Here is a 71034-nt window from a genome sequence, read left to right on the forward strand (position 1 = left end):
TGTGAATTTGAGGATTGGCTTTTCCATTCTACAAAAAAAGTCACTGGAATTTTGATAGAGATTGCATTCAATCTGTAGATTGCTTTAGAAACTACTGGCTTCTTAACCCTATTAAGTCTTTCAATCCATGAACATGGGATGTATTTCCATTTATTTGGGTCATAGTTCATTTATTTCAGGAATGTATTGTAGTTTTCAGTGTATAAGTATTTAACCTCCTTGGTTAATTTGTTCCTAGGTGTTTTATTCGATTAGATGCTGTTTCAAATGGAATTGTTTTGCTTATTTTCCCCTTTGGTTTTTTAAATTCTATGTGTTTCCATAGAAACACAACTGGTTTTTGATGGTTCATTTTGTGTCTTGCATCTTTCCTGAATTTATTAGATCTAGCAGGTTTTTTTAAAGATTCTTTGGGAATTTCCTTATATAGGGTCATGTCATTTGGGATGAGAGATAGTTTCTTATTTTCTAATTTGTGTATTTTAAAATTTATTCTTCTACCTAATTGCTCTGGCTAGATTTTACACTATAATGTTAAATAGCAGTGGTGAAAATGGGCATTCGTATCTTGTCCTTGATCTTAGGGGGAAAGCTTCCAGTGTTTCACCATGAATATGATCCTAGTGTGTGTTAGAAGGTTCTGTAACCCACATTTTTTAAACACTGTATCATAAACATGTTTCCAAAGTGCAAAAATATTTTTGTGTTTATATATCCAGAAATAAATGGTAAGTTTGAGAATCACATACAGCAGAAGAGAGAATCAGTAAACTCAAAGATAGGATAGAAAAATATCCAGAAAAGGGGCACCTGGGTGGCTCAGTTGAGTAAGCATCTGCCTTTGACTCAGGCCATTATCTCAAGGTCCTGGGATAGAGCCCTGTTTCAGGCTCCCTGCTTGGATAGGAGTCTGTTTCTCTCTCTCCCTCTGCCCCCCCCCCACTCGTTCTCTCCCTCTCTGTCTCTCTCTCTCTGTCTCAAATAAATAAATAAAACCTTAAAAAATAAGAATAAAAATATCCAGAATGAAACTCAGAGGGACACAAATATGGGAAAGAAAAACAGAAGAAAGTGTAAAAGACAAAGGGATATACCTTGAAAGTCTAGCTAAGACTAGACACACTTGCATGTGTAAGTGGATTCCCAGAAGGAGAAATGATGAGGCAGAAGAAGTGTTTGTAGAATTAAATTTCTAAAGTTGAGAAAAGATATCCAGACATAGGCTCAAGAATCCCTAGAGCTTCAAGCAATATAAATCAAACGAAAAACAAATTTTGGCACTTTATAGTAAAACTGCTAGAAATAGGGGAGAGAGAGAGAGAGAGAGAGAGAGTTCTAAAAAGCATACAGAGAAACAGTATGGTAGTTTATCAAAATATTAAAAGTAGAACTACCATATGATCCAGCAATTCCACTATTGGGTATACACCCAAAAGAATTGAAAGCAGGATCTCAAAGAGATATCTATTAAATTATGTTTATGGCAGCACTATTCACAATAGCCAAAAGTTAGAAGTAACCCATGTGTCCATTGATGGATGAATGGATCAAATGCTGTATAGCCATACAATGGGATATTATTGAGCCTTAAAAAGGAAGGAAACTCTGACGCATGCTACAACAGGGATAAACCTCGAGGACATTATGTTGAGTGAAATAAGCCAGTCACAAAAAGACAACTACTGCATGACCCCACTATGAGGTACGGAGGATAGCCAAACTTACAGAGACAGAAAATAGGTTGGTTGCCAGGCTCTGGGGGGCAATGTTTAATAGATACAGACATCCAGTTTTGCAAAATGAAAAGAGTTCTGGAGATAGGCTGCACAATGGGAATGTGCTTAACACTACCAAACTGTATACCTAAAAATGGTTCAGATAGTAAATTTTATACGATGTAGATTTTAACACATTTAAAATATTTTTAATTCAAGTAAATCTGGAGGAAGAAGAGTTTAACTTCAAAGGAGAAATAATTAAACTAACAGCTGACTTCTCAGAAAAAAATAAAAGCCAGAAGAGAATGGAATAATAGTGCCAGAGTACTGAAAGACAATAAATGCCAACCACAATTCTATGCCCAGCGAGAATATTTTTAAACAATTAAGTTGAAATGGAAACATTTTCAGACAAACAAACTCTAAGTGAATTCACCATCAGTAGACCGGCACTAAAGGAAATACTAAAGATTTTTCTTCAGGCATAAGGAAAATGATTCTGGATGAGAAATCAGACTTGGGAATGAAGAAAATGAAAAGTGTAGATAAGGAGGGGAGGAGAGAAATAAAAGAGACTACTACTACTACTACTACTACTACTACTACTACTACTATTACTACTACTTTCTTACGGGGTTTAAATTGATGAAGTTGAAATGCATAACAATGGCATGCAAATCAGGAGTGGCGGTACACGGAACATGGAATTAAAGTGTGCTAGGTCTTAGCACTGAGACAAGTAGTATATGAAAAATCTCTCAATCTCATTCGGAAACAGAAAATGAAAATGTAAACCCCAACGTGATACAGCTACGTGTCCATCAGAATAGCTGAAATAAAAGACTGACACTGTCTAGCTGGTGAGGATGTGGAAGCAGTGGATTCTCACATGCTGTTTGTGTTACATTCAGAAAGTCATATGCACAAAAAGTCACTCATATGGGGAAACCCAAAGACATGTGCAAGAGGAGTTATGAGGCTCATTAATAATACTTACAAACTAGAGACAACTCCATTGCCCATCAACAGTAAAATGGGTAAATGAATAATGGCCTGTCCATACAGTGAAACACTTTAGAGCTGCAGTATCCGACACAGTAGCCACTAGCCACACGTAGCTCCTTAAATTTAAGTTAATTAAAATAGAATTTAAAAATCCAGTTCCTCAATAACATGAGCTACATTTCAAATGTTCAGTAGCCTCACGTGATTAGTGGCCATCAAGTTGTATAATATAGACACAGAACATTTCCATCAACATAAAAAGTATTATCAGATAGTGTGGTCACAGAGCAAGGGCTAGATACCTTTTAATGTAAAGGGCCTGGTAGTAAATAATTAGACTTTCCAGACCATATGTTGTTTCAACTACTCAGTTCTGCCACTGTAGCATGAGTGCATCCATAGACAATATATTAATGAAGGAGGGTAGCTTTAACAAAACTTTATTTATGGACACTAAAATGTATATTTCACAAAATATTCTTCTTCTCATATTTTTTTCCAACCTTTTAAAGACGTGAAAACCATCCTTAGTTCAAAGACCAAAAAAAAAAAAAAAAAAAGAAAAAAGTGCAGCCCGGGTGGCTCAGCGGTTTAGCACTGCTTCAGCTCAGCCCAGGGCGTGATCCTGGAGACCCCGGATCGAGTCCCACGTCAGGCTCCCTGCATGGAGCCTGCTTCTCCCTCTGCCTGTGTCTCTGCCTCTCTCTCTCTCTCTCTCTCCTCTCTGTGTATTCTCATGAATAAATAAATAAAATCTTAAAAAAAAAACAAAGACCATACAAAAACTGGCAACAGGCCAGATTCCGTCTATGGGCCATAACTTGCCTACCCCTGCTACAGCGCAATGAAAATGAATAAACTGTAGCTACCCATCATAACATGGACAAGTCTCACAAATATAATGCTGAGAAAAAGCAACCTGCATTAGTTTCCTATTGCTGCCATAACAAATTATCACAAAGTAAGTAGTTGAGACAAATTTCTTGTCTTATGGTTCTGGGGATCAGAAGACCAACACAGGTCTCACTATGCTGAAATAAAGGTGGTGGCAAGCCTCTGTTTCTTCTGGAGACTCTAGGGAAAAATACATTTCCTTGATTTTTCCAGCTTCTAGAGGCTGCCTGCACCCCTTGACTTGTAGCTCCCTTCCTCCATCTTCAAAGTCAACAATGTACTGAGTCCTTCTGCTACCATCTCTCTGGTTCCCCCTCTTCTGTCTCCCTCTTCCACTTTTAAGGACCTCTGTGAATATACTGAGCCTACCCAGATAATCCAGAGTAATCTCCCTGTCTTAAGGTCAGCTGATTAACAACTTTTCATTCCTTCTGCTACCTCAATTCACTTTAGCCAGGTGACCAGACACTGTCACAAGTTTCACAGAACATGGACGTATTTAAGGGGCCATCAGTCTGTCTACTGTCTACCCACAGTCCTGTGTACAGTAAGATTCCAGGTACACAAAATTTTTTAAAATTTAAATTCAATTAATTAACATATAGTGTATTATTAGTTTCAGTGATAGAGGTCAGTGATTCATCAGTCTTATATAACACCCAGTGCTCGTTGTACCCCTGCCCTTCTGAATGTCCCATCACCCAGTTACCCCGTCTCCCCACCCCCATAAAGTTTTTTAAATGGAAAAAAAGAATAAGTAATGTTTAACAGTATCCCCTGCAACTGCTGGTAAGACTCTAAAGAAAACAAAGAAGTGATTACTATAAAAGTTAGGAGAGTTGTTACTCTGCAGGGAAGGGAAAGCAAGCTGAATGAGAAGGGACACAGGGAAAGCCTCTGAGTACTGTAATGTTCTATTTCTTGACTTGCGGGGTAGTTACAAAGGTGTTTGCTTTATGATCATCCAGTGAGTTTGATGACCATCTTATATACATTATTTTCACAATTAAAAAGCTTAGAAAACAAAAGAAAGAAGAGTACTCTAAATTTGAAATCGCTAAACAGTATGTGGTAGAAGAGTGTGTGATCAAATACTGTTAACATAAATGCAATGCCCAGCCAGCATTTTAGTGCTTCAGAATGTAGTGTTAATGGACTTCCAGGGATCCTGAGTAAGATCCCCAATACGAGAGGGACCAAAACAAACAGAAAAGTAGAATTCAGAGGAAGCAGATATAAGGAACAGAAAAAATACTTTTTATAAAACCATAAACCCCAAGACCCCTAAATAATATCCTAGAGAAATGAGAGAAGATACCACATCCATGCCCTAAAAGAGGAACAGAAAATAAAAAGAACTTGAGAAAACTAAAATAGAAGAATGGAGATTTAAAACAAACAACAAACCTCCATGAAAGGTTGAAAACGAAAGCTTCAGAGGTATCTGAGAAACCATGGAGAGAGGACCATGAGACGGATAATGGAAGAGAAAAGATAAGATTTCATGATCAATCTCAAAAATCCAGTCTGCTGGTCTAGGAATGGTGCTCTTAGCTCTATGAAATGTGGAGAGCTTGCCAGCATGGAAATGCTAGCAGTTCTAAAAGAAGAGAAAAAAAGAAAATGCTGGAGAGAAAAAAATTAAGACAATGCTATAGACTGAATATTTGTGTCCCCCCAAATTCAAAGGTTAAAACTTAATCCCCACGGTGATAGTATTTGGAGGCAGGGCTTTTAGGCGGTGATGAGTTCTAATGAGGGTAGAGCCCTCACAGATGGGATTAGTGCCTTTATAAAAGAGACCTCAGTGAGCTGCTCCCTTGCCCATTTAGTCATGTGAGAACACAATAAGAAGACATTGTCTGTGAACCAGGAAGTGGGCCCTCACTAGTTACCAAATCTGCTGGTGCCTTGATCTTGGACAGTCCAGATTCCAGAACTGTGAGAAATAAATTTATGTTATTTATAAGCCACCCAGTCTATGATATTCTATTACAACAGCTCAAATTGACTAAGTAGAAAAGTTCCTGGAATAGAAGGACACACATCTTCAGGCTGAAAGGATATACATATTAAGTACACAACAAAACGCACATTGGGGCGCATGGGTGGCTCAGTGGTTGAGCATCTGCCTTTGGCTCAGGTCGTGATCCCCGGGTTCTGGGATCGAGTCCCGCATCAGGCTCCCCACAGGGAGCCTGCTTCTCCCTCTGCCTATGTCTCTGCCTCTCTGTGTCTCTCATGAATAAATAAAATCTTTTAAAAAATGCACATCATAAAAAAAACACCAAATCAAATACTTCCAAATTTCAGGAATACATAAAGTATATTGATATTGGTCAAATAGGAAAAAAACGGTACTATGTGTTGGGCTCTCTACTCAGCGGGGAGCTTGCTTCTCTCCCTCTCCCTCTGCCTGCTGCTCTGCCTGCTTGTGCTCTCCTCCAACACCCGTCAAAGAATAAATAAATAAATAAAATAGTTTAAAGGGGGGGGGCACCTGGGTGGCTCAGTCGGTTAAGCATCTGCCTTTGGCTCAGGTGATGATCTCGGGGTCCTGGGATCGAGCCCCATGTCTGGCTCTCTGCTCAGTAGGGAGCCTGCTTTCCCTCTCTGCCTTCTGCTACGCCTGCTTGTGCTCTCCTTCTCTCTCTGTCAAATAATAAATAAAATAGTTTTTTAAATGGTACTATGGATAAGTCAATCCACATAAATCGAACAACTTGTAAGAAATAGATCGATATCTTGAAAACCCCAAATTACCAAAATTATTGAATATTAAATAGATAACTTGGATACTCCTATAAAGAAATTGAATTCATAGCTAAATGCCTTCCAAAAAAGAAAACTACAGGCCCAGAAGGTTTCACTGGTGAATTCTACCATAGATATAAGGAATTAATATTAATTTTACAAAACCTCTTCCCAAAAATAGAACAGGAGAGAACAGCTTCCAACTCCTTTCATGAGACCAGCATTACCCTGACACCGAAACCAAAGACAAAAAAGCAAGCAACCAAGAACCTGCACACCAACAATCTCAATAATATAGACACAAAAATCCTTGACAAAATATTAGCAAATTGAATCCAGCTATGTATATAAAGAAAAATATATCTCAAACAAGTGATGTTTATTCCAGGAATACAAGGCTTGCTCAATGTTTGTAAAACAACCAATTAAAGTAATTATTTTTTTAAAAAAAGATTTATTTATTTGAGAGAGAGAGAGAGGGAGGGAGGGAGGGAGGGAGAGAGGGAGAAAGCATGTGCATGCGTGTGCACATGAGTAGGGGAAGGGGTAGAGGGAAAGAATCTCAAGCAGACTCCTCACTGAGTGCAGAGACCATGGAAGGGCTCAATCTCACAACCCACGAGATCATGACCTAAGCTGAAGCCAAGAGTCAGATGCTTAAACAACTGTATCACCCAAGTGCCCCTCAATTAAAGCCATTATATTGTTTATAAAAGATAATTCACATTATCATGACAAATGGTTAAGAAAAAGCCTTTGACATCTATTCAAGATGAAAACTCAGCAAACTATGAATGGAAAGGAACTTCCTCAACCTAATACAGAGTATCTACAAAAAAACCTACAACTAACATACCTGATAGTGAAAAACGGACTGGTTTCCCCCATAAGATTGAGAACAAGGCAAGGATGTCCATATTTACCAGTCCTATTTGACATCATACTGAAAATCCTAGCTGATGTTATAATTCAAGAAAAATAAATAAAAGACATTCCAATAGGAAAGGAAGACATAAAACCACTTATATTCATAGACCATAGGATTATCTAAATAGAAAATCCCATGAAATCTGTTTTAAAAATCCCATAACTAATAAACGAGTTTAGTAGGATCATAGGATACGTCATACACAAAAGTCAACTGTACTTCTAGAGACAATAAACGTATACATGGAAACCAAAAACTTAAACACCAATACAATTCACAATATTTAGGGATGAATCTAACGAAATATATACAAGATCATTTTTCTGAAAACCATAAAGTGCCAGTGACAGAAATCCAAGACCTAATAAAAGGAAGAGATGTACCATACTAATGGAATAAATACACGACATAATAAAGATATCAATTCTACTAAAACTAATCTATAAATTGTATGGACTATAATAAAAATGCCAGCAAGATTTTTTTTTATATACAAGGACAAAGTGACTCTAAAGTTTACATATAAGGGCAAAGTATAATCACTAAAAGAATTTAAAAAAATTTTTAGTATATGTGCTGCCAAAGTGATCACGAATTTTTTTTTTAAGAGAGGGAACACGGGAGCAGGGGAGGGGCAGAGGAAGAGGGAGAGAATCCTAAGAAGGCTCCACGCCCAGTACGGAGCCCATAAAACAGTTTTTAAAAGAATAGAGTTGGAGGAATGACACTACCTGACTGTAAAACTTACTATAATGCTGGAATAATTAAGACATTGTGATAACGGTGAAGAGATAGACATATAAATCAATAGAACAGAATAGAGGCTGCAGAATGAGACCCACACAATTGGAGTATGTGTGCTGCCGAAGCAAGCACAAGACCCACACAAATACCACCAACTGATTTGGACAAATGTACAAAACAAATTCATTGGATAAGGCACGGTCTTTTCAAAAGTGGCACTGCAACATTTGGGTATCCATATACAAAAACAAAACAAAACAAAACAAAACCCAAAACCATGAGCCTATAATTCACATCTTAATACAAAAACTAACTCAAATAGATCATATATATAAATATAAAACATATAGCTATACTATTTATAAAAGAAAACAGGAAAATTTCTTCATGACCTGGGGATACATGAATAATTCTTAGACATAACACCAAAAACATGTAAGAAATAATAGGAATGAGTGTTAAACTTGAATTCATCAAAATTAAAAACACTTCTTCTGAGAAAGACTCTGTTAAGATAATTTTAAAAAATAAATAATGCATAGAAATAGTTGTAAGTTACATATCCAACTATGATCCAGAGTATACAAAGAACGCTTAAAACTCAACAATAAGAAAATGAACAGCTTAATTAAGAAATGGGCAAAGGACTTGAAAGGACACTTCACCAAAGAAGATATAAGAATAGCAGTTGAGCACATGAAGAAATGTTCGTACCCATTAGGAAAATGCAAATTAAAGCCACAATGAGATACCACTACGTACCTATTAGAATAGCTGATTTAAAAAATACTGACAAAACCAAGTGCTGGTGAGGATTTGAAATAAATGGAATGTTCAGATATTGATGAAGGGAATGCAAAATGGTACAGCCACTCTCTGTAAAGCGGATCGCCAATTTCTTGTAAAGGCAAACATGGAATAGCCATAGCACCCGGCAATCTCACTTCCGAGTGCTTTCCCTAGAGAAATGAAAACTTATGTTTACAAAACTATGTTTCCATGAATATTCATAGCAATCCTATTCCTAATTGTTCAAAATTTAAAGAAATCAAGATGTCTTTCAACAGATGAATGAACCTTGGCTGCAGCCGTGGATGCGAAAACTACTTAGCTAACATAAAGGAAAGTACAATTGATATGTGCAAATTTGGATGAATCACAAATGCATTATGTGAGATGAAAGAAGCCAGACTCAAAAGATTTCATATGGTATCATTATGTTTGTATACAATTCTGGAAAAGTTAAAAATATAGTAATGGGAAACATATCACGAGTTAGCATAGGTCTAGGATGGGGAAGAGAGTTTGAATACCTAAGAGCAGAATGAGGGAGAATTCAAGTGTAACGAAAATATTTTATATCCTGATTCAGGTGAAGATTACACAAATTTACTCATGAACAGGACTTGGACACATAACAGCATTCAAAATCATGGGAGGCACCTCAAAAGTAATATTAGAGACAAAAACAGTAGATCAGTGCCTGAAAAATTCTTGTGGGAAAATTTCAGCCTGAAATTTGAATATTGAAGTCAACGAAGTATGACAGAAGGACAAACGATGCCCATACAAAGTCTCAAAAGAAGTGCCCTCCCATGAGCCATGAGCGTTTTCTCAGGAAGTTCCTGGAGGATGTGTCCTGTCAAAAACATTGTGGTAAACTAAAAAAAAAAAAAAAAAGTGGGTTCCAATAGGCCCCAGATTGAACTTGGGGCCTAGCAAAAGAATGTTCTAGATCGATGCAGCACCCTTAGCAACCAATAAAGATTGCAGCGCGGTCTGGGAAGGTGCACTCCAAGAACAAAGGAATGAAGATACTTAGAAGATTTGGGAAAGACAGGTGATAGGTCTATGACAGAAATGGAAGTTCCTTTAGTTGTGTTCACCAATGATGTAGTTCCAGGTCTTAGAACATTGCCAAGCACATGGTATGCATTCAGTAACACTTTGTTAGGTTTGAGAAACAGAGAAAGAGTGAGTGGGAGGAGAGGATGTTGGTACAGTGACTAACTTTAATTGAAAGAGACAGTGAGTGGGGGGTTGGGAGGGAGGGAGGGGGAGAGAGAATCTCAAGCAGACTCTATAGTGGGCACAGGGCCCCACACAAGCACTATCTCACGACCCTGAGACCAGGACCTGAGCCAAAACCGAAAGTCAGATGCTCAATGGACTGGGCCACCGAGGCTCCTTGACACAATTCTGTAAAAGGAGTTTTTCTGGGGTGCCTGAGTGGCTCAGTCTGCCTTTGGCTCGGGTCATGATCCCAGGGTCCTGGAACCGAGCCCCGTTATCGGGCTCCCAGCTCAGTGGGGTGTCTGCTTCTCCCTCTGTTCCTTTCCCAGCTGTGCTCACTCTCTCTTTCTCTCTCTCTCAGATAAGTAAAATAAAATCTTTCAAAAAAAAAAAAAGAAGTTTTTCTGTAAGGCTGAGAAGAGACATGTGGGGTAGCTCAAATGGAAAGTCAGATCAGAGGAGGGTTTTTAAGTTAGGAGAAATGACAGGACTGTAGGTTGATACGAGTGATCCCAAATGGAGGAAAACATTTAGAAGGAAGGAAGGAAGGAAGGAAGGAAGGAAGGAAGTTAGTTTTCTGCTGGGTGCCCTGTATTTCGGGGAAATGGAAAGATGAGAGTGAAGATGATGAGTGATCAGAAAGGACCCCAGATATGCTCAACATCCCTAGATGTTCCCCTAATCGCCTTGCTTGACCTGAAAGCTGGCTGTTTCCTAAGATCATTACTTTACTTGAAGCGTTTCTTAGGTGCTATCGAGTCTCTCACACACCTCTACCACCATGGCACTAAATCCTTGCATAATTTAGCTCCCTTCAAAGTTGTTGAGATTAGCTTCATGGCCCTCAGTACGTCCTACCCTAGATAATGATTATGTGGACGTAGAAAGAATGTGGAATAGAAGACACAAGACAGATGAACAGAGAGGAAGGGCAGAAAAAAATATAGTAAGATAAAAACAGAAAGGGAGGCAAACCGTAAGAGGCTCTTAACGGTAGGGAATAGACTGAGGGCTGCTGGAGGGGAGGCGGGTGGGGGATGGGGTAACTGGGGGATGGGCATTAAGGAGGACACTTGATGGAATGAGCACTGGGTGTTACCTGCAACTGATGAATCACTAAATTCTACCTCTGAAACCAGTAATACAGCATATGTTAACTAATTTGAATTAAAAAAAATTTAAAGAGAAAAGAATGTGTATGCAACTGCTGTTGGAGTGTTCTGTAGGTGTCAATGAGTTCGGGTTAATAGACGCTGCTGTTCAGGTCGTCTACTTCCTTGCGAGTTTTCTGTCTCGTCCTTCTATCAATTATCGAGACAGAGTATTAAAGCCTCCAGATATTGTTGTTGAACGTCCTATTTCTCCCATCAATTTTGTCAAGTTCTGTTGTATGTACTTTGAGGCTCTGAACTTCTGTGCATCTAAGTTCACACTTGTTATATCTCCCACATCAGTGGATGCTTTCGTCATTATAAAATGTCCAATTCTGTCTCTAGGAACACTTTCTGTCTTAAAAGTCTACTTTGTCTGTTGTTATCACGGCCACGACAGCACACTTTGGCTGCCGAACTCTCAGTAGATCATCCTCTGTCCTTTCCCTCTCCGTGGGTTTATGTCATCGTCGGAAGTATATCCCCCGCTAAAAGCATATAGTTGAATGCGCAGGTTCTTACACCGGGTTGACCCTCTATAGCTTGTGATTAATGCATGAAAGATATGGATCAATTTACATATGTTATCTCACTATGAGTTTTATACATTTCTCATGTCTTTTTGGGCCTCCGTATCTCCACAACTACTATCTTTTGTTTTAGATAGGTGTGTTCTAATATACCACCTGATTCCTCTGTTCCAGGTCCCCACCCCCAGAGGCCTCAGAGCTTTCGGGGTGGCCCTTTGTTCCCTAGCAAGACCCAGCATATGCCCCGTGCTGATAGATGCTACAGAGTCTGCTCCCTGCAAAGCCACGGGTACCCCTCCCAGTGGAAGCCCCGATCCTTTCTCCAGAACCCTGCTGGAGATATGCCAAGCCTGATAAGAGAGAAAAGAAATTATACACCACGGGAGTGGCAAGAAATAGCCAGTCTGTACTGGCAGGAGCAGGGGAAATATCCCTGGGATTGGAATTTGAGGGTGCTGGATCAAGAGGGACAGGAATAGAAGACTGGATAAGCAGGTTTTACTGAGTGGGGGCACTTTCTCCATAGCACAGGATTTAACATACTGGCAGGGACTCCAGGAGATGGGGGAAATTTGCCACCCAGAGTGGCCCTTCAAAGCTTTAAGAAAGTGATGCCCCCCCACACACATGGAGGGAAGTGCAAGTGCCCACCGTGGACCAGCCGGTGGTAGAGGAAGGAAGAAAAAGGTTGATCGAGGCAGGCATGCTGGAGCAGACAGAAAACGTGAGGCCGGTCACATCGCCAGGTGGTTATGCCCTGGGGGAGGGCCGAGAGGACACACTATTCACCAAAACCACCAGCATCACCAAGAAGTCCAGCGGTTGCTCTCCTCTGCAAGCCAATGCAGATGACAGGTGGAAAGGGACCCTGGCCTACGCTCATTACTACCCACGGGAATGATGGAATTCTGACGTAACGGAGGGCAGGGGATGGCTCTTGATCAAGAGACCCGGGGAGACCCCGTTTCCAGTCACGACAGGCAAGGTCAGAGGGGCAGTCAAGAGTGACTGACTGAAAAAAAAAAAAAAAAAAGAGTGATTGACTGGCACGGAGCTGAGAGGATGGTCCAGACAGCCTGGCTCCCTTGGGGCAGCTACAGCCAGAAAAAGGCAAGAGAAAGAGGGTGGTCGTCCCAGTAAAAAAAAAAGTCACGGTTTCTGGCTCAGTTCCTGGTCCTGAGCCAATTTTGAGACCGGCCCCACTGACTGAAGGGTTGGAGGCATCCTGAGGAGGAAGGATGTGGAAACAAGCCGGTGAGTATATATACTGTTTATGATGCCACTGTCCTTCTCTGTGGAGGACTGCCATTGCTCAGGAGACGGTGCCCTGGGGAAAGAGGAATACCCAGACATGTCTAGGACTATTTGACACAGGGTCTGAGATGACACTGATTCTGGAGACCCAAAGTGTCACCACGGGGGCCTGGTCGGACTGGGGATCAGGAGACTCTGCTAATAAAAGGAGTTGGGGCTAGAGATCCAGTCATGGAAAGCCGACTGGATCCCTGGACCGACGCGGTGGTCATTTCTCCAGTCCACAAGTTGACAACTGATTTGCTTGGCAGTTGGAGCACCCCCCACCCACCCACATACACTCACTGGGCCATTTGTCTGTGGGGTAAGAAGTTATGGTGCTGGGGGAGGCTGAGCGGATCCACTGACACTGGTCCCCACCACAGGCCAAACTGGTAAGTGGAAACCAATATCAGATCTTGGCGAGGCTGAAGGAAGGGAGTCAGCAGAGAGGATGGACACCACTGGAGACCTATAGGATGCAGCAAAAGAGGAGGTAGGAGAACCCCAGTGATGAAGAGAGTGGCAAAGGTGTGAAGGGCTCTAGGATTCTGTCTAGGGGGAGAGGGATGGAGGATGCTTCCACTGGATCCATCGGTAACGTTTCCTAGGAGGCTGGTGGGTAGAGGAGATTCTGCTATATCCTTCGTGATCCATTTTGCCATGTCTGAAATAGCACACCATGACTTTAGGAGTCACTGGGAGAAGTGGCAAGAGGGCGTTTTCCACAGCCAAGCAGGGACAGTGGGGATAGTGGCACACTTGAGGAGGAGGCTCATTGCAGATTTAGAATGTGCCCAATCTCCCCCCACCCTGTAACCTTCTCCAGCATGGTAGGCTTCTCAGGTGCAGACCCAGTGCAAGCAAGAGGTGTTCAGGCACCCCAGGCCTCTCTTGGGGATCAGCCAGAGTAGGATGCAGGAAGAAGAGGCAAGGGGCAGACAGAGGAGTATGAGAGGAAGGGAAAGTACGCAACGAACGGAGGGCCCTTGGAGTAGGGGTTGGGTGGCAAACAAGGGAAGTTATATATAACAGGCCAGAACCTCACACAAGCCAAGGGAGGGCCCAATCCCAGATATCAGGACTGCTCAGCTCAGAGAAGCTGGGAACCGGCAGCCTCAGGAAAATTTGAGAGACAAGCGGGGCCCGACCCCCACCCCCACCGTTAGGCCTAGTTAGTTGGGCGTTGCTCCAGACCTTGCCTTCCGGTGCCCACTTTCCCATCAGGATCTAAGTGCCGCTGTGGAACAAAGGGCGGCGAATCCTCTGTGCACTAGGTGCTTCACCTCCCTCCTGACGTTTCGTTTCCACAACCCTGGAGACAGGTACTGGCACACCCTGTTCTGTGGAAGGGGAGGCAGAGGCTCAGAGCCATGACTCCACCAGGAAAGCAGGCTCCAGGCCAGGCCAGGGGAGGCGGGACCAGAGCAGCCGGGACCAACACCTGGACTCGCTCACACCGAAACCCGAAACCCGAAACCCGAAACCCGTAGCCCCTCCAGGGAGAACCAACGGCCTTCGACCCTATTGGTCAGGGCCTCGATGGGCGGGCCAACAAGGGGCGCGCTGGTTGGCTGGGGACGGACCAATGAGGAGGCGGCGGCGCGGGCCTCAGAAGGGTGCGCCAACCGCGCGTTGTTTGAGGCGATCTCGTGCTGCGCCGCGACGACGCCACGTCGCCCTCCCCGGGCTGGGCACCGCGCCTGTGGCAACCGCCGGAGTCGGCAGGACGCCTCGCGCCTCCCTCCACGCGTCGCACACCGCTCGCCTCCCGCCTCTCCCCTCTCGCCTGTCGCCGTTGGCGCCTGGACCAGGGTGATCGTCTCCGCGGAACCCCCGGCTGCCAGGCCTCGCCAACATGAGCGCCCCCGACGAGGTGTCTGTCTGGGGAGCGGGTTTCGGCCCGGAGGGCGGGGAGCAGGCCAGCGGAGCCCCGCGGGGACCAGGACTAGGTCTGGATCCCGGGCCGCCTCGGAGCGGCGAGGGTGAGGGCGGGTTCCCAGACCCCGAGGGCTTCGAGTCCGAGCGGGAAGTGATGGAAGCGGGAGGGCCGGTGCTTTGGGGCCGCGAAGGCCGCCCCGGCACCCCGGCCGACGACAAGGGGGACGCCCTGGACTACGCGTCCCACCTTGCTGACGAGTCCGGGGCCGCCAGCGTGCAGCAGCTGACCGACCCGGATGCCCTGGGCGTGCGGAGAAACCCATCCCCAGAGAGCTGCGCCGCTGAAGGGTCTGGCGTTTGGGCGGGCCTAGAGGCAGGGCCCGGTGGTCGAGGCGCGCTTGCCCTGAGCCGCGGAGAATCGCAGCCGCCTTCCGCCGTCCCGCTCCACCTCGGTGGGCCCGAGGGAGCCCGGCCCCGGGGGAACCCGAGAAGAGGTCCCAAGAGCAGGTCCACCGTCAGGGTGGATCGCCAGCGGCCCTCCGCCAAAGGCCCGGGCCGGCGGCCTTCCGACCCCGAGTCATCAGATGAGTTCGGTGAGATACAGCTGATGAGGGTGAGCATTTGCTCCAAAGAAAGAGGCCAAGCCAAGCCCAGCAGCCCCGAGGATCCCGGGGACACACCCAGACAACCGAGTTTCCATGTCAGGGAGAATTTCCTTCACGTGCCAGGTTCTTTCCTGTCCTCGGCTCCCCGAGGATTCACTTCGGTTGTGGAGAGGCAGGCCGTGGGAGAGTTGGACATCTCCTCCTCTAAGAAAATGCAAAGTGTGGTCTGGGGGAAGGGAGGGAACAGGCCCAGCTACCCGGTAGCCGCAGCCGCCGCTGCCGCCGCCGCTGCTGCTGGCAGCCTGCCCCCGGCCACCCCTAGGAAGAAGGTGGCCCAGGAGAAGAAATCCCTAGGGGGGGCCTCAAAAGTTACCCAAGGGAGAAGCTTTCCTCCCTGGGGGCAGAGAGTCTCGGCAGCTCCCCTGGAACCAGCCACCTTCCCCCCAATCTCTGGGGTTCCGCTGCTTGGGAGGAACAAGAGGTATTCCTTGGTTCCATCGGGAAGCAAACAGTCCAAGCACACCGGCCGCTCCCGGAAGAAATCTGGGCCCAGGAGGACACGGGAGTCGGAGCCAGTGGTGGTGACAGGAGAAGGCAGTGACTCAAACAGAGACACAGTGCCCAAGGGCCAAGTGAGTAGGCCATGCTCCTCCTCTTCTGTGCACCCTTCCCCTCCCCCTCCTCCTCCCCTGCCTCGTACTTCTTTACCCACAAACCCTGTCCATCCCTCAGGGGTTGCCATGGGTGCCCCTGGGTCATTGGGATCGTTCGGATGCCAGATCGGGTCGTGGGTTGTTTTCACGGGGGCAGACAGTAAACTAAGGTAGCACTCCGTGTGTACCCGCCACCGTTCTGGACCCTTGGCACGTTTCCTGCCTCCTCCCGTCAGAGAGGGGCTGGGATGGATGGGAGGGCTGGTAGCTGATTTGAAGCCAGGAACCCCTTCAAAGTCTGGAGCACAAACCTTCAGCCTTTAGACTCATCAGCTTCCTGCTTCCTGTTTCCTAGCTGGTCCCCAAACCTTGCTTGTGGGGAGCCTGGCCTTTGTCAGCCCACTACTCCTTCTGCCTGGCTCAGCTCTGCCTCCTGGCCCGGGGCTGACTGAGGGGGAAATCACCAGCCACATCGGCCTCTCAATTCCCTTCCCTATTCCCTGTCTCACGCCACCCGTACACACACGTGTGCAGATGTGCACCTATGCCCACCTACCCACGCTCACAGACACACGCACACGCACACCCCACGTCCCAAGTCAGATCAGTGAGAAATGTTTCCTTTAGCTTCCAACACACAGGCCAGGGCCATGTTGTTCGGGCATGCATCGTGGAGAATGCAGCAGTGGCGACCTCGACACCAGAGCCCCCGAAGTTCCAGGAAGCTCCGCGCCCTCAGCCCTGAGCCAGGGAGACGTCATGCCCAGAGGGCGTGCACCCTCCAGTGAGTCCTGTGGGTTTCACAGGAGTGCAGGGGAGAGGAGATGAGGAGGGAAACTTCTGGCTCTGGCTCTGCTGGGGGCCTGTCAGCTTTGTTGCCTGCCCCCCCACCTAGCCAGGCAGCTTCTCCCAAAGGACCGGCCTTCAGCCACATCGTCCCCTGCGTGCGGTTTGTGCAGCAGGGGCGATTCGTGGCACTGCCCCCAAACAGCAGCTCGGGACATAGGCTTTGAGCAGAACAGAGCCGTTTTTCTGTTCAGTCCTGTTTGGCCACATTGCGCATCCTGGGGGCTGCCTGTGGCTGCAGCTCTGGCAGAGTGCAACCCAGAGCCCCGGTCCCTGGGGACCACCTTCAAGGATGGGCCGCCCCTAGGGGACAGGAGGGGCAGTCCCAGAGAGAAGGTTGGAGCTGCTGGCAGAGCAGGGGCCACTTGTTGCCAGCAGAGGGTGGTGCTGCCTCACGTTAGACCCCGTCTAGGCCCTCTCCACCTCACTGGGGGCCTTGGAAGCTGGATTTCATGTTCTCTCCCTCTCAGGTGACCAGGAGCCGCTTGACCACCTCCCAAGACCGGAAAGGCTGCAGCAACCACCTGGAACACAGGGCTGTCCTCGGGTACTGCTGCTTCTGGCTCCTAGAAACGCAAGCTCAAGCTAGATGGTGGGATCCGTGTCCAGGCTAAACTGCCATGTGTGCCTCTTCCCCCTGTCCCCCCACCTCGCCTCCATTCTGCTCCCCACAGAGGGAAGGCGCCTCCTTTCCACTGAGGAGCCTGTGCCAGTCTGGTCACTGGGCCTGGGGATGTAGTGCCCGTGGGAGAAGGGGAGGGGCCGGAGAGAGAGGAAGCCAGAGGATGCTAACCATTCCTGTCTCTCTGCTGTCTGCTGGCCTAGTGTGTCGTGCTACAGAGAGAAATAGACGACCTGAAAGAGCAGCTTGGTATGAGGAGCCTCTGGCTGGGGCCCGGGTTGGGGCAGAGGCAGGCTGCAGGGAGGGCGGGGAGGGGGGGGCATGCGTCTCAGTGCAGCACCCCACCCGGGATGGGCTGTAGGTGCAGGCAGCCGCACGGGGCCCAACATCCCTGTGGGGAGGAAAACCGAGCAGGCCTGGCCCTGGAGCCCGCTGTGCATGTATAGTTAGCTAGGTGTGCGCACAGACAGGAAAATACGGCCTCGACTGCACACATGCTTTGCCAGGGAAAACGTGTCCCAGAGGTCTCCCCCTTTTAGGACGTTTAGGGATGCCCCGTTGATTTTCCCTGCTCCTCTGTATGGCTGGCCCGGTGTGTGTTCGTGTGTGTCTGTGTGTGTGTGTGTGTGTGTGTGTGTGTGTGTGTTCGTTCGCCAGTTCTGAATGGTTCCGATGTGCCCCCAACAAAGCTTGAGAAATGCTGGCACATGTTGTTCCCTTAGAAAACACATCCATATTTAATTCAAGTGGGGGGTGAGTGACTCAGGCCCAGGGCTCTCTGGATAGTGGCTGGAGGGGGTTTCCGGTTGCGGGGCTGGGTGGTTCCCCACGGGGACGGAGGGACGGGCTTCTACATCCCCGTGTCTGGAGTGCCTGCTCACGCCTGTCTCTGTTTCAGCGGCCATGCAGTCCCTGACTGACAAGTTCCAGACCCTTTGAAGTGAGTGTTACACACACCATACCCCCTCCCCACAGTCGTGGCCGCTTAGGAGGGCCGTGGGCTGGCCCCGGCGGGCTGGCCCCGGCTCGGTGCTCTTCCCTGACTCTGCTCTCTTTGACAGGTCGGGCCCAGCATCTCCGTACAAGAGGATCAGCTGGTACTTCTGGAGCCAGGAAGTTGTGGCCAAGCTGGTTCCCTCCTGTTCCACCTCAGCCAGGGCTTCCTCTCCCTGTTCTTGTGCCCCCTCCCCACCCCAGTTCACAGCAGTTTCAAATTAAAGTACCTCTCAGGTCTGTGGTCTGCCTTCTCTGTTGGTGGTGGTGGAGGGGGAGGGGGCAGGGCAGGGAGCTGCTCCATTTCCCAGCCTTTTTCAGAACAGGACCTCTGGTATCCTGTGGTAGGCCTTCTTGTGGGGAGCTTGGGCCTGCCTCTGCTAGGAGCCCTGCGGTCACGTCCCCCTCGTGCCCCGGGTCTGGGTTCTGCGTGGGCTCTGCCTGGCCACGTGAGCATATGCGGTGCCCCTTCCCCACCCCCCCGTGGGCCCCCTTCAGGTTCTCCCCTAATCTCCCCCTCTTTTGGGGTCTCTAGGTGCCCATTCACCACCCCCTCCGCCTTCAGCAGGAACCGGGGACCCCTTCCAGAGCTCCTGTCCCTCTTCCCTTCCCTCCTTGGGATCACTGTCCTGCTTCTCCCGGCCAGCCTGCTCTGCTGTCTGAGCGTCCTTCATCACTCCCGTGGCTTTCTGTCGTCGCTGGCCCTCCCTGGCCCTGTGCTTCCACGGGTGTTAAAGAGCACAGCTGAGCTCATCCTCCCACCCCCTCCCCGGGCCCAGTCCCCTCTGCGCAGTCCTTCCCTCTCTCAGTGCCACCACGCACAAGGACAACTGGCCCAGGAACTGGCACATCCTCCTCCTTAGCCTTGGGTTTCCAGTCCCATCAGTTCTCCCTCCTTGGGTTCAGTAGGGGGGAGGAGGCAGGAGTCACAGCCCAGTGGGGTGCAGAGCTACAGGGCAGGTGCAGGGGACTGAGGAGAGGAGCACAGCTTAGTCTCTGGGCTGGAGGTGGGGGCAGTGAGGCTGGTGGTGGCTCTGGGCCAACCTGGGGCAACCTGGCCGCCAGCAGCTGGAAATGGATGGTCTAGCTGTCGCAGTTCTCACGTCCCTCCTGTCCCAAGCTGGCTCTCCGCCCCCCTCCGACCTGGTCGTCTCCCTGTACTCTTGATTGGAAAGTGGCCGTCCGTTTCTATGGCAAGTGTGCGTGATGGGTCTCCAGGTGCCTGTGTGGTCCCCTCGCAGTGCTGTTCGACCACCACCATGACACAGGGCTTCCTGGAAGCGCTGTTTCCGTGCTCAGGCTCCCTGACCGCCACTTCAGGTCACACAAGATTTAGTCTGGACTCCCTGTTCCACTTCCCCCTCGCTGAAGGGTGGCGATGGCCTCCTTCCTTCAGCCAGGACCCAGGGCTCTGCTGGCCTGAGACTCAGAGGGACAGATCTGGGTCTGAGTGGCGAGAGGGCAGCTTCCCGAGAGACCGGGTATGTCATGCACAGCAGGGAGTGGGGGGGTTCGATGGTCCACAGAACAGTCAAGGCTGGTGTGTGCGTCTGGACGTGTGTGGGAATGCAGTTGATCGGGGATGGTCTCCCTTGAGGGAGAGAGAGGCGATTCAGGGAGTAAAGGGAGTGGAGCCTGTGGTCAGGAACCCGTGAGGGATTGAATGAGCAGAAGCAAGGGGGCGGATTCACTTTTCAGGGGCTGCTGTTACTTTCCTAACCCTGGAGGGGAATGACGTGGAAGTCCCCAGACGTGGAATGACGCCAGGACAGGGTGCCGGGACCCTCCAAAGGCCGGGAGCCCCCAGAGGAGTCTGTGGATCCTACTCTGTGATCCTATGCCGTCTAAGTCCTCCCGTGCGTGTTGAAGGGAGGAGAATGGGAGGGAAGGCTAGCTCGGAGTGGCTGGGACAGGCGGCATCTTAGCAGCAGGGAGCTCGCCTGGGACATTGCTCTGCCAGGAGCTGAGGGGGACAGGGGCAGGATGGGCGCAGTGAGGCTGGGAATTCGAGAGTGGCTTCCCCACGGAAAATGGGGCCGACTTGGCTCCCCACTGTTCTCAGCCTGCCTGCCTTCGGGGCCCTGGGCCATGAACTCGGGGCCAGACGCTCTCCCACGGGGGTGGGACAAGCGCAGACCTTGGCCTGGAGAAGAACATTCGTGGGACTTAATCCTTCCACTCCAAGCCCCTCACTTGAGAAGGTGGACGTTGCTTAGGGCACGTCCAGCCTGGACCCAGAGGCTGTGGTTATCTCCTGGCGGGGTAACACGGTGCGCTGTCAACTGAGTGAATGCTTTTGGCGCACACCTTCCCGCTGGGGTGTCCGTGGGTGGACTCGAGGCCAAGCGGCGACCGGGGAGAAGCCCAGCACCCGCACCGCCCAGGAGGCCCAGAGCCGTGGTGGCCACCGTGAGGAAGGGGAGAAGGGGACGTGGCAGGGCATGGGCACAATCCTCGCTGACTGGTTTGGCCAGCCTCCCTTCCCTCCTCTGAGCTCACGATCTCTGTTCCATATTCAGACTCAGTACCACACAGTCATGTTGTTGTAAACCCATACATCACAGGCTGTGGCTCGGCACCTTCCTGCCCCAGGAGAAGTAAGTGGCAGATTGTGAGGCAGAGGTGAAGGGAGTACTTGTCCCCAGGGGAGACGAGGAGGTGGGACCCCTGCCCTACGGCACTGTGCCCCTTTTGCCTTCCCCCTCACGCCCCCTCTCCAGCCAGGGAGGCAGTGGTGGCTGGCCTGGAGAGCTCTAGGCTCCGGCCTGCCTCGTTCTGCTGCCTTCCCAGCTCCTGGGCCGATGCCTCCCTCTCCATCACCCCCCAGCACCAGCACCAGTGCCAGCGCGGCCACCAGCAAGCCTTTCTCTGCAGATGCTTGGAGGGGCGGGGCTGGGCACACCCCAGGAGTGCAGGAGGTGGTGAGCACTGGAGACGGAGCTGGGCGTGGTGGGCAGAGGAATGGTCCCTGAAGATGCCCACGTCCCAATTCCTGGAATCGGCTCATAGGTTGTGAGCTTGCGGGGCGGCGGCAATGGTGGTGAAGGCTGCAGATGTCATTATGGTTGCTACCCGGCTGACCTTAGTTGGGGAGATTCTGGCCTGTGTTTGCTCCGTGTGAGCTGTTACCTGCATGATTCTCGGGTGCACCATTTGCATGACTACAGGGTGTTCACTGCTCCTGTGTTCCTGCCGGGGTGTATTCCTGGGAACTACCACTCCGATTTAGAGAAAGTTGATAGTAATATAATCTCTTCTTTTGCCCCATGCCAGTCTCTTCTCCTCCCTAGTTCTCTCGAGGTTCTCTCATTGTGATCCTCAAATTCGAAAAGTAATTGGTAAGACACAGTATCCATTCATAATGTACTTTTCACAAATTTTTAAAAGTTCAAAATTACTGAGGGGCAGCCTGGGTGGCTCAGCGGTTTAGCGCCGCCTTGAGCCCAGGGCCTGATCCTGGAGACCCGGGATCAAGTCCCACATCGGGCTCCCTGTGTGGAGCCTGCTTCCTCCTCTGCCTCTCTCTCTCTCTCTCTCTCTCTGTGTGTGTGTGTGTGTGTGTGTGTCTCATGAATAAATAAATAATTTTTTTTAAGTTCAAAATTATTGAGACAGAATTTACAGCAAGGTCTGAAGTCCTTAAGTACTCATAATGTTAGGGAACTATCACCACAATCAAACTACAAAAAACCTTCATCACCCACCAAAACCCATCATGCTCTGGTAGTTCAAACCCTTGTCTCAACCCCAAGACATGGGAAACTGCCAATCAGTACTCTGTCCTTAAGGTTTGGACTTTGTGAGAATATCAAAGAAAGGGAATCCTGTGGCTCTAAGGGTTAAGCGCCCAACTATTGTTTTCGGGTCAGGTCATGACCTCATGGGTGGTGGGATCTACACCTGGGATGGGATACACACTCACTGGGGAGTGGGCTTGTAGATTCTTTCCCTCTAGCCTGCTCATGTGCCCCTGCTCACTCTATCATCTCCTATATGTGCGATTTTCCTTTCCCAACTTGTCATTGACAGGATTTAGTATCCAGTTATTGTATCCTCACACAATGTGTTGGGGAATGTCCTTTCTCCGGTATTTCTATGAACTTTTATAATGTGGAAAATGTTTTTTGGTAAGGTGTTTGTCTGAAGTCAGTGGGGAAGTCTGGATTTTTTTTTCTGAAAACTTTTTTGACTAGTGATATATTTCTTTATGGTTATAAAACAATTCAGATTGGCTATTACTTCATTTTATAAAAAAAGATTTTGTTTATTTATTCATGAGAGACATACAGAGAGAGGCAGAGACATAGGCGGAAGGAGAATCTGGCTCCCCGCAGGGGTCCCAATGCAGGACTTGCTTCCAGGACCCCAAGGTTGAGCCAAAGGCAGGTGCCTAACCACTGAGAACCCCAGGTACCCCTTGTCTATTCCTTCTTTTGTGATTTTTGACAAGTTATTTTTTTCTAAAACTTGGTCACCTTTTTCTGAGTTTTCAAACTGATAGGCATAAAATGGCATATATAATATCTTCTTTTTCCTCAAATTTAATTTTGAAAATGTCTCTCCTACAGATAATTGCAAGAAAATTACAAGAAATACTCATATATCCTTCACCTGGATTCACCCGTTATTTTTTGTCACATATGTCATTTTCTGTCCCTCCCCTGTGTGTATGAGTTTTATTTTTTTTAATTTTATTTATTTATTCATGAGAGACACAGAGAGAGATAGAGGCAGAGACACAGGCAGAGGGAGAAACAGGCTCCATGCAGAGAGCCTGACGTGGGACTCGATCCCATGTCTCCAGGACCCTAGGCTAAACCGCTGAGCCTCCGGGGCTGCCCTGTGTATGAGTTTTAAATGTTTCATTGAATCCTTGGAGTTACTTGAAGAAAATACTTCAGCATATATTTTTTAAGAAAAATAATAGTCTGCTACAAAGTCTTTTTATTTTTTAAAAAAATTTTATTTATTTATTCATGAGAGACACAGAGAGAGAGGCAGACAGAGAAGCAGGCTCCCCGTGGGGAGCCTGATACAGGACTCAATCCCAGGACCCTGGAATCATACATACCCTAAGCCAAAGGCAGACGCTCAACCACTGAGCCACCCAGCTGCCTCCTGCTGCAAAATCTTAATGCAGTGATCACACTCTGAAAATTTAACTTTGAGACAAGACAGTACGTAGTAAAGACCCTCACTCAAATTTTCCCATGGTCCCAAAATTATTCTTTGTACCTGATTCCTAAAACAAAAGCAAAAGCAAATACCCTCATCTTTCCAATTTAAAATCATACATTGCATTGCAGTTGACAAGTCTTTTTAGTGTCATTTAAACTAACATATGTTCTCAGACTTTTTTTGTTGGTCTTGCATGACATTGCCTTTTGAAGATTGAGTCCAGATGTTCAGAAAACTTCTCAGGTTGGATTTGTCTGATTGCTTTCTCCTGTTTAGTTTCAGGCTAAACATGTTGGGCAGGAATACCACAGAGGTAATGTTCTGTCCTTCTCTGTGCATGACATCAGGATACGCTTGAGGTCAGTTGTCCCACAAGCTGATGTTAACTTTGATCATTTGGTTTTGTGATCATTTCTACCCTCTCTTTTCCGATGTTGGTGTTTTGCTCCCTTATTTCCTTGACCAATCTCTCTAGAGTTTCACCAATTTTATTATTTTTCCAAAGAGCCAGCTCCTGCCTTTGTGATCCTGTCTGCTGTATACCTTTTTCCTCTTTCACTAATTCTGTTTACCTTTATTTCTTCCTTCATCTTTTCTTGAGCTTATATTACCGGGGTTTTTTTCTGACTATCCTCATTAACTTTTAACTGTCCTCTTTTAAATATATGCATTAAATGTACTCCTTTAATGGCATCAGAGAAAGGTTTATGAGTAGTGTTTTTATTATCATTTTGTTACAAATAGGGGAGCAACACAAATTTCTACTTTTGTGGGCAAAATCAGTGATTTGTGGCACATTTATATGAGGGAATACTTTTTCTTTCTTTTTAAAAGATTTTATTTATTTGACAGAGAGTGAGCACAAGCAGAGGGAACGACAGGCAGAGGGAGAGGGAGAAGCAGACTCCTCACTGAGCAGGGAACCCAACGCAGAGCTCAATCCCAGGACCCCAGGATCATGACCAGAGCTGAAGGCAGACACTTGACCTACTGAGCCACCCAGGTGCCACCAGGAAATACTTTTTCATCAGCAAACATGCACAAAGTACCACTACACAAAATAATAAGAATGAATCTTACAAATATAAGAATGAATAAAAGAAGCAAGAAGCAATACTGATATATTTATTTTTTAAGATTTTATTTATTTATTCATGAGAGACACACAGAGAGAGGCAGAGACATAGGCAGAGGGAGAAGCAGGCTCCTCTCAGGGAGCCTGATGTAGGACTCGATCCCCGGACCCAGGATCATGCCCTGAGCCCAAGGCAGATGCTCAACCACTAAGCCACACAGGCGTCCCCAATACTGATATACTTAATGATCCCACTTATACAACTGTAAATAACAGGCAGCACTAATGTATCATTTAAAGATGCCTATAAGGGGGCACTGGGTGGCTCAGTTGGTTAAGCGTCCAACTCTTAATTTCTGCTCAGGACATGATCTCAGGGTTATAAGATTGAGCCCCGCTTTGGGCTCCACACTGGGCGTGGAGCCTTCTCAAGATTCTCTCTCTCCCTCTGTCCCTCTCCACCCCCCCAATAATAAAACAAAAAAAAAAAAGAGATGAATGTATAGTGTATAAAACCATGAGGAAAAGTGAGGCAAGGGTGGTCACAGATGTAAGGTTGTGGATTTCCTCTTTGGAGGAGGAATAGGGCTGAGACTAGACAGGGAAGCCTCAGGAGCTTTGGAGGATATTGACAGTGTTCTCCTCTGGGGCCCCCGGCGAGTTTACCATTAACTTGATAATCATTCATTAAAATATGCATGCAATTGTGACATCTTCTCTATCTACGTTACCTGTTACCATAAATGGGGAAAAAATAACGCTAAGGGAAATAACATAGCAATATAAACATATTGTAATCACATTATAACCAGAAGTAAAATTAAAATGATTTCCTTTATTTACAACAGACCTCATTAAGATTAGTAATCTCATGTCATTTATATTAATAGTCTCATACTCAACATGTCATAGATTTTACTAAAAATGATGGAGACAATGTTTTCATATTTATAATAGCCATCTCGTTTTTTTACAAATCTTCCATATTTGAGTGGTGTATTTTCATTCAGAATGTAATTATGAATTTGTGCTGAATCCCCACAAGGGTGTTGCACTATGGTTACAGTTCTTCAGAGATTTCTACCTTCCCCATCTACTTCCTCTCAGAGGTGGAGGGCAGAGAACCTGAGAAAAAGGAAGGCCAAAAATCCAAGACAAAGGGCCTGTGTTGTAATACATGTATTGGTCCAGCCGAGGGCAGTGCCGTTCAAAGCTGTTTGTTGGATAGCAAGGGGTGGATGCCTCACATTTGGAGTTCCTCTTGTTCTTTGTAAATAGCCGATTAGCCACTGGACCACCGGGACTGAAGGGATTATTTGTGCCAAGAAAGGTGGTGGTGGTGGTGGTGGTGGTGGTGGTGGTGGTGGTGGTGGTGGCAGCGGTGGCGGTTTGATGCACAGCGTCTCCTTTGCCTGTTTGGCACTTACCTCTTTACACCAACCTTCACCCCTACTCCCCCATCAGTAACTCTTCCTCTTTCTTCTCCCTAGACAGAAACTGAGACCACTGTTGTGTTAAAGTAGGCGTGGGGCACTGACCAGGCAGAGGAACAGCAGGTGGCTCTGTGTGGCCCTTCGAGGCCTTATTGTTTTGTAGGGAGCAAAGCTAGAAGAATTTTCCTGAAAAGTTAGACCTCACTCCACAAGTTTCCCCTGCTTTTGTTTCTAGTCTTGTGTTCCCCCAAAGTGGCCCAAGTTTAGTCTCCACATGGCTTTGTGGCATTGATAGGGTCAGTAGGAAGAATTGTCATGGTTATTTATTTCACTAACCGATGAAACAAAATGATTCTCTGCACCCACCGCCTCTGCCTAAAGATAAATAGCACTTCCTATTATAAATACTCCATTCTCTGACACTGCTCCATTATTTAAAAATCCAGCTATCGGGGACACCTGGGTGGCTCAGTGGTTGAGCGTCTGCCTTCAGCTCAGGCGGTTATCCCGGGGTCCTGGGATCGAGTTCCTCATCGGGCTCCCCACAGGGAGCCTGCTTCTCCCTCTGCCTATGTCTCTGCCTCTCTCTGTGTGTCTCTCACGAATAAATAATTTTTTAATTTAAACATTTTTCAAAAATTAAAATAAAAGTCCAGCTACCATAACTCATCTCTCTTAAGGATGGGCTTGAGGCAGAAATAAAGGAAAGATTTTTGTCAAAACTTTACCTTAAATGACTAAGTATTTATAGTCTTTTCAGATTCTTCTTAGGGATTTTTCATCTCCTTTTTTTTTAAAGATTCTATTAATTTTTTTATTTGAGAGAGAGAATGGGCATGGGTGAGAGTGGGGGAGGAGCAGAGAGAGAGAGAGAGAGAGAGAACCAGACTCCCCACTGAGCAAGGAGCCTGATGCAGGCTCCATCTCACAACTGAGCCACCCAGGTGACCTGATTTTTCATCTCTTTAAACAGCATTTTCTTTTTTGCTTTTTAAAAAATTATTTATTTATTGGGGGGGGGATAGGAGCAGAGGGAGAGTCTTAATCAGACTCTCCACTGAGCGTGGAGCCCAACATGGGGCTTCGTCTCCCAACCCTGAGATTACAACGTGAGTCAAAATCAAGAGTTGGATGCCTAACTGACTGTGCCACACAGGCGCTCCCTCAAACGATATTTTCTTTATTGCTAATTCTACCATACCATTAGAAGACATTTTAGGGAAAAAATTATTTTGCCCATAATTTCAGGACCCAGGTGCCTCAACTTGTTTTTCCCCATGCTTCCTGCCCCAGGATCATAGAATTACAGAATATGAGAGCTAGAAGAACTTTTGGAGAAATCAAATAGCCCAACTCCTGGGCAGTATACAAGTGAGGAATCAGAGCTAGAGGGAAAATGCCATGTCAAGGCCACCAAATAGTTCAAGGTTTTGCCTCTTCAGTCTCCACTTTGTCCTGTCAGAACAAGACAGAAGCCCCTCTGTCTCCTCATCCTCAGGTCTCTTATGGACAGATATTGAAGTTGGTGCAGCTTCTTCACAACCTCCCGACGAGTTTGAGGTACTGAAATCCGTCCCACCTGCTGTCCGTTCCTGCTAGAGCCTTGTTAACTCACGTGAGTATCCCAGGTGAAGAATCAGCTGCACCCTCCACCCTGTCCAGAGGACCTGTGGTGTGCTGGGGTGTCCCTGGGTGATTGATCTAACAGGCTTAAAAGAAGGCAGATTAAACTTGGGCAAGCACTAGAGGAGGAATTGTGAGACCTGACTCTCTCCTAATCTATGGAGAATCACCTCCTTTTTCCGACCCACTGTTTCTCCATCGGTGAAAAGAGGAAGTTGGCCTGGAACAGCAGTTCTCAGCCTGGGATCTGTGAACTCCCTGCAATTGTGTGCAACGCTGGGGGAAGCGATGTATGCAGGCTCTGCGGGAGGGTGTACAGGGCTTTCATCATATTCCCAAAGGGGTCTTGTTATGGATTGAATTGTGTTGTCTCACAAATTCCTGTGTAGAAGCCTTAACCCCCATTGTGACTGTATTTGGAGATAGGGCCTCTGGAAAGTTAAATGAGGTCATAAGGGTGGGGTCCCCATCTGATGGGACTGGCATCCTTGTAAGAAGGGAAAGAGATACCAGAGATCTATATATACATGCATGCAGAGGAAATGCTATGTGATGAGACAAGCAAGCAGGTGGCCATCTGCAAACCAAGAAGGAACCCTTCACCGGGAATTGAATTTGAAAAAAAAAAAAAAAGGAATTGAATTTGCTGGCACTTTGATCTTGAACTTTAAGTATCTGAAACTATGAGAAAAATAAATTATTTAAGTGACCTAGCCTGTGGTATTTTGTTTTGGTGGCTTGACTAGACTAATACAGGTCTCATAACCCAAAAAAGATCCAGAGCCAATAGATCCAGTGGTCCCCAGAAACCCATCCTGGACATTCATGTTTTACTGTGACATGATTCTAGATATTTTGCAGGCTTCTTGAGTTTTTAACCTTTCATACACATATTTTACATAACTGTGATACAGTGTATATACAAATTTGTTTTCCTTTTATGTGCTCAGAACTGTGCAGAATATTTATTATAACATACTTCAGTTTCTAATAGTTACATGGCACAGGTTTAGATCTATATAAACCTATAAACCAGAGTTTAAATCCTGATTCCACCACCATTAGCTGTTTGATCTTTGACAAGTTATCACACATTTGTGCCTGCCCTTAAAAAATGGGGATAAGGATTCCCTTTCTTTGATATTCTCACAAAGTCCAAACCTTAAGGACAGAGTACTGATTGGCAGTTTCCCATGTCTTGGGGTTGAGACAAGGGTTTGAACTACCAGAGCATGATGGGTTTTGGTGGGTGATGAAGGTTTTTTGTAGTTTGATTGTGGTGATAGTTCCCTAACATTATGAGTACTTAAGGACTTCAGACCTTGCTGTAAATTCTGTCTCAATAATTTTGAACTTAAAAAAAATTATTTATTTATTCATGAGACACACACACACACACACACAGAGAGAGAGAGAGAGAGAGAGAGAGAGAGAGAGAGGCAGAGGAGGAAGCAGGCTCCACACAGGGAGCCCGATGTGGGACTTGATCCCGGGTCTCCAGGATCAGGCCCTGGGCTCAAGGCGGCGCTAAACCGCTGAGCCACCCAGGCTGCCCCTCAGTAATTTTGAACTTTTAAAAATTTGTGAAAAGTACATTATGAATGGATACTGTGTCTTACCAATTACTTTTCGAATTTGAGGATCACAATGAGAGAACCTCGAGAGAACTAGGGAGGAGAAGAGACTGGCATGGGGCAAAAGAAGAGATTATATTACTATCAACTTTCTCTAAATCGGAGTGGTAGTTCCCAGGAATACACCCCGGCAGGAACACAGGAGCAGTGAACACCCTGTAGTCATGCAAATGGTGCACCCGAGGATCATGCAGGTAACAGCTCACACGGAGCAAACACAGGCCAGAATCTCCCCAACTAAGGTCAGCCGGGTAGCAACCATAATGACATCTGCAGCCTTCACCACCATTGCCGCCGCCCCGCAAGCTCACAACCTATGAGCCGATTCCAGGAATTGGGACGTGGGCATCTTCAGGGACCATTCCTCTGCCCACCACGCCCAGCTCCGTCTCCAGTGCTCACCACCTCCTGCACTCCTGGGGTGTGCCCAGCCCCGCCCCTCCAAGCATCTGCAGAGAAAGGCTTGCTGGTGGCCGCGCTGGCACTGGTGCTGGTGCTGGGGGGTGATGGAGAGGGAGGCATCGGCCCAGGAGCTGGGAAGGCAGCAGAACGAGGCAGGCCGGAGCCTAGAGCTCTCCAGGCCAGCCACCACTGCCTCCCTGGCTGGAGAGGGGGCGTGAGGGGGAAGGCAAAAGGGGCACAGTGCCGTAGGGCAGGGGTCCCACCTCCTCGTCTCCCCTGGGGACAAGTACTCCCTTCACCTCTGCCTCACCATCTGCCACTTACTTCTCCTGGGGCAGGAAGGTGCCGAGCCACAGCCTGTGATGTATGGGTTTACAACAACATGACTGTGTGGTACTGAGTCTGAATATGGAACAGAGATCGTGAGCTCAGAGGAGGGAAGGGAGGCTGGCCAAACCAGTCAGCGAGGATTGTGCCCATGCCCTGCCACGTCCCCTTCTCCCCTTCCTCACGGTGGCCACCACGGCTCTGGGCCTCCTGGGCGGTGCGGGTGCTGGGCTTCTCCCCGGTCGCCGCTTGGCCTCGAGTCCACCCACGGACACCCCAGCGGGAAGGTGTGCGCCAAAAGCATTCACTCAGTTGACAGCGCACCGTGTTACCCCGCCAGGAGATAACCACAGCCTCTGGGTCCAGGCTGGACGTGCCCTAAGCAACGTCCACCTTCTCAAGTGAGGGGCTTGGAGTGGAAGGATTAAGTCCCACGAATGTTCTTCTCCAGGCCAAGGTCTGCGCTTGTCCCACCCCCGTGGGAGAGCGTCTGGCCCCGAGTTCATGGCCCAGGGCCCCGAAGGCAGGCAGGCTGAGAACAGTGGGGAGCCAAGTCGGCCCCATTTTCCGTGGGGAAGCCACTCTCGAATTCCCAGCCTCACTGCGCCCATCCTGCCCCTGTCCCCCTCAGCTCCTGGCAGAGCAATGTCCCAGGCGAGCTCCCTGCTGCTAAGATGCCGCCTGTCCCAGCCACTCCGAGCTAGCCTTCCCTCCCATTCTCCTCCCTTCAACACGCACGGGAGGACTTAGACGGCATAGGATCACAGAGTAGGATCCACAGACTCCTCTGGGGGCTCCCGGCCTTTGGAGGGTCCCGGCACCCTGTCCTGGCGTCATTCCACGTCTGGGGACTTCCACGTCATTCCCCTCCAGGGTTAGGAAAGTAACAGCAGCCCCTGAAAAGTGAATCCGCCCCCTTGCTTCTGCTCATTCAATCCCTCACGGGTTCCTGACCACAGGCTCCACTCCCTTTACTCCCTGAATCGCCTCTCTCTCCCTCAAGGGAGACCATCCCCGATCAACTGCATTCCCACACACGTCCAGACGCACACACCAGCCTTGACTGTTCTGTGGACCATCGAACCCCCCCACTCCCTGCTGTGCATGACATACCCGGTCTCTCGGGAAGCTGCCCTCTCGCCACTCAGACCCAGATCTGTCCCTCTGAGTCTCAGGCCAGCAGAGCCCTGGGTCCTGGCTGAAGGAAGGAGGCCATCGCCACCCTTCAGCGAGGGGGAAGTGGAACAGGGAGTCCAGACTAAATCTTGTGTGACCTGAAGTGGCGGTCAGGGAGCCTGAGCACGGAAACAGCGCTTCCAGGAAGCCCTGTGTCATGGTGGTGGTCGAACAGCACTGCGAGGGGACCACACAGGCACCTGGAGACCCATCACGCACACTTGCCATAGAAACGGACGGCCACTTTCCAATCAAGAGTACAGGGAGACGACCAGGTCGGAGGGGGGCGGAGAGCCAGCTTGGGACAGGAGGGACGTGAGAACTGCGACAGCTAGACCATCCATTTCCAGCTGCTGGCGGCCAGGTTGCCCCAGGTTGGCCCAGAGCCACCACCAGCCTCACTGCCCCCACCTCCAGCCCAGAGACTAAGCTGTGCTCCTCTCCTCAGTCCCCTGCACCTGCCCTGTAGCTCTGCACCCCACTGGGCTGTGACTCCTGCCTCCTCCCCCCTACTGAACCCAAGGAGGGAGAACTGATGGGACTGGAAACCCAAGGCTAAGGAGGAGGATGTGCCAGTTCCTGGGCCAGTTGTCCTTGTGCGTGGTGGCACTGAGAGAGGGAAGGACTGCGCAGAGGGGACTGGGCCCGGGGAGGGGGTGGGAGGATGAGCTCAGCTGTGCTCTTTAACACCCGTGGAAGCACAGGGCCAGGGAGGGCCAGCGACGACAGAAAGCCACGGGAGTGATGAAGGACGCTCAGACAGCAGAGCAGGCTGGCCGGGAGAAGCAGGACAGTGATCCCAAGGAGGGAAGGGAAGAGGGACAGGAGCTCTGGAAGGGGTCCCCGGTTCCTGCTGAAGGCGGAGGGGGTGGTGAATGGGCACCTAGAGACCCCAAAAGAGGGGGAGATTAGGGGAGAACCTGAAGGGGGCCCACGGGGGGGGTGGGGAAGGGGCACCGCATATGCTCACGTGGCCAGGCAGAGCCCACGCAGAACCCAGACCCGGGGCACGAGGGGGACGTGACCGCAGGGCTCCTAGCAGAGGCAGGCCCAAGCTCCCCACAAGAAGGCCTACCACAGGATACCAGAGGTCCTGTTCTGAAAAAGGCTGGGAAATGGAGCAGCTCCCTGCCCTGCCCCCTCCCCCTCCACCACCACCAACAGAGAAGGCAGACCACAGACCTGAGAGGTACTTTAATTTGAAACTGCTGTGAACTGGGGTGGGGAGGGGGCACAAGAACAGGGAGAGGAAGCCCTGGCTGAGGTGGAACAGGAGGGAACCAGCTTGGCCACAACTTCCTGGCTCCAGAAGTACCAGCTGATCCTCTTGTACGGAGATGCTGGGCCCGACCTGTCAAAGAGAGCAGAGTCAGGGAAGAGCACCGAGCCGGGGCCAGCCCGCCGGGGCCAGCCCACGGCCCTCCTAAGCGGCCACGACTGTGGGGAGGGGGTATGGTGTGTGTAACACTCACTTCAAAGGGTCTGGAACTTGTCAGTCAGGGACTGCATGGCCGCTGAAACAGAGACAGGCGTGAGCAGGCACTCCAGACACGGGGATGTAGAAGCCCGTCCCTCCGTCCCCGTGGGGAACCACCCAGCCCCGCAACCGGAAACCCCCTCCAGCCACTATCCAGAGAGCCCTGGGCCTGAGTCACTCACCCCCCACTTGAATTAAATATGGATGTGTTTTCTAAGGGAACAACATGTGCCAGCATTTCTCAAGCTTTGTTGGGGGCACATCGGAACCATTCAGAACTGGCGAACGAACACACACACACACACACACACACACACACACACACAGACACACACGAACACACACCGGGCCAGCCATACAGAGGAGCAGGGAAAATCAACGGGGCATCCCTAAACGTCCTAAAAGGGGGAGACCTCTGGGACACGTTTTCCCTGGCAAAGCATGTGTGCAGTCGAGGCCGTATTTTCCTGTCTGTGCGCACACCTAGCTAACTATACATGCACAGCGGGCTCCAGGGCCAGGCCTGCTCGGTTTTCCTCCCCACAGGGATGTTGGGCCCCGTGCGGCTGCCTGCACCTACAGCCCATCCCGGGTGGGGTGCTGCACTGAGACGCATGCCCCCCCCTCCCCGCCCTCCCTGCAGCCTGCCTCTGCCCCAACCCGGGCCCCAGCCAGAGGCTCCTCATACCAAGCTGCTCTTTCAGGTCGTCTATTTCTCTCTGTAGCACGACACACTAGGCCAGCAGACAGCAGAGAGACAGGAATGGTTAGCATCCTCTGGCTTCCTCTCTCTCCGGCCCCTCCCCTTCTCCCACGGGCACTACATCCCCAGGCCCAGTGACCAGACTGGCACAGGCTCCTCAGTGGAAAGGAGGCGCCTTCCCTCTGTGGGGAGCAGAATGGAGGCGAGGTGGGGGGACAGGGGGAAGAGGCACACATGGCAGTTTAGCCTGGACACGGATCCCACCATCTAGCTTGAGCTTGCGTTTCTAGGAGCCAGAAGCAGCAGTACCCGAGGACAGCCCTGTGTTCCAGGTGGTTGCTGCAGCCTTTCCGGTCTTGGGAGGTGGTCAAGCGGCTCCTGGTCACCTGAGAGGGAGAGAACATGAAATCCAGCTTCCAAGGCCCCCAGTGAGGTGGAGAGGGCCTAGACGGGGTCTAACGTGAGGCAGCACCACCCTCTGCTGGCAACAAGTGGCCCCTGCTCTGCCAGCAGCTCCAACCTTCTCTCTGGGACTGCCCCTCCTGTCCCCTAGGGGCGGCCCATCCTTGAAGGTGGTCCCCAGGGACCGGGGCTCTGGGTTGCACTCTGCCAGAGCTGCAGCCACAGGCAGCCCCCAGGATGCGCAATGTGGCCAAACAGGACTGAACAGAAAAACGGCTCTGTTCTGCTCAAAGCCTATGTCCCGAGCTGCTGTTTGGGGGCAGTGCCACGAATCGCCCCTGCTGCACAAACCGCACGCAGGGGACGATGTGGCTGAAGGCCGGTCCTTTGGGAGAAGCTGCCTGGCTAGGTGGGGGGGCAGGCAACAAAGCTGACAGGCCCCCAGCAGAGCCAGAGCCAGAAGTTTCCCTCCTCATCTCCTCTCCCCTGCACTCCTGTGAAACCCACAGGACTCACTGGAGGGTGCACGCCCTCTGGGCATGACGTCTCCCTGGCTCAGGGCTGAGGGCGCGGAGCTTCCTGGAACTTCGGGGGCTCTGGTGTCGAGGTCGCCACTGCTGCATTCTCCACGATGCATGCCCGAACAACATGGCCCTGGCCTGTGTGTTGGAAGCTAAAGGAAACATTTCTCACTGATCTGACTTGGGACGTGGGGTGTGCGTGTGCGTGTGTCTGTGAGCGTGGGTAGGTGGGCATAGGTGCACATCTGCACACGTGTGTGTACGGGTGGCGTGAGACAGGGAATAGGGAAGGGAATTGAGAGGCCGATGTGGCTGGTGATTTCCCCCTCAGTCAGCCCCGGGCCAGGAGGCAGAGCTGAGCCAGGCAGAAGGAGTAGTGGGCTGACAAAGGCCAGGCTCCCCACAAGCAAGGTTTGGGGACCAGCTAGGAAACAGGAAGCAGGAAGCTGATGAGTCTAAAGGCTGAAGGTTTGTGCTCCAGACTTTGAAGGGGTTCCTGGCTTCAAATCAGCTACCAGCCCTCCCATCCATCCCAGCCCCTCTCTGACGGGAGGAGGCAGGAAACGTGCCAAGGGTCCAGAACGGTGGCGGGTACACACGGAGTGCTACCTTAGTTTACTGTCTGCCCCCGTGAAAACAACCCACGACCCGATCTGGCATCCGAACGATCCCAATGACCCAGGGGCACCCATGGCAACCCCTGAGGGATGGACAGGGTTTGTGGGTAAAGAAGTACGAGGCAGGGGAGGAGGAGGGGGAGGGGAAGGGTGCACAGAAGAGGAGGAGCATGGCCTACTCACTTGGCCCTTGGGCACTGTGTCTCTGTTTGAGTCACTGCCTTCTCCTGTCACCACCACTGGCTCCGACTCCCGTGTCCTCCTGGGCCCAGATTTCTTCCGGGAGCGGCCGGTGTGCTTGGACTGTTTGCTTCCCGATGGAACCAAGGAATACCTCTTGTTCCTCCCAAGCAGCGGAACCCCAGAGATTGGGGGGAAGGTGGCTGGTTCCAGGGGAGCTGCCGAGACTCTCTGCCCCCAGGGAGGAAAGCTTCTCCCTTGGGTAACTTTTGAGGCCCCCCCTAGGGATTTCTTCTCCTGGGCCACCTTCTTCCTAGGGGTGGCCGGGGGCAGGCTGCCAGCAGCAGCGGCGGCGGCAGCGGCGGCTGCGGCTACCGGGTAGCTGGGCCTGTTCCCTCCCTTCCCCCAGACCACACTTTGCATTTTCTTAGAGGAGGAGATGTCCAACTCTCCCACGGCCTGCCTCTCCACAACCGAAGTGAATCCTCGGGGAGCCGAGGACAGGAAAGAACCTGGCACGTGAAGGAAATTCTCCCTGACATGGAAACTCGGTTGTCTGGGTGTGTCCCCGGGATCCTCGGGGCTGCTGGGCTTGGCTTGGCCTCTTTCTTTGGAGCAAATGCTCACCCTCATCAGCTGTATCTCACCGAACTCATCTGATGACTCGGGGTCGGAAGGCCGCCGGCCCGGGCCTTTGGCGGAGGGCCGCTGGCGATCCACCCTGACGGTGGACCTGCTCTTGGGACCTCTTCTCGGGTTCCCCCGGGGCCGGGCTCCCTCGGGCCCACCGAGGTGGAGCGGGACGGCGGAAGGCGGCTGCGATTCTCCGCGGCTCAGGGCAAGCGCGCCTCGACCACCGGGCCCTGCCTCTAGGCCCGCCCAAACGCCAGACCCTTCAGCGGCGCAGCTCTCTGGGGATGGGTTTCTCCGCACGCCCAGGGCATCCGGGTCGGTCAGCTGCTGCACGCTGGCGGCCCCGGACTCGTCAGCAAGGTGGGACGCGTAGTCCAGGGCGTCCCCCTTGTCGTCGGCCGGGGTGCCGGGGCGGCCTTCGCGGCCCCAAAGCACCGGCCCTCCCGCTTCCATCACTTCCCGCTCGGACTCGAAGCCCTCGGGGTCTGGGAACCCGCCCTCACCCTCGCCGCTCCGAGGCGGCCCGGGATCCAGACCTAGTCCTGGTCCCCGCGGGGCTCCGCTGGCCTGCTCCCCGCCCTCCGGGCCGAAACCCGCTCCCCAGACAGACACCTCGTCGGGGGCGCTCATGTTGGCGAGGCCTGGCAGCCGGGGGTTCCGCGGAGACGATCACCCTGGTCCAGGCGCCAACGGCGACAGGCGAGAGGGGAGAGGCGGGAGGCGAGCGGTGTGCGACGCGTGGAGGGAGGCGCGAGGCGTCCTGCCGACTCCGGCGGTTGCCACAGGCGCGGTGCCCAGCCCGGGGAGGGCGACGTGGCGTCGTCGCGGCGCAGCACGAGATCGCCTCAAACAACGCGCGGTTGGCGCACCCTTCTGAGGCCCGCGCCGCCGCCTCCTCATTGGTCCGTCCCCAGCCAACCAGCGCGCCCCTTGTTGGCCCGCCCATCGAGGCCCTGACCAATAGGGTCGAAGGCCGTTGGTTCTCCCTGGAGGGGCTACGGGTTTCGGGTTTCGGGTTTCGGGTTTCGGTGTGAGCGAGTCCAGGTGTTGGTCCCGGCTGCTCTGGTCCCGCCTCCCCTGGCCTGGCCTGGAGCCTGCTTTCCTGGTGGAGTCATGGCTCTGAGCCTCTGCCTCCCCTTCCACAGAACAGGGTGTGCCAGTACCTGTCTCCAGGGTTGTGGAAACGAAACGTCAGGAGGGAGGTGAAGCACCTAGTGCACAGAGGATTCGCCGCCCTTTGTTCCACAGCGGCACTTAGATCCTGATGGGAAAGTGGGCACCGGAAGGCAAGGTCTGGAGCAACGCCCAACTAACTAGGCCTAACGGTGGGGGTGGGGGTCGGGCCCCGCTTGTCTCTCAAATTTTCCTGAGGCTGCCGGTTCCCAGCTTCTCTGAGCTGAGCAGTCCTGATATCTGGGATTGGGCCCTCCCTTGGCTTGTGTGAGGTTCTGGCCTGTTATATATAACTTCCCTTGTTTGCCACCCAACCCCTACTCCAAGGGCCCTCCGTTCGTTGCGTACTTTCCCTTCCTCTCATACTCCTCTGTCTGCCCCTTGCCTCTTCTTCCTGCATCCTACTCTGGCTGATCCCCAAGAGAGGCCTGGGGTGCCTGAACACCTCTTGCTTGCACTGGGTCTGCACCTGAGAAGCCTACCATGCTGGAGAAGGTTACAGGGTGGGGGGAGATTGGGCACATTCTAAATCTGCAATGAGCCTCCTCCTCAAGTGTGCCACTATCCCCACTGTCCCTGCTTGGCTGTGGAAAACGCCCTCTTGCCACTTCTCCCAGTGACTCCTAAAGTCATGGTGTGCTATTTCAGACATGGCAAAATGGATCACGAAGGATATAGCAGAATCTCCTCTACCCACCAGCCTCCTAGGAAACGTTACCGATGGATCCAGTGGAAGCATCCTCCATCCCTCTCCCCCTAGACAGAATCCTAGAGCCCTTCACACCTTTGCCACTCTCTTCATCACTGGGGTTCTCCTACCTCCTCTTTTGCTGCATCCTATAGGTCTCCAGTGGTGTCCATCCTCTCTGCTGACTCCCTTCCTTCAGCCTCGCCAAGATCTGATATTGGTTTCCACTTACCAGTTTGGCCTGTGGTGGGGACCAGTGTCAGTGGATCCGCTCAGCCTCCCCCAGCACCATAACTTCTTACCCCACAGACAAATGGCCCAGTGAGTGTATGTGGGTGGGTGGGGGGTGCTCCAACTGCCAAGCAAATCAGTTGTCAACTTGTGGACTGGAGAAATGACCACCGCGTCGGTCCAGGGATCCAGTCGGCTTTCCATGACTGGATCTCTAGCCCCAACTCCTTTTATTAGCAGAGTCTCCTGATCCCCAGTCCGACCAGGCCCCCGTGGTGACACTTTGGGTCTCCAGAATCAGTGTCATCTCAGACCCTGTGTCAAATAGTCCTAGACATGTCTGGGTATTCCTCTTTCCCCAGGGCACCGTCTCCTGAGCAATGGCAGTCCTCCACAGAGAAGGACAGTGGCATCATAAACAGTATATATACTCACCGGCTTGTTTCCACATCCTTCCTCCTCAGGATGCCTCCAACCCTTCAGTCAGTGGGGCCGGTCTCAAAATTGGCTCAGGACCAGGAACTGAGCCAGAAACCGTGACTTTTTTTTTTACTGGGACGACCACCCTCTTTCTCTTGCCTTTTTCTGGCTGTAGCTGCCCCAAGGGAGCCAGGCTGTCTGGACCATCCTCTCAGCTCCGTGCCAGTCAATCACTCTTTTTTTTTTTTTTTTTTCAGTCAGTCACTCTTGACTGCCCCTCTGACCTTGCCTGTCGTGACTGGAAACGGGGTCTCCCCGGGTCTCTTGATCAAGAGCCATCCCCTGCCCTCCGTTACGTCAGAATTCCATCATTCCCGTGGGTAGTAATGAGCGTAGGCCAGGGTCCCTTTCCACCTGTCATCTGCATTGGCTTGCAGAGGAGAGCAACCGCTGGACTTCTTGGTGATGCTGGTGGTTTTGGTGAATAGTGTGTCCTCTCGGCCCTCCCCCAGGGCATAACCACCTGGCGATGTGACCGGCCTCACGTTTTCTGTCTGCTCCAGCATGCCTGCCTCGATCAACCTTTTTCTTCCTTCCTCTACCACCGGCTGGTCCACGGTGGGCACTTGCACTTCCCTCCATGTGTGTGGGGGGGCATCACTTTCTTAAAGCTTTGAAGGGCCACTCTGGGTGGCAAATTTCCCCCATCTCCTGGAGTCCCTGCCAGTATGTTAAATCCTGTGCTATGGAGAAAGTGCCCCCACTCAGTAAAACCTGCTTATCCAGTCTTCTATTCCTGTCCCTCTTGATCCAGCACCCTCAAATTCCAATCCCAGGGATATTTCCCCTGCTCCTGCCAGTACAGACTGGCTATTTCTTGCCACTCCCGTGGTGTATAATTTCTTTTCTCTCTTATCAGGCTTGGCATATCTCCAGCAGGGTTCTGGAGAAAGGATCGGGGCTTCCACTGGGAGGGGTACCCGTGGCTTTGCAGGGAGCAGACTCTGTAGCATCTATCAGCACGGGGCATATGCTGGGTCTTGCTAGGGAACAAAGGGCCACCCCGAAAGCTCTGAGGCCTCTGGGGGTGGGGACCTGGAACAGAGGAATCAGGTGGTATATTAGAACACACCTATCTAAAACAAAAGATAGTAGTTGTGGAGATACGGAGGCCCAAAAAGACATGAGAAATGTATAAAACTCATAGTGAGATAACATATGTAAATTGATCCATATCTTTCATGCATTAATCACAAGCTATAGAGGGTCAACCCGGTGTAAGAACCTGCGCATTCAACTATATGCTTTTAGCGGGGGATATACTTCCGACGATGACATAAACCCACGGAGAGGGAAAGGACAGAGGATGATCTACTGAGAGTTCGGCAGCCAAAGTGTGCTGTCGTGGCCGTGATAACAACAGACAAAGTAGACTTTTAAGACAGAAAGTGTTCCTAGAGACAGAATTGGACATTTTATAATGACGAAAGCATCCACTGATGTGGGAGATATAACAAGTGTGAACTTAGATGCACAGAAGTTCAGAGCCTCAAAGTACATACAACAGAACTTGACAAAATTGATGGGAGAAATAGGACGTTCAACAACAATATCTGGAGGCTTTAATACTCTGTCTCGATAATTGATAGAAGGACGAGACAGAAAACTCGCAAGGAAGTAGACGACCTGAACAGCAGCGTCTATTAACCCGAACTCATTGACACCTACAGAACACTCCAACAGCAGTTGCATACACATTCTTTTCTCTTTAAATTTTTTTTAATTCAAATTAGTTAACATATGCTGTATTACTGGTTTCAGAGGTAGAATTTAGTGATTCATCAGTTGCAGGTAACACCCAGTGCTCATTCCATCAAGTGTCCTCCTTAATGCCCATCCCCCAGTTACCCCATCCCCCACCCGCCTCCCCTCCAGCAGCCCTCAGTCTATTCCCTACCGTTAAGAGCCTCTTACGGTTTGCCTCCCTTTCTGTTTTTATCTTACTATATTTTTTTCTGCCCTTCCTCTCTGTTCATCTGTCTTGTGTCTTCTATTCCACATTCTTTCTACGTCCACATAATCATTATCTAGGGTAGGACGTACTGAGGGCCATGAAGCTAATCTCAACAACTTTGAAGGGAGCTAAATTATGCAAGGATTTAGTGCCATGGTGGTAGAGGTGTGTGAGAGACTCGATAGCACCTAAGAAACGCTTCAAGTAAAGTAATGATCTTAGGAAACAGCCAGCTTTCAGGTCAAGCAAGGCGATTAGGGGAATATCTAGGGATGTTGAGCATATCTGGGGTCCTTTCTGATCACTCATCATCTTCACTCTCATCTTTCCATTTCCCCGAAATACAGGGCACCCAGCAGAAAACTAACTTCCTTCCTTCCTTCCTTCCTTCCTTCCTTCCTTCCTTCCTTCCTTCCTTCTAAATGTTTTCCTCCATTTGGGATCACTCGTATCAACCTACAGTCCTGTCATTTCTCCTAACTTAAAAACCCTCCTCTGATCTGACTTTCCATTTGAGCTACCCCACATGTCTCTTCTCAGCCTTACAGAAAAACTTCTTTTTTTTTTTTTTGAAAGATTTTATTTTACTTATCTGAGAGAGAGAGAAAGAGAGAGTGAGCACAGCTGGGAAAGGAACAGAGGGAGAAGCAGACACCCCACTGAGCTGGGAGCCCGATAACGGGGCTCGGTTCCAGGACCCTGGGATCATGACCCGAGCCAAAGGCAGACTGAGCCACTCAGGCACCCCAGAAAAACTCCTTTTACAGAATTGTGTCAAGGAGCCTCGGTGGCCCAGTCCATTGAGCATCTGACTTTCGGTTTTGGCTCAGGTCCTGGTCTCAGGGTCGTGAGATAGTGCTTGTGTGGGGCCCTGTGCCCACTATAGAGTCTGCTTGAGATTCTCTCTCCCCCTCCCTCCCTCCCAACCCCCCACTCACTGTCTCTTTCAATTAAAGTTAGTCACTGTACCAACATCCTCTCCTCCCACTCACTCTTTCTCTGTTTCTCAAACCTAACAAAGTGTTACTGAATGCATACCATGTGCTTGGCAATGTTCTAAGACCTGGAACTACATCATTGGTGAACACAACTAAAGGAACTTCCATTTCTGTCATAGACCTATCACCTGTCTTTCCCAAATCTTCTAAGTATCTTCATTCCTTTGTTCTTGGAGTGCACCTTCCCAGACCGCGCTGCAATCTTTATTGGTTGCTAAGGGTGCTGCATCGATCTAGAACATTCTTTTGCTAGGCCCCAAGTTCAATCTGGGGCCTATTGGAACCCACTTTTTTTTTTTTTTTTTTAGTTTACCACAATGTTTTTGACAGGACACATCCTCCAGGAACTTCCTGAGAAAACGCTCATGGCTCATGGGAGGGCACTTCTTTTGAGACTTTGTATGGGCATCGTTTGTCCTTCTGTCATACTTCGTTGACTTCAATATTCAAATTTCAGGCTGAAATTTTCCCACAAGAATTTTTCAGGCACTGATCTACTGTTTTTGTCTCTAATATTACTTTTGAGGTGCCTCCCATGATTTTGAATGCTGTTATGTGTCCAAGTCCTGTTCATGAGTAAATTTGTGTAATCTTCACCTGAATCAGGATATAAAATATTTTCGTTACACTTGAATTCTCCCTCATTCTGCTCTTAGGTATTCAAACTCTCTTCCCCATCCTAGACCTATGCTAACTCGTGATATGTTTCCCATTACTATATTTTTAACTTTTCCAGAATTGTATACAAACATGATACCATATGAAATCTTTTGAGTCTGGCTTCTTTCATCTCACATAATGCATTTGTGATTCATCCAAATTTGCACATATCAATTGTACTTTCCTTTATGTTAGCTAAGTAGTTTTCGCATCCACGGCTGCAGCCAAGGTTCATTCATCTGTTGAAAGACATCTTGATTTCTTTAAATTTTGAACAATTAGGAATAGGATTGCTATGAATATTCATGGAAACATAGTTTTGTAAACATAAGTTTTCATTTCTCTAGGGAAAGCACTCGGAAGTGAGATTGCCGGGTGCTATGGCTATTCCATGTTTGCCTTTACAAGAAATTGGCGATCCGCTTTACAGAGAGTGGCTGTACCATTTTGCATTCCCTTCATCAATATCTGAACATTCCATTTATTTCAAATCCTCACCAGCACTTGGTTTTGTCAGTATTTTTTAAATCAGCTATTCTAATAGGTACGTAGTGGTATCTCATTGTGGCTTTAATTTGCATTTTCCTAATGGGTACGAACATTTCTTCATGTGCTCAACTGCTATTCTTATATCTTCTTTGGTGAAGTGTCCTTTCAAGTCCTTTGCCCATTTCTTAATTAAGCTGTTCATTTTCTTATTGTTGAGTTTTAAGCGTTCTTTGTATACTCTGGATCATAGTTGGATATGTAACTTACAACTATTTCTATGCATTATTTATTTTTTAAAATTATCTTAACAGAGTCTTTCTCAGAAGAAGTGTTTTTAATTTTGATGAATTCAAGTTTAACACTCATTCCTATTATTTCTTACATGTTTTTGGTGTTATGTCTAAGAATTATTCATGTATCCCCAGGTCATGAAGAAATTTTCCTGTTTTCTTTTATAAATAGTATAGCTATATGTTTTATATTTATATATATGATCTATTTGAGTTAGTTTTTGTATTAAGATGTGAATTATAGGCTCATGGTTTTGGGTTTTGTTTTGTTTTGTTTTGTTTTTGTATATGGATACCCAAATGTTGCAGTGCCACTTTTGAAAAGACCGTGCCTTATCCAATGAATTTGTTTTGTACATTTGTCCAAATCAGTTGGTGGTATTTGTGTGGGTCTTGTGCTTGCTTCGGCAGCACACATACTCCAATTGTGTGGGTCTCATTCTGCAGCCTCTATTCTGTTCTATTGATTTATATGTCTATCTCTTCACCGTTATCACAATGTCTTAATTATTCCAGCATTATAGTAAGTTTTACAGTCAGGTAGTGTCATTCCTCCAACTCTATTCTTTTAAAAACTGTTTTATGGGCTCCGTACTGGGCGTGGAGCCTTCTTAGGATTCTCTCCCTCTTCCTCTGCCCCTCCCCTGCTCCCGTGTTCCCTCTCTTAAAAAAAAAATTCGTGATCACTTTGGCAGCACATATACTAAAAATTTTTTTAAATTCTTTTAGTGATTATACTTTGCCCTTATATGTAAACTTTAGAGTCACTTTGTCCTTGTATATAAAAAAAAATCTTGCTGGCATTTTTATTATAGTCCATACAATTTATAGATTAGTTTTAGTAGAATTGATATCTTTATTATGTCGTGTATTTATTCCATTAGTATGGTACATCTCTTCCTTTTATTAGGTCTTGGATTTCTGTCACTGGCACTTTATGGTTTTCAGAAAAATGATCTTGTATATATTTCGTTAGATTCATCCCTAAATATTGTGAATTGTATTGGTGTTTAAGTTTTTGGTTTCCATGTATACGTTTATTGTCTCTAGAAGTACAGTTGACTTTTGTGTATGACGTATCCTATGATCCTACTAAACTCGTTTATTAGTTATGGGATTTTTAAAACAGATTTCATGGGATTTTCTATTTAGATAATCCTATGGTCTATGAATATAAGTGGTTTTATGTCTTCCTTTCCTATTGGAATGTCTTTTATTTATTTTTCTTGAATTATAACATCAGCTAGGATTTTCAGTATGATGTCAAATAGGACTGGTAAATATGGACATCCTTGCCTTGTTCTCAATCTTATGGGGGAAACCAGTCCGTTTTTCACTATCAGGTATGTTAGTTGTAGGTTTTTTTGTAGATACTCTGTATTAGGTTGAGGAAGTTCCTTTCCATTCATAGTTTGCTGAGTTTTCATCTTGAATAGATGTCAAAGGCTTTTTCTTAACCATTTGTCATGATAATGTGAATTATCTTTTATAAACAATATAATGGCTTTAATTGAGGGGCACTTGGGTGATACAGTTGTTTAAGCATCTGACTCTTGGCTTCAGCTTAGGTCATGATCTCGTGGGTTGTGAGATTGAGCCCTTCCATGGTCTCTGCACTCAGTGAGGAGTCTGCTTGAGATTCTTTCCCTCTACCCCTTCCCCTACTCATGTGCACACGCATGCACATGCTTTCTCCCTCTCTCCCTCCCTCCCTCCCTCCCTCTCTCTCTCTCTCAAATAAATAAATCTTTTTTTAAAAAAATAATTACTTTAATTGGTTGTTTTACAAACATTGAGCAAGCCTTGTATTCCTGGAATAAACATCACTTGTTTGAGATATATTTTTCTTTATATACATAGCTGGATTCAATTTGCTAATATTTTGTCAAGGATTTTTGTGTCTATATTATTGAGATTGTTGGTGTGCAGGTTCTTGGTTGCTTGCTTTTTTGTCTTTGGTTTCGGTGTCAGGGTAATGCTGGTCTCATGAAAGGAGTTGGAAGCTGTTCTCTCCTGTTCTATTTTTGGGAAGAGGTTTTGTAAAATTAATATTAATTCCTTATATCTATGGTAGAATTCACCAGTGAAACCTTCTGGGCCTGTAGTTTTCTTTTTTGGAAGGCATTTAGCTATGAATTCAATTTCTTTATAGGAGTATCCAAGTTATCTATTTAATATTCAATAATTTTGGTAATTTGGGGTTTTCAAGATATCGATCTATTTCTTACAAGTTGTTCGATTTATGTGGATTGACTTATCCATAGTACCATTTAAAAAACTATTTTATTTATTATTTGACAGAGAGAGAAGGAGAGCACAAGCAGGCGTAGCAGAAGGCAGAGAGGGAAAGCAGGCTCCCTACTGAGCAGAGAGCCAGACATGGGGCTCGATCCCAGGACCCCGAGATCATCACCTGAGCCAAAGGCAGATGCTTAACCGACTGAGCCACCCAGGTGCCCCCCCCTTTAAACTATTTTATTTATTTATTTATTCTTTGACGGGTGTTGGAGGAGAGCACAAGCAGGCAGAGCAGCAGGCAGAGGGAGAGGGAGAGAAGCAAGCTCCCCGCTGAGTAGAGAGCCCAACACATAGTACCGTTTTTTTCCTATTTGACCAATATCAATATACTTTATGTATTCCTGAAATTTGGAAGTATTTGATTTGGTGTTTTTTTTATGATGTGCATTTTTTAAAAGATTTTATTTATTCATGAGAGACACAGAGAGGCAGAGACATAGGCAGAGGGAGAAGCAGGCTCCCTGTGGGGAGCCTGATGCGGGACTCGATCCCAGAACCCGGGGATCACGACCTGAGCCAAAGGCAGATGCTCAACCACTGAGCCACCCATGCGCCCCAATGTGCGTTTTGTTGTGTACTTAATATGTATATCCTTTCAGCCTGAAGATGTGTGTCCTTCTATTCCAGGAACTTTTCTACTTAGTCAATTTGAGCTGTTGTAATAGAATATCATAGACTGGGTGGCTTATAAATAACATAAATTTATTTCTCACAGTTCTGGAATCTGGACTGTCCAAGATCAAGGCACCAGCAGATTTGGTAACTAGTGAGGGCCCACTTCCTGGTTCACAGACAATGTCTTCTTATTGTGTTCTCACATGACTAAATGGGCAAGGGAGCAGCTCACTGAGGTCTCTTTTATAAAGGCACTAATCCCATCTGTGAGGGCTCTACCCTCATTAGAACTCATCACCGCCTAAAAGCCCTGCCTCCAAATACTATCACCGTGGGGATTAAGTTTTAACCTTTGAATTTGGGGGGACACAAATATTCAGTCTATAGCATTGTCTTAATTTTTTTCTCTCCAGCATTTTCTTTTTTTCTCTTCTTTTAGAACTGCTAGCATTTCCATGCTGGCAAGCTCTCCACATTTCATAGAGCTAAGAGCACCATTCCTAGACCAGCAGACTGGATTTTTGAGATTGATCATGAAATCTTATCTTTTCTCTTCCATTATCCGTCTCATGGTCCTCTCTCCATGGTTTCTCAGATACCTCTGAAGCTTTCGTTTTCAACCTTTCATGGAGGTTTGTTGTTTGTTTTAAATCTCCATTCTTCTATTTTAGTTTTCTCAAGTTCTTTTTATTTTCTGTTCCTCTTTTAGGGCATGGATGTGGTATCTTCTCTCATTTCTCTAGGATATTATTTAGGGGTCTTGGGGTTTATGGTTTTATAAAAAGTATTTTTTCTGTTCCTTATATCTGCTTCCTCTGAATTCTACTTTTCTGTTTGTTTTGGTCCCTCTCGTATTGGGGATCTTACTCAGGATCCCTGGAAGTCCATTAACACTACATTCTGAAGCACTAAAATGCTGGCTGGGCATTGCATTTATGTTAACAGTATTTGATCACACACTCTTCTACCACATACTGTTTAGCGATTTCAAATTTAGAGTACTCTTCTTTCTTTTGTTTTCTAAGCTTTTTAATTGTGAAAATAATGTATATAAGATGGTCATCAAACTCACTGGATGATCATAAAGCAAACACCTTTGTAACTACCCCGCAAGTCAAGAAATAGAACATTACAGTACTCAGAGGCTTTCCCTGTGTCCCTTCTCATTCAGCTTGCTTTCCCTTCCCTGCAGAGTAACAACTCTCCTAACTTTTATAGTAATCACTTCTTTGTTTTCTTTAGAGTCTTACCAGCAGTTGCAGGGGATACTGTTAAACATTACTTATTCTTTTTTTCCATTTAAAAAACTTTATGGGGGTGGGGAGACGGGGTAACTGGGTGATGGGACATTCAGAAGGGCAGGGGTACAACGAGCACTGGGTGTTATATAAGACTGATGAATCACTGACCTCTATCACTGAAACTAATAATACACTATATGTTAATTAATTGAATTTAAATTTTAAAAAATTTTGTGTACCTGGAATCTTACTGTACACAGGACTGTGGGTAGACAGTAGACAGACTGATGGCCCCTTAAATACGTCCATGTTCTGTGAAACTTGTGACAGTGTCTGGTCACCTGGCTAAAGTGAATTGAGGTAGCAGAAGGAATGAAAAGTTGTTAATCAGCTGACCTTAAGACAGGGAGATTACTCTGGATTATCTGGGTAGGCTCAGTATATTCACAGAGGTCCTTAAAAGTGGAAGAGGGAGACAGAAGAGGGGGAACCAGAGAGATGGTAGCAGAAGGACTCAGTACATTGTTGACTTTGAAGATGGAGGAAGGGAGCTACAAGTCAAGGGGTGCAGGCAGCCTCTAGAAGCTGGAAAAATCAAGGAAATGTATTTTTCCCTAGAGTCTCCAGAAGAAACAGAGGCTTGCCACCACCTTTATTTCAGCATAGTGAGACCTGTGTTGGTCTTCTGATCCCCAGAACCATAAGACAAGAAATTTGTCTCAACTACTTACTTTGTGATAATTTGTTATGGCAGCAATAGGAAACTAATGCAGGTTGCTTTTTCTCAGCATTATATTTGTGAGACTTGTCCATGTTATGATGGGTAGCTACAGTTTATTCATTTTCATTGCGCTGTAGCAGGGGTAGGCAAGTTATGGCCCATAGACGGAATCTGGCCTGTTGCCAGTTTTTGTATGGTCTTTGTTTTTTTTTTAAGATTTTATTTATTTATTCATGAGAATACACAGAGAGGAGAGAGAGAGAGAGAGAGAGGCAGAGACACAGGCAGAGGGAGAAGCAGGCTCCATGCAGGGAGCCTGACGTGGGACTCGATCCGGGGTCTCCAGGATCACGCCCTGGGCTGAGCTGAAGCAGTGCTAAACCGCTGAGCCACCCGGGCTGCACTTTTTTCTTTTTTTTTTTTTTTTTTTGGTCTTTGAACTAAGGATGGTTTTCACGTCTTTAAAAGGTTGGAAAAAAATATGAGAAGAAGAATATTTTGTGAAATATACATTTTAGTGTCCATAAATAAAGTTTTGTTAAAGCTACCCTCCTTCATTAATATATTGTCTATGGATGCACTCATGCTACAGTGGCAGAACTGAGTAGTTGAAACAACATATGGTCTGGAAAGTCTAATTATTTACTACCAGGCCCTTTACATTAAAAGGTATCTAGCCCTTGCTCTGTGACCACACTATCTGATAATACTTTTTATGTTGATGGAAATGTTCTGTGTCTATATTATACAACTTGATGGCCACTAATCACGTGAGGCTACTGAACATTTGAAATGTAGCTCATGTTATTGAGGAACTGGATTTTTAAATTCTATTTTAATTAACTTAAATTTAAGGAGCTACGTGTGGCTAGTGGCTACTGTGTCGGATACTGCAGCTCTAAAGTGTTTCACTGTATGGACAGGCCATTATTCATTTACCCATTTTACTGTTGATGGGCAATGGAGTTGTCTCTAGTTTGTAAGTATTATTAATGAGCCTCATAACTCCTCTTGCACATGTCTTTGGGTTTCCCCATATGAGTGACTTTTTGTGCATATGACTTTCTGAATGTAACACAAACAGCATGTGAGAATCCACTGCTTCCACATCCTCACCAGCTAGACAGTGTCAGTCTTTTATTTCAGCTATTCTGATGGACACGTAGCTGTATCACGTTGGGGTTTACATTTTCATTTTCTGTTTCCGAATGAGATTGAGAGATTTTTCATATACTACTTGTCTCAGTGCTAAGACCTAGCACACTTTAATTCCATGTTCCGTGTACCGCCACTCCTGATTTGCATGCCATTGTTATGCATTTCAACTTCATCAATTTAAACCCCGTAAGAAAGTAGTAGTAATAGTAGTAGTAGTAGTAGTAGTAGTAGTAGTAGTAGTAGTCTCTTTTATTTCTCTCCTCCCCTCCTTATCTACACTTTTCATTTTCTTCATTCCCAAGTCTGATTTCTCATCCAGAATCATTTTCCTTATGCCTGAAGAAAAATCTTTAGTATTTCCTTTAGTGCCGGTCTACTGATGGTGAATTCACTTAGAGTTTGTTTGTCTGAAAATGTTTCCATTTCAACTTAATTGTTTAAAAATATTCTCGCTGGGCATAGAATTGTGGTTGGCATTTATTGTCTTTCAGTACTCTGGCACTATTATTCCATTCTCTTCTGGCTTTTATTTTTTTCTGAGAAGTCAGCTGTTAGTTTAATTATTTCTCCTTTGAAGTTAAACTCTTCTTCCTCCAGATTTACTTGAATTAAAAATATTTTAAATGTGTTAAAATCTACATCGTATAAAATTTACTATCTGAACCATTTTTAGGTATACAGTTTGGTAGTGTTAAGCACATTCCCATTGTGCAGCCTATCTCCAGAACTCTTTTCATTTTGCAAAACTGGATGTCTGTATCTATTAAACATTGCCCCCCAGAGCCTGGCAACCAACCTATTTTCTGTCTCTGTAAGTTTGGCTATCCTCCGTACCTCATAGTGGGGTCATGCAGTAGTTGTCTTTTTGTGACTGGCTTATTTCACTCAACATAATGTCCTCGAGGTTTATCCCTGTTGTAGCATGCGTCAGAGTTTCCTTCCTTTTTAAGGCTCAATAATATCCCATTGTATGGCTATACAGCATTTGATCCATTCATCCATCAATGGACACATGGGTTACTTCTAACTTTTGGCTATTGTGAATAGTGCTGCCATAAACATAATTTAATAGATATCTCTTTGAGATCCTGCTTTCAATTCTTTTGGGTGTATACCCAATAGTGGAATTGCTGGATCATATGGTAGTTCTACTTTTAATATTTTGATAAACTACCATACTGTTTCTCTGTATGCTTTTTAGAACTCTCTCTCTCTCTCTCTCTCTCTCCCCTATTTCTAGCAGTTTTACTATAAAGTGCCAAAATTTGTTTTTCGTTTGATTTATATTGCTTGAAGCTCTAGGGATTCTTGAGCCTATGTCTGGATATCTTTTCTCAACTTTAGAAATTTAATTCTACAAACACTTCTTCTGCCTCATCATTTCTCCTTCTGGGAATCCACTTACACATGCAAGTGTGTCTAGTCTTAGCTAGACTTTCAAGGTATATCCCTTTGTCTTTTACACTTTCTTCTGTTTTTCTTTCCCATATTTGTGTCCCTCTGAGTTTCATTCTGGATATTTTTATTCTTATTTTTTAAGGTTTTATTTATTTATTTGAGACAGAGAGAGAGAGACAGAGAGGGAGAGAACGAGTGGGGGGGGGGCAGAGGGAGAGAGAGAAACAGACTCCTATCCAAGCAGGGAGCCTGAAACAGGGCTCTATCCCAGGACCTTGAGATAATGGCCTGAGTCAAAGGCAGATGCTTACTCAACTGAGCCACCCAGGTGCCCCTTTTCTGGATATTTTTCTATCCTATCTTTGAGTTTACTGATTCTCTCTTCTGCTGTATGTGATTCTCAAACTTACCATTTATTTCTGGATATATAAACACAAAAATATTTTTGCACTTTGGAAACATGTTTATGATACAGTGTTTAAAAAATGTGGGTTACAGAACCTTCTAACACACACTAGGATCATATTCATGGTGAAACACTGGAAGCTTTCCCCCTAAGATCAAGGACAAGATACGAATGCCCATTTTCACCACTGCTATTTAACATTATAGTGTAAAATCTAGCCAGAGCAATTAGGTAGAAGAATAAATTTTAAAATACACAAATTAGAAAATAAGAAACTATCTCTCATCCCAAATGACATGACCCTATATAAGGAAATTCCCAAAGAATCTTTAAAAAAACCTGCTAGATCTAATAAATTCAGGAAAGATGCAAGACACAAAATGAACCATCAAAAACCAGTTGTGTTTCTATGGAAACACATAGAATTTAAAAAACCAAAGGGGAAAATAAGCAAAACAATTCCATTTGAAACAGCATCTAATCGAATAAAACACCTAGGAACAAATTAACCAAGGAGGTTAAATACTTATACACTGAAAACTACAATACATTCCTGAAATAAATGAACTATGACCCAAATAAATGGAAATACATCCCATGTTCATGGATTGAAAGACTTAATAGGGTTAAGAAGCCAGTAGTTTCTAAAGCAATCTACAGATTGAATGCAATCTCTATCAAAATTCCAGTGACTTTTTTTGTAGAATGGAAAAGCCAATCCTCAAATTCACATGGAACTGCAAAGGACTCCAAATAACCAAAACAATCTCTAAAAAGAAATAAAGTTGGAGGACTCAGTTACTAATTTCAAAGCTTATTACAAAGCTATAGTAATTAAAGCAATGTAATTCTGGCATAAGGATAGATGTATAGAATAATAGAATAGAATTGAGAGTCCAGCTATAAACTGACATACCTATGATCAACGGACTTTCAAAAAGGGTGTCAACACCATTCAATGGGGGAAAGAAGACTCTAACATATGGTAAAACAGGATAATTAGATATCCACAAACAAAAGAATGAACTTTGACCCCTGCTTCATACCATATCCAAAAAGGAACTCCAAATGGATCAAAGACCTAAATATAAGTGCTAAAACTATAAAGAACTTAGGAGAAAACATAACAATCAATCTTCATGATTTTATTTTATTTTTATTTTTTAAAAGATTTTAAAAAAGGATTTTATTTATTTATCCATGAGAGACAGACAGAGAGAGGCAGAGACATAGGCATAGGGAGAAGCAGGAACCCCCCAGAGAGCCCATGTGGGACTCGATCCCGATCCTGGGATTCCGGGATCACGCCCTGAGCTGAAGGCAGACGCTCCACCACTGAGCCACCTAGGCATCCCAATCTTCATGATTTTAGATTTGGCAATGCATTCTTAGATATGCCATCAGAAACTTGGGCAACAAAAGAGAAAATAAATTGGACTTGACCAAAATTACAGTTTTTGAGCATCAAAGAATATTACTGAGAAAGTGAAAAGAAAACCTATAGAATAGAAGAAAATATTTGCAAATCTTACATCTGATAAGGGTTTAATATCTGGAGTATACACAGAACTATGACTCAACAATGGAAAGACAGCCCTATTAAACATGGGCAAAGCATTTCAAAAGACATTTCTCCAAAGAGGATATACATATGGCTAGTAAATACATGGAAAGGTGCTCAACATTGTTAATTATTAGGGAAATGCAAATCAAAATCACAATGAGATCCCATTTCACACCCACCAGGGTGGCTATCATAGAAAAACAAACAGAAAATAAAAAGTGTTGGCAAGAATATGAAGAAATTGGACCCTCATACATTGCTGCTGGGAATGTAAAATGGTGTAGTTGCTGTAGAAAACAGTCTAGTATTTCCTTAAAAGTCAAAACATAGAGTTGCCACATGACCCAGCAATTCCACTCCTAGGTATATACCCAAAAGAATTGAAAAAAAGTATCAAACAGACATTTTGCACCAATGTTCATTGCAGGATTATTCACAGTAGCCAAAAAGTGGAAACAATTCAGTGTCCATTAAAAGATGAATGGATAATCACAATGTGATACATAGTGCAATGGAATATTATTCAGCCAATAAAAGAAATGGAGTTTTGATACATGCTACAACATGGATGAACCTTGAAAACATTCTGCTAAGTGAAAGAAGCCAAAGACACAAGAAGGCAAATACCATATGACTCCACTTATCTGAAATATCTAGAATTGGCAAAGTCATATAGACAAGAAAGTTGATTAAAGGTTATCTGGGGTTTGGGCATGGTGGAAGTGGGGAGTTATTGCTTAATGGTTATAGGGTTTTTGTTTTAGGTGATGAAAAATTTTGGAAACATATACTGGTAATGGCTGCACAATATTGTGGGTATAATCAATGCCAGTGAATTGTACACTTAAAATTGTTAAAATCATAAAAATTATGTATGCTGTATATATTTTACAACAAAAAATAATTCCAAAAAGTGATCAACTAACCCAAGAGAAGAAAGAAATAGAGGGGGAAAAACAAAGAAGAGACATAACAATTGAAATTGGCTAGCAAGATGGTAGATTGTATTTCAAATATATCAATAATTGCGTTAAATTGAATGATCTACACACACACCAGTTAAAAGACAGATTGTCGGGGGCGCCTGGCTGCCTCAGCATGTAGAGCATGTGACTCTTGATCTCGGGCATGAGTTCAAGTCCCATGTTGCGTGTAGAGCTTACTTAAAAGAAAAAAAAAAAAGAAGATGGGATCCCTGGGTGGCTCAACGGTTTAGCATCTGCCTTCAGCCCAGGGCATGATCCTGGGGACCTGGGATCGAGTCCCATGTCGGGCTCCCTGCATGGAGCCTGCTTCTCCCTCTGCCTGTGTCTCTACCTCTCTGTTTCTCTCTGTGTCTCTCATGAATCAATCAATCAAAGAATCAATAAAAAAAAGACAGAGATCGTCATACTGGATTAAAAATTACAACTCAACTACATGCTGTCTACAAGACACCCAATTTAAATATAAAGAAATAAATTAAAAGGAAAATGGGAGAAAGATACACCATATAGATATTATCTAAAGAAAGTTGAACCAGCTATGTTAATTTCAGAGAAAGCCAAGTTCAGAGCAGGGAATATGTTCATGGATAAAAAGGGACATTGCATAATGATAAAGGTATCAATTTTCAAGAAGATATAAACATCCTACATATGTATGTACTTAACAAGAGAGCTTCAAAACTCATGAGGCAAAAACTCACAGAATTTAAAGGAGAAATAGACGAACCCACAATTATAGTCGGAGGATCCAACATTCCTCTATCAATTATTGATAGAACAAGTAGGTGGAGACCCAGTGAAGATATGGATAGCATGAAGAACACTATCAACCAACTTGACCCAACCGATAAAACCCTCTACCCAACACAATACAAATCTTAAGTGCACGTGGAACAATCTGAAGTTAGACCATATTCCGGGTCATATGCAACACCTGACAAATTTAAAATAGTAGAAATCATACAAATCAGACCATATTGGAATTAAACTAGAAATTACTACCAGAAAGATACCTGGAAAACCCCCAAGTTTTTGGAACTTGAAAAGAATACTTCTAAATAACACAGGGGTCAAAGGAGGTTCTCAAGGCAAATTTAATAATATTTTAATTAAATAAAAATGAAAAATATATTGAAATTTGTGGGACGTAGCAGAAGTAGAGCTTAGCAGGAAATTTATAGCATTAAATATTTATTTATTTATTTATTTTTTAATTTTTTTTTAATTTTTATTTATTTATGATAGTCACAGAGAGAGAGAGAGAGAGAGAGGCAGAGACACAGGCAGAAGGAGAAGCAGGCTCCATGCACCAGGAGCCCGATGTGGGATTCGATCCCGGGTCTCCAGGATCGCGCCCTGGGCCAAAGGCAGGCGCTAAACCGCTGCGCCACCCAGGGATCCCTAGCATTAAATATTTATTAGAAAAGAAAATCTCAAATCATTGAGAGCACATGTAGAGGAATGAATATAATGATTGACCATGAAGTTTAAGCTGGGTAGGGAGGGAAGTGAGGACATGAAGGGAAATGGGAATAGTAGGTTTAATGAGTGGGGCCAAAGTATTGTTAGGGTGGAGGAATGATGAACATGAGTTAGAAAGGAGAAAGTGTTAGTTGAAAAGTGGGATGCCTGAAGTTGAGAAAAGAGAGGAATAGTTTTTTTTTTTGTTTTGTGTGTTTAGTAATTACAAGGTCAGTGGTATGGCCATGTGGGTTAGTGGGTTAGTGGATAAAGTAGGGTGGAGGGCAAGAAGATATTTAGGGGAGAGGAGGTCAAGGAACCAAAAGGCCAGATTATCATAAAGGCCATCTATACAGATACTGAAATAACCAAGAATTATGACAGGAATAGTGTTCTAACAGTGAGTAACAGTGAACCAGGTGCTAAAACCTTCAAGGAAAAAGTGTGAGTGATCCAGGGGTCAGTGATCACCCTGAGGACAGATAGCAAATGATATAATATGAGGACAGGAGATGCAAAACTGGGGGTGGTTTTTGAGGAGGGAGGATAATGTCCCAGAAGTGACAACAAGGAGGACACCTTTTCCACTTCCAGGCTTTGTGGTGCTTAGCGACGTGGGAAAGAAGACAGCACCATTTAAGAGGCCTTCAGAGACACTAAGGACCTCAGAGCTCGATTTCAGTGAAGGGAGATGAAGGGGATATACAGAGACACAGTTGCAGATAGAGGGGAATTTGATAACTGTCCACTAATTCTATGAAGCATGGCAGAAGGGTTTCAGAAGTTGGGGAGAAGGGATATGGAGTCCTAAAAGCGATATACAGAGCCGTCTGACTACACCCAAAGAGAGGAATGACCTGGGAGTCTTAGGGGGACTGACAAAAATAGATTAAAGCCATGTTGAGATTATCTGTGATGGCTTCAAGACAAATAGTAATGGTGAGGCCTTGGAGAGTGAGAGGTAGTGGTCTGTAGCAGTCACGGTTCAGAGAAGCAGAACTAATAGGATGTGTGTGTGTGTGTGTGTGTGTGTGTGTGTATTTAAAAGATTTCATTTATTTATTCGTGAGAGACACAGAGAGAGAGAGGGGGGCAGAGACATAGGCAGAGGGAGAAGCAGGCTCCATGTAGGGAGCCTGATGCGGCACTCCATCCCGGCACTCCAGGATCATGCCCTGAACCAAAGGCAGACGCTCAACCGCTGAGCCAGCCAGGCGTCCTGCAGTAGGATATATAAAATTGGTTTATGTGATTGTGATATATACAGTTGAAACTTGAGCACGTGTTTGAACTGCGTGGGTTTACTTAGACACAATTATTTTTCCATAAATATAGCATAGTACTGTAAAATATATTTTCTCTTCCTTATGATCTTTAATAACATTTTCTCTTCTCTAACTTACTTTATTATAAGAAGACAATATATAACACATTAACATACAAAATATGTATTAATCAACTGTTTATGTTCTTGTTAAAGCTTCTAGTCAACAGTAGGCTATTTGTTAAGTTTTGGGGAGTCAAAAGCTATACACAGATTTTCAACCGCATGGGGTGGTCAAGAGCTCCTGAGCCCTGCATTGTTTAAGGGTCGACTGTACTTTGTTTGGAATATATGATCTTGCAATCGAATATAGTGATGAGATAGCAATTTTTTAGAGGGGGCAGAAGGAGAGAATCTTTTTTTTTTTAAGATTTATTAGAGAGAGAGAGAGAGAGAGAGAGCACATGCAGGTACAAGCAGGGGAGAGGCAAAAGGAGAGGAGAGGGAGTCCCAAGCAGACTCTTCACTGAGCACAGAGTCCAACTCAGGGCTGGATTCCATGACCCAGAGATCAAGACCCCAGCCGAAACCAAGAGTGGGCCACTTAATCGACAGTGCCACCCGGGCATCCCCAAGATAGCCATTTTTAATGGAATATGGAAACTCACCTGGGATGTTTGGAGACTTCTCTGGGTGATTTCTCTAGAAAGAAACTAGGCTTCCTAAGAACGCAAATGCCCGTTTTGATTGCTCAAAGTGATGATCTGGGGCTAGATAGTAATAGTAGACTCTTACTTACATAAGATATAGCTGAGATGATTGGGAAGTGGAGTGACCTATACAAAAAGCAGATGAGGGCTGGCACTGGTTATTGCCACAAGTTTGTTATCCAGTTTAACCAATAAGTCCCTTACTCATGTATTGGCTGAGGGAAGGCTTGATAAAGAAGTTGAGACACCTGAATATCAGGAAGCATTTGATAAATTAAAAGGCAATTGGGTAAGAGACAAGATTTCAACTATTCCTGGTTATAATATATTCTTTGTAACTACAGAAACTTTGATGCAAGGGCATGAGGCTCTGTTAACTCAGAATGGGGAAGAGAGAAAAAAACGCGCCTTCCTTTTTATAGTCAGGAAAGTACTAACTATACTGCTAATAACATTTCTTGAGTATCATCTCTGTGCCAAGCACTTTATGTACATCATCTCATGTAATCCTCAGAGCAGTCCTACAAGGTAAATATTTAATAGCCAGAATGGCGTAGGCCCTGAGCAAATAGGATGGATACCTGTAGACAACCAGTACAGCCATACTCAGGCACATCAATTGACTATTGGTCTTGTCCATTTTATGGATGAGGAAACTGAGGCACAGAGCGTGTTAAGTAACTTGCCCAAGGCACTCAGCTTGGGAGCTGGTGATTTGAACTCACAGATCAGTGGGTCTCCAAAGTCTGTGTTTGACCGTGACTACTATGCTGTGCCGCATAGCTTCCAAGCAGAGAGGAAAGGTGGACCACATGTCTAATAACCATATTTGTGTGCTTGATAAAGCCAAAACCTTACTTATTCAGGTTCCCTAATTAATCCAAAGCCCTGAGCTGCAAACAATTTAATATTGTAAAGATGGACGTGGTTATTCCACAATATCCAGCCTCGATATCCAACATAGAGATGTCATCACGTGGTGGACATAGCACATCCTGGAGAGATTAAGGACTTTTACTTACTGCTTTAGGATTTTGTAGGGGAGACAGGAATTTTCAGGGGGAGGGGTGGTGGTTGTCAGGTCAGGAGTAGGATAGTCAGGGAGTGTCCCAATATGATTTTGCCCGAGTAAAGCAAGCATGTCAGAATAAAAATTACTTATTGAATGCAGCAACATTTGAATGTTCTTAATTATAGTGTCTTCCAAACAAGTTAGGGAGGGAATGAGGGAAAGCATGAAAGTGGGGTAGGGGGTGGCAGACCGGTGGTGAGCGGGAAATCCATATAGCACGTGAGGATGAGGGCCTGAAAAAGAAGCTGTTCGTGTTCTGGTGAAATCTCCTGTAGTTTCTTTGAAAATACTACAAATCTTTTTTTTTTTTAATGATAGTAACAGAGAGAGAGAGAGAAAGAGAGAGAGAGAGAGAGAGAGAGGCAGAGACACAGGCAGAGGGAGAAGCAGGCTCCATGCACCGGGAGCCCGACGTGGGATTCGATCCCGGGTCTCCAGGATCACGCCCTGGGCCAAAGGCAGGCGCCAAACCGCTGCGCCACCCAGGGATCCCACTACAAATCTTTTCACGCAGATTCAGCCTGGGCTCAGAGTCAGGGCCAAAGTTCAAACAACATCAAAGTTTATTTTTGAAATAAAGGTTTATTTCCTCATGGAATTCTTGAAGGGTTTGCCCTGCATGTGTGTGAAGCATTGAGTCTGGGCTGAAAGGAATTTATTTTAGGACCTTGAGGAGTCTTCAGCTTACATGCCTATTGCCCTAGGAGGTGACTGATGGCTGTGTAAGTTTCCAGTCCACCCCTGGGGGCCCAGCTCTGGGGCATACCCCTCCCGCTCTGAAGGCTGCCTCAAGGGCAGAAGAAGCCTGCTCTCTCCTCTCAAATCTCAAGGCATCAATGGGTCCCATCTTTTCCTAGTAAGGCATTGGTTAGCATGAGTTTTGTCTGCATTGTTGATTGCATCCTGGGATCTCTCCTGATTGAAAAGCTAAAAGCCACCAGTTTGTTTTCTTTGGGCTACTTTCTTAGGGCCTGTCTGAGGAGATAGTTTACTTGTGTTCTTAACTGCAGAGCCAAGCATTAAAATACCAAAAAGGGAGGGGCACCTGGGTGGCTCAGTGGTTGAGCATCTGCCTTCGGCTCAGGTCGGCTCAGGTCATGCTCCCAGGGTCCTGGGATCGGGTCCCACATCAGGCTCCCCTCAGGGAGCCTGCTTCTCCCTCTGCCTATGTCTCTGCCTCTCTCTCGTGTCTCTCATGAATAAAGAAAACCTTTTTAAAAAAATTCCAAAAAAGGGTAAATGACATTAAAAAAAAAAAGAGTCAATCTAGTATTTGCGAATTCTTGTTAGTTTCTCTCGGTACAGACACGATGGCTGTATATATACTTTTTCATTCATAAAGAAAGCGCCTGCATTGAGTCTCATGGCAAGAGGGTATTGAGGGTGGAATGTATTTTCTTACAACTTAGATAAAACAATTGCTTGGAAAACAAACAAACAAACAAACAAACAATTGCTTGACTACAGAGGGATGTCAAGGAAAAAAACCGTGGCATTGCTGCTTATCTTCCAAGATGCTACTATTTGGGTAAATTTGAGAAGTAGCAACAGGGGGGCACCTTTCTTGGTTCTCATCCTAAAATAAGGCTGAGGGCTGTACTGGGAAACTGGATGGGTTGCACGTTTGCTCGTGAGTTTTCACTTTGCAGCTGTGGAGATTGCCAACTTGGAGGAAGAGAAATGGCATATCCTATGTTACTTACTTATGCCTCCAAATCCAATTTTTGTTGAAATTCGAGGTTCTTAGCAGCAGCTAGTTAGGCAGCACAGAGGGTGGGAAGGAAAGTAGGGGCCTTGCTGGTTGTGCGTGGTCTGCTCTCCCATTTCCCCTCCTACCTCTCTAGCCACTCTTTTTCCAATCACTGCTTCCAGGCCAAACCCATGCCCAGTTCCACAGGTGGGCTCAGCTTAGGCTTACCTTGGAACTCTGAGTACAGTGACAGATGAACAGCCAGAGGTCTGAAGTCTGGGAGTTGGTGGGTGGGCAGGAAGCATCCAGCATTTTCAGGTCTGGCTTGGTTGTTAGGGTCCTCTCCTTTTGCTCCTTTGCCCCTCCCCTCTCTCTCCTGAATGTGCAGTGCCAAGGATTATAGGCAAACCAAAGCAAACACTGACCTCAGGGAACACTTTCTGGCTACTTGGCCCAGGGGATATTGGTGGAGGTGGGACACAGCAGTCTTGCCCTCCACATGTGCCTCTTCTCACTGCCTCCAGATGAGACGTTCTCGAGCATCTCCTTCCCCACATTGGGCAGTGTTCTGCTCTAGAATTCACGATGACTCTCTACTGGCCCTTGGGCCAGGTGAAATCCTTTAGTAAACCTCTTCAGATTGGGTTCTTCCCATAATCCAGCTGTACTTATTCATTCATCCACATGCATTTTCTGTATGCCAGTCACTGTATGCCAGTCACTGGGCTTGGCACTGGGCATAGAGAAGTGAACAAGACAGACATAGTTCCTGCCCTCACGGGGCTAACAGTTGAATGGGAGAAGACGGTATTATTACAAACGCAATATTATTACTATAACAAGGATGATCACACTAATTCTGCAGTGGGGGGTGATGTGGGAGGATGGAACAGGGCCCTTCGTCTTAGCTGCTCACCTGCCCTGGACAGCGTGGCCGGAGTGTGGCACTTCTAGAACCCCCAACCCTTCCCTCCATAGACCAGAGTTGGATCCCTGTGCTCCTTCTCAGGGGCTCTTTGACATCCAGGCCTGCCTTTCTCTCAAGGTCTCAGTTTTACTGTTGGGAAGAGACCAGAGAGAAGAATGAAGGTGAAAACTTACATTCCCTTGACTTCTTCCCGTAGCACGTGGAGTACAGCTCTGGTTCTGGGAAGGGAGGAGGGGCTCTGTTCTGAGGTGGCCCCATTGCAAGTCCTTGATGTTTCCTTGATGAAAGCCAGGGCCAGCACATTGAAGAGGCTGGAATGAACAGACTTGGCTGGGACGGCGGGAGGGTGGTGGTGGGGGGGGAGGGCAGGAGGAGGGTGTGGGGCCAATGCTGATTCACTTGGAGTTGAGCTTGTTATTATAGAGTCCTGAAAGATTTCATCAGCTTCAGGAATCCAAGTCGTGAGGTGGGCTCAGACACTAGGCCCAGCCCAGGCCTGCCACCCTCAGGCAGCGAAGCTCTACCCACACTCTACCCACACGGTCTCTTTCAATCTGCTCGTACCTCATTTCTTTTTCTCCCACATGAAGATCAGTCTGAATAGCCCATAGGTCAAGGACAAGTATCCTTGGAGAGTTCAGCCAAGTCCCTACTTCCTGCCAGTCACTCTCTTGGCTCAGGTTGGAGTTTTCCAAATACAGAATTTTAGGTCCCTGTTCTGCAATTGGATTTAACAGTTCAGAAGAGAGGTTGTCTTTTGCCCATTTGTGTCTTATTGTAATAGAACCCAACTTTTTTTTTAGTACCCATGTTCCAACTTACTGAACAAGGAACAGATTATTTGCCGTGCAAGGTAATCAGATTACTTTTAACTAGTTGTAGAGCCTTTTTGAACTGCTTAAGGGACAATTCTGTAAAGGAATGAATGAAAACTGGCCACACTCAGGATCATTAGTGTAGACACACATAGTCTGTTCAAGGTGCTTTGCTAATAGATTATAAGGGATTATAAGGATGGGAGCATTTTTAGGAGGACCGATGAGACAATTATCAGAAGGAAGAAAGGGACAAAGTCAAAGTGGTTTAGAGGAGAACCAGATGGTAGCTCAGTGTGTTGAAATTAAGTGTTCGGAGTGGAGACTCCCCAAGTGCACGGGGACATACACACACACTCAGGCACCCTGGTTTTCTGAGGACGTCACTGTCTCCCTCTCTTCTAACTTCTACAATAGAGAGAGATCAGGACATGACTACAGGGTTTCTTGTACTGCAAGCATACCTATCCCAGCCTGTTCCGTGGGCACCTCAGGAGCCCAGTGCAGCCAGAGATGGAGGTGGCCCTGGGCTCTCTTCCTGCATAAAATATGGAGCAGCATCCCTCCATCCGAACTGAATCTACTGTTCCAGAGAGTGGGTTTCTTTTCATCCATCCATCCATCCATCCATCCATCCATCCATCCATTCTATTCATTCATTCCAGAGTCTTTACAGCAGTCCAGGCACTGTGAGTACCCAGAGACACTCTTCTCCTGACAGTCCGGTAAGATAATTGGTTCTTTCCTCCTCGGTTGCAAGCTCCTGGGTGCTAGAAAGCTGTACTCACAGCCTAGGCCAGCCTGTGCGTGGCGCCCAGTACTGTTTGGGAAAGGAATGCTAGATGAATGAAATCAGGCTATTCGCTGGGTCTCCACCGGTAACTTGCTGGTGTGGGCACGGGTGCACTTGAATTTTTATTATTTATGAAGAAAAAGTTTAAATTAAAGAAACAAAGCAGAACGCAACTTTTAACCATCAGTACTGAGACTCGAGCTCGGCAGGAGGACGCGGGCACACATACAGTACGGAACATCTCTCTCTCTCTCTCTCTCTCTCTCTCTCTCGCGCGCGCGCACACACACACACACACACACACCCCTCACGCAGACATTCCTTCTTTCACGCTCCAGCTCGCTCTTTTTACTCCTACTTCCCTTTCCCTCCTCTCCCAGATCAAGTGTTAATCTGTGAATCTCTGACCGCAAAAGAAAAAAAAATGGTGGTTGGGGGGGATCCCGAAGTAGCAAGGGAGGAGGAGGTGGAGAAAGGCGGGGAGGAGGAGGAGCCCAGCGAACCAGAGTCAGAGGGACTGGTGGCTCCGGCGAGTGTTCAGCCCCGGGGGGAGCGGCGCTCCAGCCTGGGAACCCGTCAACCCGCCCACCCGCCTGTCGTCTTCGGCGCCAGCCCGCTCGCGGGCCCGCGCCCGGGGCTTCCTGCACCCGGAGCTGGGGCCACCGCTCAGCGGCGCTTGGGCCAGGGGCGCTGCTCCGGGTGAGCCGGCCGCGCCGCCAGGCTGGTTCCCCGCGCCCGCGCCCGGAATGCCGTTCTACAGGCGCACGGTGGTGCCCCAGCGCCTGTGCCCGCGCAACCCGCCGCAGCCGCTCACCGAGCTCCGCGACGTGAGCCACCTGGCCGCGCTCAGCCTGCTCCGGCAGCTCGCCGACCTCTGCGGCCACTCGCTGGCTCTGCTCGAGGACCTCGAGGGGCACCTGCTGGCCCTGGGGCGCCGCACCGACAACCTGTTCCAGCGCACTGTGCGCCTCCGCCGCCGCCTTCCCTGCCACCTCCTCGGCCTGGAGGACGATGAGGAAGAGCTAGGTAAACCGCGCCCAGGGCGGCTCGCGGCCCCGGGTCTACCCCGCCTCTGGGGGCGCCAGTGGGCTCCCGGCTCTGCGCCCACCTCCTCCCCGGCCCTCCCTGCCCCTCCTCCTCCCTTCCCTCCCTGCCCCTCCGGGAGTGAGGGGGATCCCGTTTCCCTGACTCCCCACCCGCCGCTCTCCCTCTGGAACTTCCTGCTCCTGGACCGGACGCGACGTCCTGAGTGGCCCAGTGCCCTTGGGGCTCCCCGGCCCTGGGGTGCTGCGGCCGCCTTCTGGGGATATGGGGGAGGAAGGCGGGGGGACCCGCGGGGTTCCTGGGAGCCACTGGGTCCGGGTCGGCTCCGGTGCCATCCCCAGGCCGGAGGCGTCCCGGTCTCCGCGGCGTCGGGAACCAAATGGCCGCGCCGCTGGCGTCTTTGCTCCAGTCTCGGAGCCTGGCCGCTTCGGAAAGCGCGCGGAGCGGTTGGCCACCTACGCGGCCGCGGGAGCTTAGCGGCGGTGCCTACTGGATTTAAACCTGTGCAACTTCGCGCCGCAGCGTGTTCACAGCTCGCAGAGTGTCGGAGCGCCCTCCCGCCGCTTCTCCCCGCGATTTCTGGGTGGCTGCGCCTGGAGTGGCCGGAGGGGTGTCGGGATAAGTAGACACTGCCTCCGGCTCCGCTGACGCCTAGCCCTGGGGTCTGGCTGCACAGATTGGCTTGAGAGAGCCGCTTAAGGTGACTGTCATCAGTTTCACGATCCGTTTAGGAATTAGCCATGCCTGAGAAACCCAGTGGGTGGTGCCTCTGGCTGAAGACGCAGAACCCGGGAGAGGGTAGCAGGGCCGTGCGGGCCTTTGACCCTTTACTACTTTGGACTCCAGCACTTTGAATGGGAAATCCTCAGTCTGTGGAAATGCACCGATCTCTTAGAGTGCGAAACTTTTGCTGAAAGCACGAGGACTGAATGTGCTGGAAATGCTGACCACAGCCGGCCCCTGCCTCGGTGGTACCGAGGCCAGTTGGCACCACCAGAAAGGGGAGAGGGGGAGAGAGAGAGAGAGAGAGAGAGAGAGAGAAGAGAAGAGAAGGAGCAGTGTGACCAGAAAGTTTCAGATGGAGGCAGAAGATGGCTACTGGCTGACTTTTTGAGTGCAAGACTCCAGCTGCCTTGGGGAAGGATTGCCTGGGCCAGCTCCTCTCCTGTGTAGGCGCCACCTTGCCCCCACCCTTTCCAGTAGAGCAGGAGTCAGAGGCCCTGGGACCCCTCTTTGGAAAGGTCTAGGACTACTGAGATAGATGGTGGAGGTCACTAGTGGAGAAAAATGAACTGAGTCATGTGTGAACAGGAAGCTGGAAGATATAGATGACTGCCAGGTGGAATGTTGCCATGGGACCAGAAACCTCTGCATGGCAGGGGACCAGGAAAGCTGGGGCCCTAGGTCCGGTTAGTTCTCAGTTGACAAAGAGGGTAGGAAGGTCACTGTTGATTTTTTATTTTTATTTTTATTTATTTATTTTTTGCTGGGGTCCCACCAACTACCAGGATTAGCCTAGGAGAAATTTGATAAGTCAGCTGGGGGAGAGTAGTTTGCAAAATCCCCACTCAGCTCACTTACAGACAGGCACCTACTGAGTTCAGCAGGGTAGGTTAAGGACAGAGAGGAGGCTCTGCTTTTCCAACTTGGACCTTTCTGTCTACTGAGTCGGAGAGCCCTCTCCACATGAGCATGGCTTCACCAAGTCATCTTGGGACCCAACCCTCTCCAGTAATCTGCTGGCTTAGAAAGAGATGGCTTTGAGCAATGGCTATCTTTTCAAGGAAGGGAGCAATCCTGAGGATAAATTGCACAGGTTTGATTTCTTTGAAGTTTGCAAGAACTGTGAGAGTGGCCATCTCTCCTCTTTGGTGTGTCCACTGGCCTCTGAGAACACACGTGTTTCTTGGCTCAGATGCACCAAGGGATCTGCTGTGTAAATGGAATGCAGCTACCTTATACAGTGGTGCAGTGTACCTTACTGCACGCTTTTCTCTTTGGATGCTATGGTTGTGTATCCCTTAAATTAGGCCTTCTCAACAAAGATCTGAGCATAAGTGCCAAATGCAAGGAGAGTTGGGGAGCATAATCAGTGTGCCATCTGGCCAACCCCTTGTTGCTCAGGTATAAGCTTCAACAAGGTGGTCAGCAGGCTGCATATTGTATTTTGACCCCAAATAAATATACACCCCCCTATATAACTTTTTCTTTCTTTCTTTCTTTCTTTCTTTCTTTCTTTCTTTCTTTCTTTCTTTCTTTCTTTCTTTCTTCTTCTTCTTCTTCTTCTTCTTCTTCTTCTTCTTCTTCTTCTTCTCCTTCTTCTTCTTCTTCTTCTCCTTCTTCTTCTCCTTCTTCTTCTCCTTCTCCTTCTCCTTCTCCTTCTCCTTCTCCTTCTCCTTCTCCTAAACTATTTGTCAGGTCTTGTCCTTTTTTTCTTCCCGGCGCCTTTTCTCCTAGCACTCCTACTCCTTTACTGACCACGTTGCTGGCGATTCAGCACTCCCACTCAGCATTTTACCCTACATATCCTCCATCTGGCCGGATTTCCCCCAAATGCTTCCTTTAGCAATTTCTTTGACCATGGGGGCAGGAAAGACCTGGGAAGGAGGGAGGAAGGTTTGGAAGCCAAGTAACCAGAGTGAATGACACCTGACAGACCAGCAGCTTATGGACTCCCTGCAGGGACAGCTTGGCTGCCACCTACAGGAGCGATGGCAAGTCAGACTGGCCTGTAGCCTTCAGGCTCGCAGAGACCAGACAGCCCGCTTCTTCGAGGGTGGGGGGTGGGGGTAGGTGGTTGAGGGAGGGGGGCTGGGAGGAGATAGAGGGGGGGGAGGAGAAAGTTGATGCCAAAGGAGTCCGTGGTGCTCCTCTAAGCAGCCAGGGGTCACAGCCCCACCTTCTTCAAGGTTACAAGGGTGGGACTGGGCTGGGCTGGTTGCCTAGCAACACCTCCTCCTCCATTGAAGGCTGTTCTTTGGTAACTTGAACCCCTTGGAGACTGCCCTAGAAGCTCTTGTAACCGGCATGAGGTAGGGGATGGAGGTTGGAAGGAGAGGGTGTGCTAAAGGATAGTACCAGGCTCCTCTGGTTAAGGATCTGCGGCGTTGTCATACCCTTGGCATGGCCCTGCTTATAACTGGAGTCTTTCCTCACATCTGGCTTTGAATGTGACCTGTTCAATTCCCTTTGTGTTCTTGTACTATGTGCTCTTCATCTCAAGAATGGCATGGTCAAAGCCAGAGGGAAATAGCTCCATGACTGCTGCCATATGCTGAGTCAATCCAAGCTTTCCAATTCCTCCCTCAGGGATCTATTTAATGTTTGTAGGTGCTTAGATGATAATTGCAAAAGCAGTCAGGCTATTGGCCTAGGGGTATAATATCTCCTGAGTGAGCAAGGAAGTCAACGAAGCACTAGATAAATCTAGGTATGTTCAATAACACTGGGGAGCTATCATGTCACACTAGCCTATGAACTTGCTATGGAAAAGATGCTCTGTTCCTTCTTGCAATTTTTTTTTTTTTTTGGCTTGAATATAGCCAGTTGGGTAGATGGTGGAAACTCCCTCTTCATCTTTATGTAAAATTCCTGCCTCTTCATTTTCCAGCTTTGTGGCAACTCTGGCTCCAAATCAGAAAGGACAGCTGGTTTATTTATGTTTAAATCATAATTCCAGGGACGCCTGGGTGGCTCAGCGGTTGAGCATCTGCCTTCAGCTCAGAGCGTGATCCTACGGTCCTGGGATCGAGTCCCACATCAGGCTCCCTGCATGGAGCCTGCTTCTCCCTCTGCCTGTGTCTCTGCCTGCCTCTCTCTGTGCGTCTCTCATGAATAAATAAATAAAATCTTAAAAAAAGAAAAAGAAATAAATCATAATTCCAGCGTGAGGGGAGACTGCTGTAAATCTAGATGGAGATGAAAAAAAATGAAAGCTGCACATTTAGGCTGCAGCTAGATTACCATTCGATGAGGTGTCATGGACCTTGAACCTGACGGTCATTGCTACTGAGGTGGGGCTATGGCCTGCTTGAATTGGATGGAGCAGGGGGAGTTTTGGGGACTTGGAACAGGCACTTTGCCAGAACTCACTTTGCCTCTGTCCTACCTGTCATCCCCAGGGACCCTTGGGACAGTGGCTTGACAGAGTGCGGTGGGCAGGCAAGCCCATCTTCTTTTAAAGCCCGTGAAATTCCTGGTCAGCTTCGTGGTATTTCCATGTGTTGAAAACATCTTTCCTGGAAATTTAGACACCAAAATGTCCACTAGGATTTCCTCCACTTTAAGAGACAAGAAATTCAATCTTCTCCTTTTTTAGACACATGAGCAGCCAAGGTGATAAAAGCGTCAGCATGACGGAATAGTAGGGTAATAGGAGAAGATTCAAGTTATGGCTCTTGGTCTCAACTTTGACCTTTATGAAGTTGATGAGGCTTCGGTGGGAGAGTGGTGAATTTGCATCATCTGTCCCTGCACTTCTTTGGTTTGGGCAGAGTTGGTTTAAACCATGTGGCACCAAAATCTCTGCCACTAACCTTATGCGTGTCCTAACCCTTGAGTGCTGAGGCCCAGAAAAAGGAAGGGACTTGTCCACAGGTACCCAGCTGGATCAAGACCGTTAGTAGCCCGAAGTGCTGAAAAGATTGTAGCATTTCCCCATATGTAATTCCAAATGAAAGCGATACTAAACCTTCAAATAAGATGTTATTTTGGGGGGTGCCTGGGTGTCTCCGTCGGTTGAGTGCCCAACTGTTGATCTCAGCTCAGGTCTTGATCTCGTGGTTGTGAGTTTGAGCCCCTTGTCAAGCCCCATGTCGAGCCCCACGTTGGGCATGGAGCCTGCTTTAAAAAAAAGATTAAATGTTATTTTTTGAAGTTAGTAAGAGCCACATGTATGTTGAAATTAAAATGGTTTCTAGATCTTTTCATTCTCTCTTTTGTACTCCTATTGTTGGTGGCCTAAGCCTATACTTAATCTGCCCTTTGAGGAATGTGGCACCTGTTAGGTCACACAGCAGATAAATGCCAGGAAGCATTGGGGCACCTGGGTGGCTCAGTGCCTTTGGCTCCGGTGGTGATCCCGGGGTCCTGGGATCGAGTCCCGCATCAGGCTCCCCGCAGGGGAGCCTGTTCACCAAGAGTCACTGCCCTGGCATTTTCTCCAGCTGGTACCTGTCCAGGATAATGAATGACTCCTGCTACCTTTGCAAACTGAGGGATGCTCTAAAGAATAGCCTCCCTATGGTTTCTGCGGTTGGGACTTGGTGGGTGAGTTGGAGGTGGAGAGAAGGAAGGAAGGTCAACCTTGCATCATGTAGAAAATGGATGTGAGGCAACAGACTCCCTTGTTAAAACATAGTCTCCTTTAAGCTCTGAGTGGGAAATAGCTTAGAAAAAGAATCTTCAGGTGGAAAGGGGGTGGCCAGGTCAGTGACCCTGACTCTGTCTTCTGAAGGTCACTTTTCAGTGGGGTCTTTCCCTCAAAATCCTTCTGTCATCTTTATACTTGCTATTTTCCCTTACAGCTTTTGATCCAATTGTGGACACTCCTTGTCACACACCCACATCATGACTATTTTCTGTTATTATAGCAGAGACTGGATGGCATTTCAAAAGGCACTTTTATTAAAAGCCAAGGAATGAGAAAGTAAAAGTATTACCAAAAATGTATTTGGCATACGCGTTTCCAAGATATGGATTTACTATTCCTCAAAGCTTAAGAAGCGTAACAGGCTTACCAGCTTTGCTGCTCTCTATACCCTTTCTGGGGGCCTCAAATCACCTTATCCTCAGATTATTACCTTCTAGCCTCTTGCAAAGAGGACACAACTTGGGGTCTCATCACCTTTCCTCCTCTCACCCTTGTGCTGGGTGCTAAAGACTCAGAGGTAAATAAGACGAAGTCTCTCCCTTCAAAGAGCTCCCACTGGGGGCGCCTGGGTGACTCAGTCTGTGAAACGTCTGACTCTTGATTTCACCTCAGGTCATGATCTCAGGGTTGTGAGATTGAGCCCCGGGTCGGGTTCCAGGCTCAGTGTGGAGTCTGCTTCAGATTCTCTCTCTCTCCCTCTGTCCCTCCTCCCCCACCCTCTCTTTCTCTCTCTCTCTCTCTCTGTCTCATAAAAAGAGCTCCCACTGCAGGGTGGGTGCCATCTCATTTTCTACCACACCAGCATGTGGTGCCGGGACATCAGGTCCTCTCTTTCTACAGGTGGGAGAGAGCTGATAGCCAGAACCAGGACCCTAGTTCACACCCCAGAGGATTTTCCATTCAGTCTGGCTTGGACCCCAAGCATGGAATTTGGACTTTTTATGGTAACAACAAAAATAAAAACCAAACAGTGACAGACTGCTACTGTGAATTCAGCAATGCTTTTACATAAATTTGTCGATTTAAAACTGATGGCCTGTCTTTACACATAGGCAGAGTAGTGCTTATTCAGTAGGTGGACAACGCTTGGTGGATCTGGAGACTCACAGACTTGTGACAACTCCACGGCCTTCTTGAGACTTCTTCTCCCAGTTGGAAACCACTGGGCTCAAGTTGATGGCTCAAGCTGCCAGCTCTGCTCTCCACAGATTTCCGTGATTTCACTCAGATAAGCTCTCACTGAAGTTTTCAAGTTGGAGTGCCTTGGGTCGTAATATCTTAATGGACAATGCTACATTCATAATGCCACAAACAGGAGGTGTGTTAACTGAGTGTTTGCATGAGTAGGCTTACAGCAGGATGCTCTGTGTGTGAGGCAGGGGAATCTGAACATGCGTCAAGACCACTAGGCATCAGTCTTTTAACTTGGGAGGTTTGAGCAATCAAGCAGCCCTCCGTTCCTCTCCCTCTCTCTTTTTCTAAAGTGTAAGCTCCTCAATAGAAAGTGAGCCCCTCAAGGGCAGAGATCTTCATCTGTTTCTTTTTTTAAGATTTTATTTATTTATTTGAGAGAGCGAGAGAGTAAGAGAGAGAAAGCACGAGTGGAGTGAGGGGCAAAGGAAGAAGCGGACTCCCTGCTAAGCAGGGAACCCAATGCGGCTCAGTCCTGGAACTCCAAGATCATGACCTGAGCCAAAGGCAGACACTTTACCAACTGAGCCACCCAGGTGCCCCAGCTTCATCTTTTTTTTTTTTTTTTAAGATTTATGTGTTTATTTTAGAGAGAGCAAGCACAGGGAGGGACAGAGAGAGAGGGTAAGAGGAACTTTAGCAGGCTCCTTGCTGAGCTCAGAGCCCGACAAGTGGGGTTCGCTCCCACGACCCTGAGGCCCTGAGACCCCAAGACCAGGACCTGAATCGAAACCAAGAGTCAGGTGTTCAACCGACTACATCATCCTGGGGCTCCGAGATCTTCATCTGTTCTTATTGCTGTTTCTTCAGCCCCTAAAATAGTACTCGGCATCCAATAGGCACTTAATAAATGCCTATTCAGTTCAATCCATCACTTTTTTTCTAGCCATCACATACTTATTTATGTTTTAAGATTTTATTTATTTTTGAGAGAGAGAGTGCACACGAGCAGAGAGGAGGGGCAGAGGGAGAGGCAGAAGCAGACTCCCCGCTGAGCATGGGAGGCTGGATCTCAGGACCCCGGGATCATGATCTGAGCCCAAGGCAGAGGCTTAATGGACTCGGCCACCCAGATGCCCCTGAGCCATCACATATTTATTGAGCACCTGATTCTGAGCCTGGCCCCCGTGCTGGTTTCTGAAGACATACAGCCTAACTGGAATGCAGCCCTAGAGCCCGACGTGGAGAACATCGAATCATGGAACTGCTGTGGAGGCAAGCCTGGGGGTCTAGAGAATGCAGAGGAGGTGCACCTGGCTCAGCTTATAAAAGCCTCCAGGTGGATGTGATGTCTGAGTTCTGAAGCGTGATCTGGAGCCGGCCAGTTGAAAAAG

General features: G+C 47.4%; 2 protein-coding genes across 2 annotated transcripts; one reads left to right on the top strand and one right to left on the bottom strand.

Moving 5' to 3' along the window:
* Positions 1 to 14723: 14723 nt before the first annotated feature.
* Positions 14724 to 18870, top strand: LOC144309095 (uncharacterized protein CXorf49 homolog). Its single transcript, XM_077890231.1, has 6 exons — positions 14724 to 16148; positions 16797 to 16953; positions 17486 to 17562; positions 17841 to 17886; positions 18536 to 18577; positions 18699 to 18870. Exons 1-5 carry the CDS (start codon positions 14889 to 14891, stop codon positions 18574 to 18576), a joined length of 1581 nt encoding a protein of 526 aa, XP_077746357.1. The 5' UTR covers positions 14724 to 14888; the 3' UTR covers position 18577; positions 18699 to 18870.
* A 13787-nt stretch (positions 18871 to 32657) lies between these two features.
* On the bottom strand, positions 32658 to 36803 carry LOC144307570 (uncharacterized protein CXorf49 homolog). The gene is made up of 6 exons (XM_077887436.1): positions 35382 to 36803; positions 34577 to 34733; positions 33968 to 34044; positions 33644 to 33689; positions 32951 to 32992; positions 32658 to 32829 (listed from the first exon to the last, which is right to left on the bottom strand). The coding sequence occupies exons 1-5, from the start codon at positions 36639 to 36641 to the stop codon at positions 32952 to 32954; spliced, it is 1581 nt and encodes a 526-aa protein (XP_077743562.1). The 5' UTR covers positions 36642 to 36803; the 3' UTR covers positions 32658 to 32829; position 32951.
* Positions 36804 to 71034: the final 34231 nt, after the last annotated feature.

This window comes from Canis aureus, chromosome X (assembly GCF_053574225.1).
Source record: "Canis aureus isolate CA01 chromosome X, VMU_Caureus_v.1.0, whole genome shotgun sequence".
Classification (NCBI taxonomy): domain Eukaryota; kingdom Metazoa; phylum Chordata; class Mammalia; order Carnivora; family Canidae; genus Canis; species Canis aureus.

Excerpts from the sequence above, each read along its gene's own strand:
- LOC144309095 (XM_077890231.1), top strand. The coding sequence starts at position 14,889 with ATGAGCGCCCCCGACGAGGTGTCTGTCTGGGGAGCGGGTTTCGGCCCG. Across the intron at positions 16,149-16,796 it reads ACACAGTGCCCAAGGGCCAA|CTTCCAACACACAGGCCAGG; the intron begins GTGAGTAGGCCA and ends TGTTTCCTTTAG. Across the intron at positions 17,563-17,840 it reads GAACACAGGGCTGTCCTCGG|TGTGTCGTGCTACAGAGAGA; the intron begins GTACTGCTGCTT and ends CTGCTGGCCTAG.
- LOC144307570 (XM_077887436.1), bottom strand. The coding sequence starts at position 36,641 with ATGAGCGCCCCCGACGAGGTGTCTGTCTGGGGAGCGGGTTTCGGCCCG. Across the intron at positions 34,045-34,576 it reads CAGAGGGCGTGCACCCTCCA|GTGACCAGGAGCCGCTTGAC; the intron begins GTGAGTCCTGTG and ends TCTCCCTCTCAG. Across the intron at positions 33,690-33,967 it reads GAACACAGGGCTGTCCTCGG|TGTGTCGTGCTACAGAGAGA; the intron begins GTACTGCTGCTT and ends CTGCTGGCCTAG.